Source organism: Anser cygnoides, chromosome 1, assembly GCF_040182565.1.
Source record: "Anser cygnoides isolate HZ-2024a breed goose chromosome 1, Taihu_goose_T2T_genome, whole genome shotgun sequence".
Taxonomy (NCBI): Eukaryota; Metazoa; Chordata; class Aves; order Anseriformes; family Anatidae; genus Anser; species Anser cygnoides.
Window position 1 is genome coordinate 183,850,736 of NC_089873.1, and position 72,089 is coordinate 183,922,824.

A 72,089-nucleotide genomic window follows, 5' to 3' on the forward strand; every position below is an offset into this window, starting at 1 on the left:
GGACCTCTGTAATGATTCCTGGAATGTTCAGTTATTCACGGATATTAGAATTATGGATGTGTTGGTTTAGTGACAGGATTGCTGTCAGGAAAAAGCAGGGAGGAAAAAAAATTTGGCAGAAATTAAGCCATTAAACCCACAGTGATTTTTCAGAGAGTATTCCTCAAAGGGGAAAAATGGGAACACAAAAGATCAAAGAGGGTTAAAGCTGTTTCAAGATGGATGAGGGGAAGGAGAAGAGGCATTTTCTGGTCTATCTAGATAGCATTTTAAGACAAATAGTACTGATCTGTCTGAGATGTCTAGGCTTCCATTCCTCAACATCAAGAAGATGAAGCCTCAGGTCCAATAGACTGGAATAGAGACTTCTGAAACATTTCAGTACACACAAAGAGATAGATATACACATATGCACATACATTTTATATCGAAAATATATAGATACATTTGAAATGGTTGTGCCTGAGAACACGTATTTTTTGAAGTATGTGCTAGCGTATCCTCTTCTCTCTTCTCTTCTCTTCTCTTCTCTTCTCTTCTCTTCTCTTCTCTTCTCTTCTCTTCTCTTCTCTTCTCTTCTCTTCTCTTCTCTCTCTCTCTTCTCTTCTCTTCTCTTCTCTTCTCTTCTCTTCTCTTCTCTTCTCTTCTCTTCTCTTCTCTTCTCTTCTCTTCTCTTCTCTTCTCTTCTCTTCTCTTCTCTTCTCTTCTCTTCTCTTCTCTTCTCTTCTCTTCTCTTCTCTTCTCTTCTCTTCTCTTCTCTCCTCTCCTCTCCTCTCCTCTCCTCTCCTCTCCTCTCCTCTCCTCTCCTCTCCTCTCCTCTCCTCTCCTCTCCTCTCCTCTCCTCTCCTCTCCTCTCCTCTCCTCTCCTCTCCTCTCCTCTCCTCTCCTCTCCTCTCCTCTCCTCTCCTCTCCTCTCCTCTCCTCTCCTCTCCTCTCCTCTCCTCTCCTCTCCTCTCCTCTCCTCTCCTCTCCTCTCCCTCTCCTCTCCTCTCCTCTCTCCTCTTCCCTACTCTTCCCTACTCTTCTCTTCTTCTCTGTTCTTCTCCTTTTTTTTTCTTTTCTTTCTTTTTCTTTCTTTTTCTTTTCTTTTCTTTCTTTCTTTCATTCTTTCTTTCTTTCTTTTTTTTTTTTCCTTCCTAGTGTCTTACTCATAATCTGGAGGATATTTTGCAGTAACTCACTGCTGTGGATGAATGTATCACACACATTAAACAAGTGTTGCTACTGTTCACTTGAAGCCAGCTCACAATCTGTATACTCATTCAACTTTTTTCTCCAAACAACATACATCACTCTGAGCAGCTTCTATAAACAGACCAAGTTCAGCTTGCTATAGCAACACACCTCCAATAAGTGAATGTTCTGTCTGATTAAACAGAAGAAAAATAATCTTTTTCAGTTTTCCTGAGAGAAAATTGTGAGATCCCAGCATACTTGTGTCAACAAATATCTGTTTGTGCTAAACTCACAGTAAGGTCATCATCCTTCCATCCCTAGGTTGTGATGGATGCACAAAAAGGGGGTGTTGGGAGAGGAATTAAGAGAGAATGATAACAACTATTTTTAAATGGGTTCTGTCCTGGTACATTAAAAATGTAATGAAGAAAACTTCTTACCTGCTGATTTGAGATACCTACAGTTTGCATCTCAGCCTTTAGGTAGATGGGCTAATGTAGAGATAAACTTACAAAATGCCTCAGATGAATGCTAGTCTGATTCCCTCATTTAACTAGAAAAAGGCACTAAATGATCAGCCTGAAGATACTGAAGATCGGCATTTATGGTATAGATGTCTAAAATTAGGTGCTGTGAATTAAAAAAAAAAAAAAAAAAAAAAGATTGCATATTTCAGTTACAAATTCAAACATAACTTTGAGAGTTTTATAAATCTGTAATATTTATGTTAGTGCACATATTTTCTGGACTTGCATCTCTATTTTAGAGTTCTGCATATTCTTTTGAGGTGCAACAGAACCCTCTGAGTTTGCTAGGATTTAAATGTAGGGATTTACCAGCTCTTAAGTACTTTTGAAGTCAAGAAGATTGAGATGGGGAAATCGTTTTCTGAGGCAAGCAAACCTATTCTGTTGGACAACAAGGCTGCACACCTGGACCTACTTCCTCATATGTGCCAGCACGTGTGTTTCATGTGACCAAAATGGCAGTTTTTCCTGCTACAGAATGAGACTTTGCACGTGTGATGAGACAATCCCATCACGTATGATGAGATGATCCCCTTACCTGGACTGAGGGGGTTGGATGGATGGATGGATGGATGGATGGATGGATGGATGGATGGATGGATGTCACATTTTGGTCACATCAGAGACTACTTCTGATCACAGAATGAGAAAGGACTATGATTTGTTTTGGTGGGTCAGAATACACACACTTCATCCCCAGCTTATCCTCTGTTAAAGTATGCTAAGAATATACCATTTGTCATTTAAATGAACTTATTTTAATGTGCAATAAAGCATGATTCATGTTTCCTTATACAATTTTATTAGCCTTTTAAGTTTTCATATTTATCTGTTGTTTTCTTTTTTTCTGTTTGTATCCACCATTAGTCATGAGAATGAAGGAGTGTGATTCTTGTCCAATAGGAAGAAAAATAAGAAAAAAAATGAATAAAATATCTTCAATTTGTTTCAATGCCAGGAATATTTTTGTTTTAAAGAAAACCAAACAAAACAATAATTTGACGGGTATGGAGAGCAATATTTCAAACTACATAACTTATAATGAATTACAATTATTTTTATATTCTGGTACATCTGCTAAAATTGCATGTATCAATAGGAGTTTTACTGGGATTAAATATAACACAATTGCGTACATACAGCTGACCCTTAAACATGGAGATCAATGGATTTAAAGTTATGCACATAACTGAACCACTGAAGCACGAAATAGCTAAATTTGGCCATACCTGTAATTTGTTTGTTGAAACATTGTAAAATGAGACATAATCGTAAGTGGAAACATTTTTGTCTTTTGAATGACAACTTTGACTTAACAATGAAACACTCTTCTTTCTAAATTTTGGTTCAATTCTTGCTCCAAGCAAGATTTAAAAGTTGCTTCACTTCAGCTTGTGTAGCAGAGGAGGAAAGGATAAATTCCACAGCTGAAGGTGGACAAAGGTAGCATTTCTTTGGCAGCAGAAAGTAATTTTTGTTTGGCAAAAAGGGATGCTTGCATTTGCACAGACATTTGGATTATTGGAAGCAGCCCTAGCAAAACTGAATGAATGGACAGCATGCAGGTGAAGTTTGAATGCATATCAAATGGCTCTGAAATGTGTAAAATGATTGTCCTCTGATAGGATGCAGTCCCATATTGCATGCATTTAGCTTTCTGTACGTGATGAGTCATATGGACCCAAATGAGAATACCCATGTGTGTAAAATTAAGATGTGAGTATTCACAATGATATCACCACAGCTTTTTTTCTTTTCTTTTTTTTTTTTTTTCTAGGCTATATCAGTAAGATTTAAAAGTGCTGGCAAGCCTGGAGGGAAAATATTTAATTCTTAAGCAAATAAGATTTTAGTACCATCAGTTCCTGACAGAAATCCTTAATTAGTATATCTTTTATTTATAATGATATAGTGTATCATTGGCTTATAGAGACAGATAGTATATCTCAAATGTGCATGAGTAGCAACAGAAAGTTTTAAATATTTAATATGTATAAATTACTGCATTATTTTTATTCCAAACTGATGTCATTTTAAAACCTTATTCAGGCCCATTTGAGAATTCCAGTTTGGGGCATTTTGAAATATCTGAGGAAAACATTTCTAAGCAGAAATTCCTGAAGAAATGCATTATATATCTCAGGGCCAATACACATCTAGAGATTGTGGAATATGCTAATAAATCCAATAAATAAATAGACAAAAAGGATATCTGGAATATCCATTCAGTTCAAGTGATGCTAGGAGTACTCAGCACCTCTGAAAATTAGCTTGCTTATCAGCTTATCAGGTGCCTAAATTAGGATGGATTGGTGCTTTGAAAAGCATGAGCTTAACAAGTCGGTTTTGCAAATGTACAGCACTGTTTGCTGTAACATTTCCATCACACGCAGTCTTGCACACACCACAGCCAGGGAGGAAATGGGATGTCTGGAACAACTGCAGGTGATGCCTCTGGCCTTGACCTCGACACACACGGCAGATTGGGGCTTGCAGGGCTGGAGTACTGTCTTTTCCAGAGCCTTCTTAATCTCAGCAGTGTACAACAGCCTGCCACGCATCTTCTTTTCAAGATTGGAAGCCAAACTGTTGTTATTTACATGGAACCATTTCTGTGTATGGGAAGCTTTCCTTCTAAAAAGGTTTCAAACACAGGAACCATTCCTGCTCTGCTCTCCCAGTGCTTTTGCATGGATTACAGTGGAACAGTTGGGATCCTCTTTCTCTTTGTTAAAACAAGTACTAAAGAGGGTTTTACTACATCCATCAGCGAATGTTGCAATCCAGGCACATGCTATTGCAACTTGCAGTCATTCTGAAAGCAGAATTTCCCTGTGATTTCAGTGGGGACTTCTCCTTCAAAACACATGGTGTGGTGTGGTCTTTGGCATTTATACCCTGCCCCACTTCAGGCAGGAGGAAAAAAAATCAGGAAAATTAAAATAAAACAAATTTAGATTAGTGTAATCTCAGAGTTATGAATGTATATGCTCAGACTTCAGGAAATTATTTTTTTTTCAGCCTTACATCAACTCAGCTGTTTTGCATATGTTGGCCTTGGTTAATTCTGTTCTGTTTTGGAGCATAAATGTTAGTATGTTTTTAATATTTGTTTCATATCTCTGAGATTTACAATTGATATGTATACTTTAATACTTTTGATACCATATAACGTTTGTCTTCTAAATCTCTGGGACATTGGCCATCAACCCATTCTTGTGTTGGTGAAGCTAAGTTTATGTACATGTATATATATGTATGCGTATGCATGGGTCTTACTTTTTATGTACATGTATGTGTGTATGCACATGCATGGGCCTTACTTTGGAGGACTAAACCAGGGGAGGTTCAGGTTGGAAATGAAGAGACATTTATTGTCAGAAAGAGCAGTCAGGCACTGGGACGGGTTGCCCAGGGAGGTGGTGGCGTCACCGTCCCTGGGGGTGTTCAAGGAAAGGTTGGACGTGGTGCTTAGGGACATGGTTTAGGGGGTGACACTGGTGGTAGGTGGATGGATGGACCAAGTGATCTTGGAGGTCTTTTCCAACGTCAATGATTCTATGATTTTATGACTAGAGCTCCTTGGGGGCTATCTGTAGATACAGGACACATTTAACATGTTCTTACACACGAGGGGGGATGACTGCTAAGAAGAGGCTTTGGATCAGCCTCCACAACTTCTCAGGACAGCTTTTTCCAGCGTTTGACCACCCTCACGCTACATGAAATGCTTTTTACTATGCTTAAACACAATTTCTCCTATTTCAGTCTGCGCCTGTCGCCACAAGTCCTGTCAGCAGGCACTCCTGAGAGGAGCCGGACACCATCTCCTTCGCTCCCCCACAACGTGAGGCGTTTATTTAGCTGGATGAGATCCTGGCAGAGACAGCGGGCCGTGGGGCAGTTACAGCCACCCCACAATGCGACGGACCGGGGATAAGGAGCAGCCTTAAGAGGGCGAAGGGCCTGCTGCCTACGCCCGGGATCGCCGTGAGAAACACAGCACCCCCGCTCCCCTCCCACACGCCCACCTCCCGCTCCTCCCGCGCGCAGCGGCCCGTACCATTCCCCTCACACGGCCGGGGGTGAGCGAGGAGGGGGAAAAGGGGAGAGGCGGTACAGCCGCCGCTATGTGAGCGCCGTGCTATCACCCGCTCCCCCCTTCTAGCGCCCGCGCGGTGGCGCAGTCCCGCCGCCGGGCTCTGTGGCGGCGCTTCCCGCCTCTCCTCGCCGCGCCGCTCCGCCCCGGCCGCCATGTTGCGGCGGCGGCGGCTGTGGGAGCTGCCGCCCGGGGGTGGCGGAGCATGCACGGCACGAAGCAGCGTCCCGCGGCCGCGCACCCTGCCCAGTGGGTGCTCGTTGCGCCAGGTAACCCCGCGGGGCTCCGAGGTGGGGCGGGCTCCGCCATAAGCGCCCCGCTCGCTGGTCACGGCGGCGGAGCCGGACAGGAGGCGGCCGCCTTCCCTGTGAGGGCTGCGGTGCGCGGCCGGCCCTGGTTTTGTGACACAGCCCCGACACAAGGCCCTGCAGGGGATCGCCCTCCTCTCCGGGGACCCCGTCTCCCTCACCGTCTTTTATTTTTTATAAATTTGGTTCACCCCTGGTGTGCAGGCGGCGCTGTGAGCCCTGCAGAGAGGAGCTGTGGAAGAGAGGTCCTGTCAGCAAGGTCCTCCATTGAGACTCAGCGTCGTCTCCTGGCTGCTGGCCTGCATCACCTCTTTCCCCGTTGTTTACTTATTTATTGAGGAAATGGCTTAATCCCTAAGCTTCTGCTTCAAAACAAACTCCTTGGAAAGCATAAATCCTAATCCACACTGAGATCTCCTCCGCTCTTCTTCCTGTAGGCTGAACGAGCAGACCTCCACATGGCAGCTAGCGCACACGAGGCCATAAGCGCTGTGTAGGCTTAGCTTCTCTTGCTTCGCACAAAGCAAGTGTGAAGATGCCTTTCCCACCCTTTCAATTTATTTCTGGCTAGTATCAGCTCTTAAAGTCTTAAATTCACAGGTCACAAAAGGGTTTTGTGTTAAGGAGGATGAGGCAAACAGGTTGTGTTCAAACTCCAAGACGCTCAGAGGAAGGAGGCATTTCACAAGTACCTTTTTATAGCCTGATATCCTAAGGCAGTGAGACTTCCACAGCTGTTCGTGGGTCAGCCTCATGCTGTGCCTGTTTCTTGTCCTACCCAAAATTACAAGCTTGTTTGTTAATTTCAGCCAAACCTGATAAAAAGGGGGAGCTTTTTGGAGTATTTTTATAATTTTCATGAAAATGTCTGTGACAATGTGATAAGTGCTGTAAATGATACCACCAACGGAAAGGTAGAGAATCAGCTTAGTTCACCAAGGCTTGAAAATGAGGCAGGAGTTCAGTGTTGAGGCATTAAGAAACCAGGCTTCTCTAGTTACAAGAGCAACAGGAGCAATTGTTATGGTTTCGCTGATTCCTCTCTTCCTCTGGTTTTAGCTTTTCATTTCCAGCCTTCGGTATCTGACATGCTTGATGCCTAAGAAAGGAATTTATAAGCGAGGCATTCCTTTCTCTGCAGACTAGGATTTAAAGCTGAATCTTGTATCAGATGACTGGCTATGCCAACAGATGTCCATACTGTGCAAATATTTACAAATATGCTTAACTTATGCATGAGTAGTCAGTTCTGTGCAGTAAGTTAAATTCTTCAGTAAGTGTTTGCAGGATTGGAGCCAGAGCTTGTAACTTTCATGAAGCCAGACAGTTTGTATTACCAATTATGCCAGCACAGCTCTGACAAAATTTATATAGTACTCCAGACCTGTAAGAAAGTTTATTAAGCCTTAGTAGAACCTCAGAGCACATAGTGATTTTTAGAAAAAGTGTGTGGCTGATAATTTCAGAACTCCACAGCTGATGAAACTTGCATAGCATATAAATAGGACCACTGAAATTAAATAGATTTAATGATTTTAGTTTTTTTTTTTTAACAATTTTTAAGTTAGTGTTTGTTGTGCTTGTTAAAGTTTTACATTTCTGAACTGCTCTGTCTGATGGAGCTCAGAAAGTCTTCACTGGCCATTTAGCAGAAATTGTAATCAGAAGACCCGATTGCTCTTAGGAAAGAAGATGGACAAAGTTTTCTGTATAACCAGAGATGCCTTTTTCTTTGACAGTGTTAATTTTTATTTATATGGCAATCTGTACCTTCACAAGACGTGTATGGTATTACGCTACATACATGCATAAAAGCGACCTACGTAAATAACTGTGGGATCTGGTTCTGGGTGGGAGTTTAGTACCATCTGTTAATGTCTGCTAACACCTTGTAGATGTAGATTGTAAGTTTGTCTTCGTGTATCCTGTGCGTAGTGGCAGGAAAGGGAAAGACATGTTTTAATACTACGCAAAGAGCTCCAAAACTTTTCTTATACTAAAGGCACTTTCTAAGGCCCTACTTTCAAGTAATTCAATTAGTTTGAGCTACTCACCAGAGCAGTCTCCCTAGAACAGCTTGTAAGGTTAATAATGCGTACCATCCTACACAACTAAATAGCATTTCCGCTTGGATATGTCATTCATCTTGCACTGATAGTGACATCTTAAAAGTTCCTGTATGGCTGGAGATGACGACTAGCTCTGCAGAGAGGCTAGATATCAGTTTAAAAAAGAATGAAGTCTGTCAGAAGGGTAGAATTAAAGCTGAGAGAACTGAAACTTGCTTTCTTAACTGTCAGCATTTCTCAATCAGTTTGACCCAGAGCAAGGCAGGGATGTGGCTGGAGTTCTGGACAAGGATACATATGTTGCTCTCATCTCTTAATCATTGTGCCATTCTGAAACTATCAGAAGAGTCTGAGCCTCTCGCAGAAGTCTCGGAGCACGGTTTCGTTACTTATATGACACATAGAAACACTTAGTTAAGTGTAAAAAGCTCATGCCAGAGGAAGGTGAGATTCTTTCTTATTTGGACTTCAGCAGCTGGCAACATTGTGATATTTGCAACACAGCAGCTAAAAAACAGATGGATTTCATTTTCTGATTTGCCATAGAAAGTGAGTGGAGTTGTGTGCTTTGGGATTGAAGGCTCTAAAATTATTACTAATTTCCCTGCTTCGCTATACATTTATAGAATATATTACATTGTGTGGCTCTGTTGTTTGCAGTGTGTTTGAAATTGAGAAGATAGATTTCAATTTTGGTTCTGATTTCCTTGTTTTCATATTGATTTCAGTGTTCTCGAACCAGCTCAGAAACAAGAAATCTCCTCTGTCAGCTAGAACTGCCCTATGTTGTTTTTTCAAGAAACGATTATAGCTAGAGGAGTAATACAGCTGGAGTGGTTGTTTTACCAATGATGCGTGCTACAGCAGTCTCTTGAGTTGTCCTAGAGGGCCAGACTCCCTTGCTTTTTGTTACAAATCATTAACTGTATCATTATATTTCCAGTACTGTAAAACTGTGACCATCGGTGTCCATTTCATGCCTACAAGTGGTAGGACAGCTACAAAACACGCAGCTCGTCAGGTATTTTGCCTAGATTATAGAGGTGGGTAAAGGTGGGAAGGAGGAGGGTACAGCATTGCCTCAGTTGAGAGACAAGATGTCCTGATGTCCAGTCAGCCAGGCACCCTGTGCTTCACCTCTGTCAGTCTTTGTCTGCCTTCGTTCCTTTCTATGGCAAAGAAAGGGCTTTGTTCACTCCACTTATCAGTAGCACCTTGATGACAGAGCTTTGTCCTCACCAGCCCATTGCCATACTAAGATGCTCAAGCCTGTTCGGCATGGGACAGTCACACAAGGGAAATCTCGAGTAGGAAGAGGGGGAAGAGCCTTGGACAGTCCTATCCGGGCTTGCGGGTATGCAACTTCAAGGTGAAGTACAAATCTTACCTTTAGACAAGGTAGCCTGCCGTTGTCCTGGTGAGAGCTCTGGTCGTGGTGTTTCTGCTGATACTTTCTTTTTTTTTTTTTTTCCTGTGGCACAGGATGATTTGCTATGTCAAAACATCTTTTTCTTTTGTTTTTATAAGCACAGTTGTTCCCATGTGAGGGATTGAAGCACCAAGGGCAGGATGAAGGGAGAAGCCTTGGCTTGGGACTCAGGGACAGAGGCGTTAAGAAGCATTGGTCTGGTGAAGAACGTTGGACAAGGAGAGGATGGGAACCATGCTGATCACTCGTAAAGGCTGGGAGCCACTGCTGGACATCGTGCAGCCTTAACACAGGCGTTTAGAGGAAGGATGTGAATCGTTGAGAGAGAAAGCAATGAACAAACAGGAGAAGAGTAGGCAGAGGGATTGGTCAGATGGAGTGAGGTGATGAGGACATAAAATTGGGTGAGGACAGAAGACTTGGGCATGCAGGTAGGGGTAGAGCTCTGCATGCTGGGCTCAAAATAGAGCCAACCCTTCAGGCAGTTTCTCCAGTTGCAGATTAACTATTCTGTGGATACACAGGCACCAGGTTTGGCCTAGAGCAGACTCTGCTCAGCACTAACACGGTTTATTGGTTCAAGTGCTGTGCCATGTTAACACATCTCTGCTGTTTCCAGAACCAGCTTTGCAGTGCAGCTGCTTTCAGACAGTGTCTGAACTAATAAGTCCTGATGGAACCGAGCTGGCTCTGCGCAGACCCACATGGGTGTTTCTGTGCTGTGTTCCACGTTCCAGGGGATTTTATTAGCTTGGCTGGAAATCTGGATCTGAACTTGCTTTGTTCGGGGTAGTTGACGTCGACCGTTAAGAAGACCTCCGGAATCTGGAGCTCTGGAGGAATCGTGGTACAGAGGCACCACGGTGTTTGTAAGTCCCGAAGGACCCACGTGGACTTCACTGGTGGGTGTCTGAGTTTGCAGATTGTGCTCTTCTGCATTTCTCATAGCAGTTGGATAATCTGTGATGTTTTATTGTGTGTGTATCCACACCCTCCGCTTACTCTTGAGAATGCAGAGCTTCCTATACAGGCTTCCTGTTGTATTGGTCTGTCTACTGAGTGAGTCCAAGGGAAATGAAGTGGCTCCTGAGGATTAGAGCCCATCTGTCTCATAGCTAGAAGGTTGTTAATGCTGGGCTTTTGTAGAAGAGATTCTGTGTTTACTGAGTATTTATGTTTATGTTGTGTTTTTTTTTCATATCACCTGAATCAATGAGGTGCTTTTGTAATACACATATAGGATATTTCTGTTTGTTTCACAGAGCCCACGGAGCTACCGTTGTCAATGTTTTCTTTGAAAATCGTAAGGACTAGAAATGATTTTTTAGAAAAAGAAATAATATCGAGACCCCACCTAACGGTAGGTTTACAAGAGTAGGGATCTGGAAAACTTTCAGATACCGTGGTGAAATCACGTCGTGTGACAGATCTCACCTGGGCTCCGTATAACAAAATATCTTATATAATGGCCTCAAACTGGTCGTACCGACAGCAACCAACCTCTCCCACTAGCTGCCTAGCAGGACGGGTATGAAGGGCAGTCTCTTTTCAGTACAGTTTCTCTGGGATAGGTGTTATGTCGGAGCTGATACTATTTATATCCTTCGCTGGTTTTAGCAAAAAGGTCAGGAATTGAAGACAGTTTTCTAAGTTTGGCGTTCCACTCAGCACCCAAGGTTAAGAGCACTGTATTTCATTTGTTCTGTATTAGTAAAAGAAGTAGGGGTTAGCTGCGAGCTGAAGATTAATTTCCAGCTCTATTTTTCTGAGCTAGACAAGTTTAGAAGACTACATTTTTTCGGTCTGTTGTTTTCTTAAACAGCAAATTGATTAGCTTTTTTATTATTTTATGGGAACTGCCATTTTAATGGCACTGGAAGGATAGCAAGAAGGGAGGGAAATTTAACAATCCTATTATTTTTAGGAATTACTTATTTAAAAATAAAAGGAGCAGTTTCACATGAGACTTGGCAAGCTCTTCGAACAAATCTCATATGCCAAAAGTCAGATGGAGGCAGAAATAAATGGACTGTGATGCCAAACCATAGGGCATCAGCATGCATTAAATTAATCCTCCTTTCTTTCAAATGAGACTAAGGAACTTTTGTCTCCATGCAACAACAGAGGAAGCATTTGACTTGAAAATTTGGGGTCATATTGAGAGAGGATGTCATATCAAAAGAAGCTGTTGAATATATAGTGCATAAACGTAGTTTGCTTTAACATCTGAAGTAGGCAGTGTTTTTTTTTTATTGTTTTCCATTCTCTTACCTTGTGCTTAAAAACACTTTGATACGTGCTTTTATTTAGTGTTAAAGAAATAAATTCAGAGTATCTGCTGCAAAACAGACCGCTATGCTGGGCTGTTAGAAAGCTTATTTCAGCAGTTGTAGCGAATGCCAAAATTGAGCAGGACATTTGAACGTTAATACTTCCAGAACGATTCAGATAAAGAACTTGGAAATAATGTTCATAATTAAAAATGTGTGTTTTTAAGCAGCTGACTTGAAACATCAGAAAGATAATGTAAGTATACATGCCCGTATTTATCTACCTTCTTAATAAAGTGAGCGTGGATACACTTACTGTAGAAGTCAGCACTCTGCGGGCATATTTTACTTAACCTCTCCCTAAACTGGCATTTGCATCTCCTGAACAAAGCCTTTTGCCTGCAGGTGATTTGCACTGTTTTTTTGCATGTCATCTCTTAAAAGGCATACTGAGCTCAGCTGTGTATAAAGCAGATATAACTGGCAAGCTAAGGAGCCAGAAGGAAGCATAGCAAATAAAGTAACTGAAAAGAGATGTTTTAATGTGTAACACCATCTCCTACTTCTGCTTTCTGCCATCTGGCTTGAAAGAGACCAACTTATGCCAACTTAGGCCTCTCTGCACATGGGAATAGGGCTGATTCAGCCAGTAATACAGCTGCACCACTGTTGACCCTATAAATATTGAGAAGGGAAGTCTGAAGTTTTTATCCTTTCAAGTGATAACCTGTTCTCGAACTTCTCAAGATTGACTTTTCCTTCATTCAGCTCAGCCTCCTCTGGATGATCTGCCTAACATCGAGATGTCAGTAACAGCTGAATTAGTATTCTCCATTGTTGCCAGTGAGTCTATAAGCATGTGTTTTTGGCTTAAGAAGTGATCTGTGCCAGCATTAGGTGACGTTAAAGGATGCTCTCAGGCAGAAGTCTTAATATTAAGCGCAGTTGCTTGGCTGTGTACTGGGGCAGAAGACTACTCAAGCCATCTGGTAGTATTTCTGTGTCAAGTTTTGTTCAAGATAGAAAACTTAGTGCCATTTTTGCTTCTCAGTAAGTTTTGTTTTGTTTTTACCACAGTATTTGCAGGTGAAGTAGGAACCAAAAAGGGTCTAAGGGTATAAATTGCACCACATTAAACATTATTTGCTCAAGGCATCGAATAGTATATATTATAATTACCAAACTGATTGCCATCCTAGCTTTTACGACAGGCATCGCAGAAATCCCCTTGCTGAAGCCAGTACTATGTACAGTCGAGAGGATAAGGGAGTGAGGTGACATCAAACTATTGTAACTGAGTAAACATTAAGGTAAGATTTCCAAAAATGAAGTGGGTTCAAGTGTGAAGCCATGCCTCCTGTGTAGGCATGTGGAAGGGAGGCTTTTTGCAGCGGTAATAGAGCTGTGTGCCGTTTAGTGCTCTCCAGGGAGCATTGTCAGCCAAGGAAGCAAAGATACCTTGTGCTCATCTGTTGCTTTCCCACCTCTGTAAATCGGATAAGATCTAGTTTTCTAATTAGCCCAAGCTGACCAAAGAGCCCATTGTCTCATATAGAGTAAGTGATTTTCTGTGGCGTCTGCTGCTGCTGCCACAGGTTCTGTCCCTCTGTTCTGGTGATCATGTAACCACATGGTGGGTGGCAATATTTACTGATTTGGATGAAAATGAAGACTTTTTTGTGGCTTGTTTCTGCTCATCTAGGTCAGCGGACTGAGCTGGCTTGCCACAAGGCACAGAATTGCTGGTTTTAATGGAGAGAAAGCAGCAGAGGTGGGGAGCTCAGGACTGCATTTTTTAATGACCTGTGATCTTTGGTCACTGGAAGCCATTCATGGGACTGCATCCTCAGTCTATGCATACCTGAATTGATTCATTATGCTAATACATAATTATCTTGTAACTTACATTTTTTTAAAAGCTTGTTCGATAAAAAGCCCTGGATTTATTAATTACTTTTCATTGGCCTTTTGTTTAGGGTGCACTGCAGGACAGAGGACACTTGGTTTATATAGCATTGAAGCGGGCACTGAATTAAAGCAGTTTACTTCAGGGTTAACTGGTTCTAAAAATAATGTAAAAATAAACAGCTATCAGATCTAACGTATCTGCACCCCTAGACTACATAGTTTAAAGGTTTCCATAAAATGTCCATTAAATGATCTCCATCATCATCATGTCTCCATCTGACACACCTTTTTTTGCATGACTAGAAGTTCAGAAGGGAATGGAAAAGACTTGTGTAGGTGACGTGTGGTTTAATATCTGTTTTTAAATGAAATCTTAACTTTATATTTCCAGACTTTTAAATGATCCTGTTTTTTTGCGGGGTGGCGGTGGTGGGGAAATTTGTGCTCTCAGAGGGTTTTTTCCTCTTACGCAATTGACAGATATTTACAGCCTTTTGCTTGCTTGGCTGGCAGTTTTTTGCATGGGAATTCCATATAACTTGATATTAGTCTGTTATGTACAGTATTCTATAAGCAATTTTGGAAAAAAAGGTGAATAGACCTTGCATCATTTCTAACAGTTTCATAGATCTTAGTGGAAGTTTTATGTTCTTTTCCAGTTTATTCATGTTGCAGTACCAGCTAGACTTTTTTGTTTTTTTGATGGCCAGATTTGTTAATGCCACATATCTATCCATTGTGGAATACATTATTGCTAGAAATCCGTTGACAGCCGCTTCATTTTCACTTTGTTCTGTTTATACATTTTACAGAATTTGCCTGGTTGTACGTGTGGCCTCCACAAAATACGATAGGCTTTTCTCTTTTTGTGTAATTGAAGGCTTTGTAGTCTCTTCATCTCACCTCCAGGGTTCTGGCGTTCCCTCTGTAGACCCCAGTACAACTGCTGGATGTATCGCCCACATTTTTAGGTGGGCTTTGTGTGACATGTTTGATCGTGAACGAGCAGTAGCCTATACATAACTTAAGCAAAGTATACCTACTTAACGGCGCGGTGCTGGTGTTTCATTGTCCTGCGCTGTGCTTAACTCAGAACTCCCTCCACTGGCGCAGCAGCGGCGCTGCCTCACCCGGGTTGCTGGAGGTGTCGGAAAGGTTGAGGCAGACGGTAGTGTGCTCCCAGGGATGGGGCAGGCTGTAGGGGGGTTCAGCTGCCTCCTGGAAGCATCTGGCACTTTAGGGAGTGGCTAGCTAATTCAGATGCCTCCCTGGGACAAGATTAATCGGGCCCTCCATACCTGTGTGTCTGTTTTTTGTATCCTTTCAGTGAACATTGTCCTAGGGGAACAGTGTGCTGTACTGACACATCTGTCACTACGCTGACCTGTGCTCCCTGTGTGTTACCTGCCGCGTACAGCTGCAGTTGGCAGAGAACGTAACAGTCAGAAAGGTCTCATCTCTCTCACTTGTTATTCCAGTAGAGGAACAGGTTTCTCAGAGCTGAGCTACAGAAGCTGTTGGAGTAAGTGTAGTGGCAATCACCTGATGTTTTCCATTAGGATTTAACAAAAAAGCTTTTCCTGTAATGCCCTTTTTGTCTGCTTATTTTCTGTAAGATTATTGCTTATCTGGTTGTGAATCTTAAAATTCAAAACTCCAAAACGCCTAGTTTAACTCTTAGTTTTGCTAGAAAATCACTACAGAACTGCTTTTAAAGAAGTCTTTATTTACTTAGCTAGAAGAGATCCTTGCCCAAATACGAGGGCTGATAAATGTAATGACATTAAAGAAATCTAGTTACCTTTCCTGGCTGAAGGCCAGAACACACACAAGAAAGCGTTTGGACACCTAACTTCAAGAATCCCTTGCTCAGCGTTTTACTAGCCACCAAGTGTTTAAATTCAGATAAATAGGGCCTTCTTCGTCCGTAAGGCCACGTTACTATTGCATCCAGTTTTCCAAGCAGGCATTCTCCCAATTGCCTCTTTTTATCTGCCAACTTGACATCTAATAGAGCCAATCTGTAACAAAAATATACTTCAGCTGCCCCTGGAAATGGAGTGGGGTATTGAATACATTTTGAAGAAATCCCAAGGTTTAAAACAAAAAAAAAATCAAACCACTTTTGCCTTTGCCCACACCTTCCCTTCTTTTTGTGTTTGCACACGTGCGTCCCTTATGGTAAGCTGCCTTCTGCAGCAGCTGTGGGGGGAACAGGGTCTTTGCTCTGATCCCGTGGGCATGAGATGCTGGGACTGGAACTTGGCCTCTTCTTTAGGGGTTAACTGGCATGGGCAGCTGCCTGCCATGCAGTTTCTGGGGAGGGATGCAGAGCTAAAAGGGGTAGGGCTGTGCTTCCCTTCCTGTGGGGACCCACGGTAGATAAAGGGGAATCCGTCAGGGCAGAGGGTGATGGCATGGGGTGGCCCTCAGTGGTAGAAGGTGGTTATCCAGGGTTGGGAGGCAGCGGGGTCGCTGCAGGCATCTCCCAGACTTCGTGGAGATGGATGAATCCAGCGTGGCACTAGAAGGTTGGGAAAAGAACATATCTACCGGATAAAGCTGCGAACTTCATTAAATCCAGCTCCATTAGGAAGGGTTGTCTACTTAATTGTTCACGTTATACACGATGCAACTTCGGGCTCAGCTGGACGCCTTCCCAGTGTTCATAAATCTATGCATGAAGAAAGCAGAGCAAGTGAGCGCTAAAAGCTCCTTGGCTTTTTTTGTTTTGTTTTGTTTTGCTTTGCTTTTTGTTTCAAATTTTGAAACTCACATTTAGTGTGTATATTTTAACATGTTCATGTGAAACACATCAAAGTAAACACATGCAGTGTGTTTCTTTCACTGTCATTAATCACTGTAGTGTTTTAAAAAGTAACAAAAAATACACCAATGTTAAACTGCGGTCAAAAATTGAAATATACACAGCTTTAGAAATTTGAAGTTCTCCTTTGCCAGGACAAATGTAGCTTGACAACCGTGTGTGTTTATGTATCAGCATATGCAGTAAGTCTGGTTAGCAAATATGGACTTTTTTTTCCATTAAAAATCCCTAACGTATATTGAAACTTTTTCAAGCACTTTTTCAAGCCACCTGAAGACTCAACTGAAAATTCAGGAGAAGAAAATAGTGGCAAATTCTTCAAACAGCTCTAGGAACCGTTGTCTTCCAATACTTCACCACAAAATACACTTACTTGCTTTTTAAGCCCTGCTTACGTCTTCCTGTGGACAGTTTCTCTTTGGAGGTGTAGATGAGAAAGATGAGGGTTACCTGGGCCTTTTTTGCAACTGAGGTCCCTGTGAACAGCCTGTGAGAAGTCTGCCTGTCCTTTCCTGAGGTGCTGGGGACAGGCTTTCAGCCAGAGTGGACACCGATTTCTGAATGTGTTTGAGGTTCCTACCTCCGTGTTTTTTATGGAAAAGGACTGTGCTGTCTCTGTCTCAGCAAACCTCCTGGATACTACCAAAACACTCCGCTTCCTGCAGCAGCACCATAACCCAAGCATCATCCTGGTCCCTGTCAGTCCGTTCTCTGGGGGCTGGATGCTGGTTGTGTATGTGAAATGCTTTAGCAATTTTCCTTGCTCTGATGAATGCCTTTGTGAGAGGAATTGGGACAGAACTGGCAGTCTGCGGGCTAAGAAGGATGATGCTGTCGTGTTGCTCTTCACTCAGATGTGGGAAGTTGGTTTCATACATATAACTTAGACTTTCCCAGTGAAGAGAACTTGGATAGAATACATTTAACTGGGGATCCTTATAGATGTTTTTTTCAGGCTTGAATCAGCATCATTGTGGGAGCTGTTTCCTTTCTATTTTTTTTTTTAAATTTCACAGAAAAATTGTACTTTTGTGGCTCTGCTTTTTGTCTGACTTTTTTGCTTAAAAACAGAGAAAAGAGAACAACTGTCAGGAACCTAAGCCAGAGGCGCTGTATTCTCTCAGCTTCTTTTTCCTGTGGGGAGAACGAAACGCACTCATTGTTTTTCAAGATTATATGTAACAGTTAAACAAGGGTGCATATTTATCACATAAGTAACAACCACTCAGACAATTCCTGCCCCATATTGCTGCATAATTAGTTCCCGAAAGAAGACCACTGTTTGTTCCTACAAATATTTTACCTTGTGCACTTTTAACTTTTTAATGTCCACACCATGCTTGGTCTAATTTACCAAAGCATTCTCATTGGCATTGAGACTAATCGGGGTAACACATCAGTTCATCTCACTTAACTGAGGTGTCAAACTTGGGAGCTCTGTTGCCTGAGGCTCTCTGGGGGGAAGTGGTTTTCAAAACCTAAATCATCCCCAGGTGCATATCTTTCCCATGGCAAATAGAGAGTGCCAGGAAGTCTGGAATCATAATTTAGGTGCCTTGATCGGGTAGGGTGAATTTGGGCTGAGGCATATAGCTTTTTAGGCAGAAAATATGTGAGCTTTCAAAAAGTGTCAATCCAATTAATTCTGAACGTCTTGGAGAAGCGTGGCAGAACGTGAAATGCTTCTCAATTTACAAGTTTATAACTTTTTCCTTTCTCCCCACAGAGGCTGCTACTGACCCCCCTAAGACACCTGACAGCGAACCTATGTTTACAAGACTACGCAGTCCAAGCACAGGCAAGTTTTGGAATAGTGACATGAGCCTGTTAATGTTCTGGTTGATTCCCTCCACTACCAAATGATTCGTGTTTTGCAAGCTGAAATAGTGATGATAATGTAAGTCTTATGTGCCAAAGATACTGCTGGTGATGCCAGATAGTTAATGCTCTGCAAACATTTAGGATTTCTTTTATAATTTTAATTGGCTGAAATGTTTATTCATCAGGAATATTGGCAGCACAAAAAAGAGGTGTAATTTAAGTTGTGTTTTTAAGTGCATTAGTTTTGGGGAACTTGCAGTGTTGGGTGTTGAGCTTGGGCTTTTTTTTTAATCCAAATTTAGGCTTCATACCGTTCATCTTATGCTGTAAAATAAATAGGCAGGGTCAGAAGAAGTGATTCAATTATACTTACCAAGCTTTTTGAGTCTTTACATTTTTAAATCTAATTTTCTTGTTTCCTTGGTCCAAGTGGTGGTGTCTCTTTTCCCATTAATAGATGACGAGGCACTTTGAATTCAAAATACGTTGGAAAGACCAGCAGATGCAGGTGATATAATGACACCACCATCCCACACACAGTTAATTTCTTCTAGTCAGATTGCCATTTTTGTCAAGGATTTGTTATTTCTATATGAGTAACGTAATAATTGTGGTATAAGATACTGCAGCAGAAATCTGCAGCAAGCCTTGGTTACGGTTAGCATGTTTTGTTTAAAAAACATGGCTGGTGCTTGTTTTTTTTCTTTTCACCAGCTTGTTTTCTAAATTATATACTTTTGTTTTTGAAATTCACCATTCACTTTTAGATATATATTTGTAACTAAAGTCTTCAGGTACATTTTAATACCACAGTACTCTAATTTCTACTTGAAAAAGTAATTTAAAAACAATAGATACAGAATGTGAAATCATTTATTCTCGTCAGGGTACTTGTTTTTTGTTTGCTCAGATTTACAGTGAGAATATACAGCCAGAGAAATTTTCCACCTGCTGTATTATATTGGCTTTGTAATTTATTACGTTTTAAAAAGAGTAGATATTAATTTGCTTTTCTCTGTGGAAGAAGAGAACTATTTAGCTTGTAGAATCAGAGATCTTGGGAAAGGTTTCTGGGGAAAACCTGAAGTTCAATGATTTGACCAAAAGCCTGGGTGTGTTCCTTTAGAATTTACAGAAGCTTATTTATAGACATGCATAAACTTTCAGTTATGTAGCCTATTATAAGTATAGGGTTTGAAAATGGAAGGACTGAGAACACCCTAATAATGTCTTTTCCTTATGTCTGGGTCTAATGAATGAATTGTTGATGCCAGATATTGTATAAATACCCACTGAAGGACTCAGCACGCTGTGGATAGTCATGCTAACCACTTTATTAAATAAAAGTATGCATGGTCCTTTTTGTAGTCAGGTTAAAAAGGACAAAATTTTGATCCCATACAAAGACTATAAACTAGCGTTTCAGCCTGTAATTCAGAAGTCCTACAAGAAGCATTTTTCAAAGTTTTAAATTAAAAGAAGGGGAGTACCCGTGCCACAAGACTTAATCAACTAATTGAAGTGGCAAAGTTAGAAGGAGAGCTACTTAGCTTCTCTCTCCATCTCCTGGAGATTCTCTCTAATGACATAGTTGGGAACCCGTGGTGACTGTCCTTTTAATGTAAAGAAATAAAATAAGGAGCTGAAGTTATGCAGAAGGAATGGTCTCTTTCCCGACATTTCCTAGCTCTCCACCGCATTTGGCAAGCATGCTCACTGGTAGGAGTCTTTAAGCTGTTCAACGAACACTTCCATGGATAGTCTGATGTCTGGCACTGATCAAACTATGGTGTAGACCCTTGTTAAGAAGCACATGGTAATGATTGAAACCTCTGCTCCCCCTTATATTTACTGTTCACTCCTCTCCTCCCCTCTCCAAAAGAATGATTATCAGAGAATTGAAACTGTATCCTTAGGTGAGGTTAAACATTTGGTCAGCTTCTTGGATAAAGGGGGGAAAAAAAGCATCATCAGTCATTTTTGGGAAAAGATGCATCTGCCCATTTTAGCTGACCTTCCTCTGCACCTAGGAATCTCATCAGGCTGGAAACAGTAGTGCTGACATCAGCTTGCAAGGGCTTGCATTGACACTTTTTTGAGCCAGCATGCGATCTGCAAGTCAGTGCAGCTTTGCAATTTATGTGTTTTGAGCAGGACTGCCATGTTGTAGTTGATGTTGTCTCTCGAAGATGCACTGATAACCAAGACAGGGCTAGTCCAGCCAACAGACTCAACTAACTGAATGTCAGTGGCCCCTTCTGTAGTTCTGTTGACTTCTTGTTTGAGACACAGAAAATGCCAATTCTGTTTGTAACACATTTGTCACCTTCTCATTAGAACCTAGAAACAGCAGAGCTGTGCTATGAGGTGGCTCAAAATAAAGCTTTTCTTTCACTTTTCAAACTGTCAAGATTATAGTGGGCACGTTGAGGCAGCTCCTTTTAACTTCCTTGTTAACCTTGTTTGTCTAACCATACTGAGTTATCTGTTGTCCATTTTGATGTACACACGCACACAAAAGATTTCAAGTTGTCACTTGAAGGTTTGAGAGTTTTGTTCCCCTAACCCAGCATCTAATGTCTTGGGAACAAGCACGAGAGAGGGAAAGGAAATTTTCTGGTTTTCCACCTTCCCCCTTCAGTACAGACAAAAGCTAATTTCTTCTGTGATTTTGATTTGGGATTGGATCAAAGGCTTTGTGTTGTAAGATGAACTATTCACACATCTTATTTATTGATTCAAATTCAGTTTGGTTTATAGAGCTGGTAAACGAACATCTGTATATAATAGTTTTCTTTGTCTGAGCTTTCTTTGTAGTGAGTTTATGTAGAATGTGTGTATGTTTGTGTGTGTATGTATATAAGGCACATTCTTCAGATGTATTGGGTATTCTTTTGATTTTTTTGAAAGCTTACAAACACAAACCAGATTTCTCTTTCGACAGGGGAAGCAACCCTTTACTTATTCAATAGTGGTGCACAGCAGCTGTTTGAAGTTAAAGCTTTTCATGAAGAATATCGTTCCTGGTTTATAGGTGAGACTGTTCAACAAGGTGAGTAATATAACATATCCTTCCCCCAACTGTAACTAATGTTCATAAACAGACACCTTCCCTCTCTCTTCTAGTAAATTTACAGGTGTTTCTCCTAGTTGTTTGAGGCATGCTGCATCACATCCCTACCTTCTGACACACTCGTTTGCCATCTGGATTTAACCAGGGCTAGGGGCTTTGTGGTCTCTCTTTAAAAGGCTGCCTTTGGCAGCCTCAATTAGACAGATGTTCGTTTGTCTTTGAGGAAGGGTATAGCTGGGCGGGGGAGTCATTCAATTGTATTTAAACTGAAGTGCTAAATACTTAGCTTGCCTTGTCAATCAGACCAGAAAGTCCTCAGTGTAAGTAAAATATGTCTTATCCTACGGCAGGGAAAAAGGGCTGGAAGGCCTGAGCTAGCTAAGCAGAGCAGCGTGTTAGAGCTCCAAGTGTTGGAATGCATGGTCTTGTTTTCTTTTAATTACCTCTGTAGTCCTCTGTGTGAGTGTTGTGATCTCAGGGATACGGCTGCTGTCCGAAGGTGCCGTTTCAGTGTTTTGTCTGAAGTGAGATCATCTATAATATCATAGTCCATGATATTTCTAAAAATGAGAAAGAAACTTATGTAACCACTCGTGACAGCTTTAATGATCCTGTATCAATAAGGGTGTCACTGGGGTAGTGTTTCTCTCCCAGGACGTCCACAGACCATGCAATAAGTATCAGTTCAGGTGATGAAGGCATACCCTTTTTGTCTATTTTCAACTACAAAAAAAAGAGCATTTATAATAATAAATAAATAAACAGCCTCACCAGACATATGCCTTCTTTAATGGTAATATCCCAAATGCGTGTTATTTTTTAAACATCCTTTGCAGGTGCGTATAGCAATGCAAACAGTATGTCTGTGAGCTTTTCCTTGCTCCATCTGGGGGGGAGCCAAAAGACTGGGTCTGCTCCCTGCTCCCAATTACATCCATGTTGTATTCTCCCCTTTCTTTTTCTAACCTCTGCTTTGGCCCTTTGCAAACACTTGCCTTAAGCAATTGCTTCAGTTTCATTTAAAATATAAAGGGGGGAATTTTTTTTTTCCGAATGTTTGGGCTGCTCCATCTCTGAGATGGTCAGATGAAAAACGACACAAAAAAGTTGTGTTGTTTGCAGTTAAAGCAAATCATCTCATTATTATCTGCAGAGAAGGACAGAGGTCTTGACACACCTACAGTGAGTCAAAACTCCTTAGGACAAATAAAAATACTCTTCCTGGAGGTACAGTTGAAAACATTTAAATTGAAACTTTAAGAAAGTGGCTAGTGTTTTTTTCCTCCAATTTTATTATCAAAACTTTCAGCTTTATGAGTAAGTAGTCCAGATACTTTCCACAGCTAACGGCTGTGGTGTTGAGATTAAGAGCTGTCTTTGCCTGGTTCTTGTCAGGGAAATGTATTCCCTTGTGATCTGGGTAGTTTTCTTCCAGGGTCTTAGCATGTGACAGTACCAGCTTACAAACTCTCATAGCTGGAGAAATGTTTTGACCCTGAATGCCCTAGACTTGTCTTGATTTTGCTTGCATGGGTTGATCTGTATCATTTTGATATAAATGCGAGTTGCCTTATGTTTGTTTGTCTTACACAGCTCACACAATACTAGAACCACGTTTTGAGGCTGTCACCTCTAGGTTTATCTTCTGATTACAGAATTGCAAAAGGAGGATGACAGAGTACAGTGTAAGAGCCCATTCTGCTCCAGCCAGCAGTTCATTTAGGATTCTTGAGGCTTGTCAGAAGCCGTACAAATAGTCCCATAATAGCCATGTCGTTGGTACTCTCTCTGGAAAGAAGAGTTGAAATTAGCTTTGAGATAAACATAAACTGGATCCCCAGGCTGATTTGGCTATACAGATGTATTGTAGGGACTTCACACTATAATGCATCATGTTAACAGTGCAGATGCTAGATTGGGTATGAGCTTTGACCAAACCACCTTCCCACCCTATCTTTTGTTAGCCTTAGGGCCATTGCAATAAGATTTGCTTTTTTAAAAAATATCTTAATCACGTGAATTAAAAAAGAATTACATTTATTTGCCTTTGGTTTGCTAACTACTTTCAAGTTGACATCAATTATTATCTCTAATTAGTGAATTTCTTTATTTCCAATTATCTACGATTATACAGAAAGACTGAGCTATTGTCCTGCAATGAGCTTCATATGAGCAGAGGTGTCTGCTTCAAGGAGAGACCAAGTTCTTCCTTTGTAATTTTGAATAAAACACACAGAAACATTTTCTGATCTGTTACAGTGTATTTTGTTCTACTAGGAGACTATGTGCAGATTCTCCCCTTACAAATGAAACACAGCTCTAACTTAACTATCTGTTGAAGTTATTTCTTGCACGGCCATCCTCTGCTGCCAGCATGGTGTTTTCTTGCACGGTGTTTGGGGTGGAGTATACTGGGTCTATCTGGTATCCCAGAACAAGATTCTGTTACACCCAAATCTGCCAATAGAGGGCAGCTTAAATTTTGCTGTTTTTATTACAGTCCAGAAAAAGGGAAAACTGAGAGTGCTTGAAGCCAGAAGACCTGCAACAGAGCTTGTGCTTTTGTTTGGCAGAGCTGAGAATTGAGCTCTCTATATTTTTAACATAAAATCACAAATACTATTTTCTTGCCCATTTTACTGAAATACTGGATTACTTAACATAAAAAAATCCTCTCTTCTTGCCCACGGTCCTGACAAACATCCTAAAAAATGGCCAAGCAATATACTCATGCCTCTTGGTACTAAACTTACTTTTGTATATCTCTCACTTAGATGGGCGCCTGCTGTTCGTGACGCCGATGGACCCCTTATTCCTGATACTTTATTACCTCATAAAAGCAGACAAGGAGGTACGCCTGCTTAATTTTTTCACTGGAATTGTCAGGAGAAAGCATTAGCTCTGTCTTCATTTTCTGCAGAAGTTATGTTAATTTTACCAACAGGGACTTCCATATTATGGGAAATTTAATTTGCTTTTAAAACAGAGATGGCCACCCTAGACATACTCCTGTTTTCACCATTTTTTTTGGCCGGTAAAGTATATTCCAGGAATCAGCTTGCAATCTGAACAAAACCTAATCCCCTCTTTGTAAAAGAAGCAGAGAATCTTTTGTCCTTTTGTGAGAACCGATCCTCGAACCATTGAATTTAAAATGATAGATGTCATCAGAATAAAACAAACTAGAGCCCTTCCTAAGGAGTAGGTGAATCACTCTGAGAAACAGGAGAAGAAAGAAAGATGATTTTGGATGCTATGGGAGATGAAAAAGAAACATTTCTGTGGGAGTTTGAACTTGAAAAGAAACATTGCCTTTTTACAAACAGTATTTGTAGAGCTGGTGTATCATGCAATAGCAAAGGGATAACCAAGTATCCAAAAGATGATTAATAAATGGGTTAATCAATTTATCTAGGGTGTTGCAAAACCTTACTTAAATATCCAACGTGTATCAAAACTCCTAGGCAATATTATTGATTTATAGTTTGTAATGTGCCTGTGAAAAGAGAGCATAAAATAAAAATGTTAATCCTCGTTTTTTATTTCATGGGGTCAATAATTTCACTTTATGCATCCTAAGAGGTTTTCTTCTAAGAGCATTTCCTATCAAGTGGCTTGCTATTTTCTGCTTTAGGTTGCAGGTGGAGAATGCAGGAAAACTGTTCTTGTATGTTGAAGAAATAAAGTCCTACTAGACATTTGTAACAGTAACCTATTGTTATGCAATTACTTCTAAATAATTTATGGTGTAGGGTGTGCCAGTGTGTTCAGATGTTCTGTGGTCTGTTCCTGCTCTAGGGTGTCCCATCAGAAGAAGTCATTGCACAGGAATAGTTGAGCTGTTTCTCTCAGTATTGCACTCTGTTTGAATTCAGCACTCCTTTGAAAGCTTTATAAACCAAACTTAAATTAGGCAAACAGTAAACCTCCTGTGTCAATGTGACAGAGTGCTGAGGTAGCCTGAATAAAGGATGACTGTTGCTGCTGTTTGGAAGCATACAGTACTGCCATTTGCTTCTTAGGTACGTTGTTCTGGAAGGGTTTTCTAAACCAGGCATGGTGCCTGGTAAGTTTGTAGAGCTGTTATGGGTTCCTAAATAAGGACGAATGCGTTCCTGCAGTGCCCTGCCTAAATTACTGTATTCTTCAGTAAACCAAAGTCTTGAGGATTTTGTGGCAGATGTCTCAAGCAAGGCCAACTTGAATACAGCACGGTCACTTCTGGCTTGAACTAATGAGTAATTAAGGAGGAGGTAATTAAGATACCTCCTGAGTATTGTAGAATCATTCTTTGCACCATCCTCCAGTTTTGATAGTGTGATGCAGGGTTGCTTAAGTGTCCCTAAGCAGAGCCATCTCCTATCCAATCTTAGTTTAGGCTCTGTGTTGCTGCACAAGGTGAACATGGCTGTCTGGCTTCTGGACACAAAGTGGTTTGTGCAGGTAAGTTATCCATGGGAGACAGTTCATTGAAGCTTTATTTCTGCCCCTCATAACCTTTTTGCCATTGTAATTGTACCTTTTCATTTTCAAGAGAAACAAATTGAAATTCATTGTTTTGTGGTGTTTTTTTTTTTTAAATCTTATTTAACAGCGGATGGTTATTTTTATGAAGCCTCTGACTGTTTAGTAAGAGGATTAATTAATAATGAAAACAGTTTACCCAAGTGCTTTTTTTATACTGACCGCTGTAATGACTTCAGCCTTGGCTCCTGAGACCTTGCGCTCTCCAAGGATGGAGAGCTCACTGAGTCTTTGTACTGATGCGCTAAAGGAGCTTTCCAAAGAGAAGGCTGCCAGTTGTGCCAAACTGTGCTGAATGATTATGCATTGTTTGGCAACGACAAGATTTGTTTGATGGTTCTGTCATGTGTGGGGCTATTTAAGTTGTGCCAAAATCGCTTTATATGCATACTGTGGCCAAACTGGAATTGACTTTGCAGAGGTGAAAGGTTAATACTGTGTTCCAGAAGCTGCCCTGCTCCTTTGAGATTTATCTTTTATGGAAGGAAAAGCAAAATTTGAATGGAAGTTATGACACTGGGTTTAATCCAACAGGTTTTGGTCTCAAACACTATTGGCACACACTGACTACTGTGTCTTATGTCATCTTCCAAAAAATCTCGCTGTACTTCACATTAGCTTCTCCCCATGTTGTTTTAAATTTGGGCTTTTTAGTGCAGTAATTGAAGAGTTCAGCGTTTTGCAGATATTTACTGTTTTGAAGTAAATATTTATAGTTTGCTTTGTAATCAGTTTCTAAATGTATCATGTGGTACCGTTCAAAATATGATCTTCTTTAAATACTTTATTTTAAAACTGTGGCAATTGCATGCATATATATTTCTATACATGCGTATATATATATATGTCTTAACATTGTAATAATGCTTTTATTGTTCCTTTGATGTATTTTCAGCAGCAAGGAAAGTTCCAGCCACTGGATCAAGTTGTGCTAGACTCAGAGTACCCTTATTGCCCGTTGCTGCTGAAGTGTGCAGATGTTAAACAGTCCATACATCATGTAACGGAAGAAAAAGGTGAAAAGATTTGGGCGGGGGAGGGAGGGAAGGTTGGATTTATTAGTGCTACTTCATTACAAAATAGATTTAAGTACTGTTTTTCACTTTACTTAAGGTGCTGGATGAAGCTGTATTTTAAAAGCAGAAGTTTAGGCTTAAAAGTCTTCGTTACAGTATTGTGAATAGTAGAATGTGGATCTCAGATTATCTGCTTTAACTCTAAAATAGTTGTGCAGTCTTCCAGCTTGGTGGCATAAAAATGATAAACTGATCAGAGATGGCTATGTGCTATGAACTTTCTTTGCCTTTTGATAAAAGTTTTATTTCTTCCTGAATTCTTTCTTTAGTGTAGCATAGTCTTCTGTGGAAGAAGTGAAACCATTGTCCATGTGGCTTTTTTTTTTTCCCTTTGTAGCAAAGCATTCAAACAATAAGCAGAACAAAGCTCAAGAAGAGAGAATATACTGCTGAGATAGGAGAGCACAAGTTTTCTAGCTTTGCATAATTTATTGTGGGATTAAGTTTAAAGACTTAATTTTATTTTTATTTTTTACATGCATACCTTGATTGGGATGCATAGCTATGTGAGAGAAAAGCTGAACAGAAGAAAATAGCAAAGTACCAATTCTATACATAGTGCCCTCAAGCTTTGTCCAGAATTCCCTTTGGTACAGGGGGCTCTTATTTTGAGGACAATATATACTTTCTAGGGAAGAGAAAGGGGCATTACGTAATAATTTTTGCAGCTTGGCAGACCTGCAAAAGATGCAAATCTCCAGTTTTTACGTTCAGTCCTATAAAGGGCATTATGCTTCTGTTTGCTGACTTTCTGATAGTGGAGATCTACCTGTACAGGAATTTGAGAACACTGAATCTACCACGAAGTGAAAAAACGTTAACTGTCTGACCCTTTACGTGTATAGAGCACCTCCAAGTAGTAGAGGTACACAGATTAAAATTAGAAATATTAGAAATATTAGGAATTAGGAATTAGAAATGTTAGGAATATGCTCTCATGAAGCACTCTGCCATTGTTGATACATATGTATAAGAAGAAATATCTAGCTGTTCCTCTACAGATAGGCTGAGGAAGGGTGATAGAAGACGAAAATGCTGCTGAGTAAAATGCCAGACCTCTTTTAGGCTGCATAGAGCATCAAGATAGGAGACTGTGAGCTTTTCCTGAAGGATTTAGATGTACAAGCTCAAATATTTCCTGTATGATATGGTACATATGCATTAACACAGAACAGTTACTTCCCCAAAAGAATCAATTTGAACTTCAGGGCAGGACGCGTTTCCATTGAAAATGATCACTTTAACAAGACAGCAGGAAATCTGGGCAGTGAGACAATTGTTACATTTTGCTGGGACTGGGGTAGTTGGAGTTATGTGCTGTCCTGGATTTCCAAAAGAACCTTCGGAAAGCATTGAGTTACATTCAGTGTCAGTGGGAGCAGGCAACCCTTTTCTCAGGGTGAATTCTGACTTTCAAGAAGGCTTCTTTAAGACAGATGCATCTGAACTACAAAACCGCTTTTGCCTTCCCATGGAGTGATAAATGCTTCCAGTAAAAACTAATATTAAACTTCTAGGCAATTACTGTCCCCTACAACTTGTCCAATACTGGCTAAGGAGCTAGGGGGTGAGAGGGGATACTAAACTTCTGCCCTTCTGTCTCAGAAGGTGAAAAATCCCACCAGATTCTCTTGACTGTCAAACTAAGAACTCTGCATAGGAATATACGGCAAAGCCAGCGTTATTTTTCTGAAGAGGCACTTTCTCCAAACAGCAATGCTGCCTCTGGGCGGTATTAGTGTTTCCTTTTTAACAGCAAAATAATAACTAAGTATATAGATTTGCCATAGACAAGATCTTATATCTTAGTCTAACCTCTGTATCCATTCTGAAATCGTATTTGCGGTTGTTGTCCACCAGAGCATTGTTTGATAGACTGTATTGGTAGATAGTAGTGAAAATTCTTTACTGCTTGGTTTTGGTTTTTGTATTGATGCTTTTCATAATGTATTATGTACACCAATCAGTTTGGGACATTTTGCCAGGAAATGATATTAACTGCTCAAGAAGTTACTTTCATTTCCTGTTTTTTTTTGTTTGTTTGTTTGTTTTGAAACGTAATGGACAAGGATTGCTGTCAATATTAATGCTGTGTGTGCTTGCACGCTCTGGCTGTATGTGATAATCTTGGACGTGTACCTGCTGCTGCTTTTCTTGTTCGTGTTTGGGTTGGGTTGAAAGTAACAACATTAGGCCTTGCTCTTAGGATTTCTTTCACTTTTTTAGAACGCCAAACCTACAGTTATGCAACAGACACATCAGTGCTTGCCTGCCTGTCATGCACAGGTCACTGTTCTGTTCATTCCCTTTCTATGTGTTTCATATTCACATCTCTTTTATTGCCTGTAAAAAATACCAATATTATGACTAATGTACTCTTTTCTAGCTCTAAGACTTGTCTACTACATAGCCTTTCTCATTTAAGGAGCAGGGCTTTAGGGCAAGAAGTATCTGTTGTGTTCGGTCTTCTGCGACTCTGATCCATTTGGCAGAACCTAACAACATAATTATTTCACTCTTAATTTAATCTTAAGACTTTTAACATCTGTATAACAAATTCTTACCCTAGAGCACTCACAGTTTACACTTACTGAATTAGCAGAAACTCCACTTTCCCTGGCCTCAGTGTTGAAGGGCACTGAAAATTCATTTTGCTGGATTAAATTCCCATTTACCTGCTTTAGTAGTTGGGGAAAGGGTGTGTTACAGCTTGCTGAATCTGGGTGAGGCAGGTTGTTTGCTAATGAATTCAAAGATTGGATAAAGAGTACAATAGAGAAGGATTAGGAAAGGGTTATGAACTCCCAATTCTAGAGCGTTACTCTTTGTTTCATTTTGCAAGGCAAAAACTGCACTGTGATCTTGTCTGATGTGATTAACATGAAGAGCCAAGAAAACTTACCTGATTAGAATAACTAAGTAATATTGCCAAGCTTGTATTCCCAGAAGGTAGGAAAAAAGGGGCCATATGAGTTTCTGAGTTATGGAAAACACTGAGAAAATGGATGTTAAAATGTGCTTTAGGCAGTTTGCTCAACAATACATCAGGGAAACTTCCAAGTCTACATAGCGATTACCCGATCGCTGAACATATTATTTAATTGTAGAACCACTTATATTCCATCTGTATTTCTCAAACCCAATCTTTCCAGATGTCTCAGACCAGTTTTATAGGCACCAGACACATTAGGGAACAAAAGGCTTTCCAATATATACTCATATTATCAAACATAGTCGCTAACTCTCACCAATATCAAATGTGCATCACATGTTAAATCCACGTTCCAATATTGAATCCTTTTGTCAGCAGTTTGTGACTTTCATAACTCACTTTAATTCTTCAGAGGTCTCAAATATTGTCAGTTTCTAGAGTTTAATAGTCAAAACTGTCAAGCACACAAAATGTTTTCAAACAAAGTGATCTCTGAAGGGTTCAGCGTAATTATTTTTCACATGTTTTAATGAAAATGGCTTCACAGTTCTACGTTTCCTTTCTCTAACTAAGTCACTCTGAATCATGCTGTTGTGGGGGAGTCTGCCTGGGAATCTGGACTAGAATTACTTTTCAGCATGGGCTGGGGGATGGTGGCAGGAGGATGTCCCTTCCTCGAACTTTCTCCGATAAGAGAGGAATCCGGTAATCGTACTCACTGTGCTTGGCCCAAACCATGTTAGCTCTTCGAGAAGCAGGTTCAAGCATACAGACAGTCTCCCCCAATTTCTGCTGCTTCTCTTTCAGAGCCATTTAGAAACTTCAAAGTCCTGAAGGCTGCAGCCAGTAATGTCACAGCTGCAACTTTACCTGCAACTCATCAACTGCACGAAGCAAAGTGTATATTAGTATTTTTTTCCTTTTTGCTATGAAGAATCTTTTGCATTTTACTCTTCTACAGCTGTTGTGTTGAGATAGACTTAAACTTTATCTTGTAAACAGCTTTCCCTGACCTCTCCGTACCCCCTACCATGCATACACAAAGAGCACATAATAGTTAGATATTTGTATGCAATTTGGAAGAGCCAAGATAAACCCCAAAGAAGGAAATGCTGAAACAATCATAAATAATGTTGTTGTTTGCAAGGGGAGAAGGAAACTCTATGAACCTAGTGTTGGAATATGATACTGGGTCAGTAAATGACATGAAACAGATGTATGTATTTATGGGAACGGTATACAGGAGATTAAAAGCTATTGAAATACCTGTTAAAGAAATAGATTCAAACACAGTGGGCTCTGAAATCTCCTGTGTAATCTTACTAGGCATTTTGTTCCATTTCTAAAATGGAGCACTGTGAATTAAAGCTCAATAATTTTTATCCTGAAATTTCCATGAGCTTTTGCAATTTTCTCTCTCCTTTGCCTCAGCATCCTGACTCACATATGTTCGTGGTACCCTAGTTATCACAGGGGAAACACTTTTTGAAATTCTTATGTCATCGAGTTAATTTATGTTGCTCAATAAATCATAAATGAATCATGTACTTCCTCCCACTAGGAGTGTGTTTCATTATTTTAGCTCTTTATTTTCCTTTGACACTGTATTAAAGTACGCAAAAGGAGGATAGAAGTAAACTTCTACCATAGTCACCCTGTGAAATGAGAGCGGAGAAATGATAGGAAAAGAGATTATTGAAAGGTCAAATCGTTTGTCTTCCCTACCCAACTCTCCTGACCCCCTACTAGGTGCTGGAATTAATAAACCAAAGATTTAAGATACTATGTTGTGGGTGCTTGTCTGTTTTTTTGCAGTCAGGCAAACAATGTTTTATGTTGCAAAGTGTGTAGTTACAATGACCAGTCTGGTGACACAGGGTAGTGAAGGTTTGGCAAATTACAAGGGCTTGAGAAGAGCCTTACTGAATTCAGGCAGCCCAAGATTACCCATATATAAATAAAATATGAGCTTTGCTGGATTAGGGCCTAATTAAAGATTGTTAGGTTGTTCAAACTTATGCATATCAGCTCAGTCTGTTTATTTTTCCATGTTTCCAATATTTTTGAAACTTTTTGCCCTGATATCAAACATGTGCAAGCTGCAAATTAACTTCCGTGCTCTGTCTACAACTCTGAAGATTTTAAGTGTATTGAAAATGCAATCTAAACCAGTCATGACTTTCTTCCCCTTTCTTGGTTTTTATCTCAGAGATTGGCAGTCAGAAATTTCACAAGTACAGCCAAGAGAAGACATTGAAGTGGTTAAAGAAAAAGGTATCATGTTTCTATTTTGCTTTTTAAATTGCTTTATGTTTAAATCGAAAATGCAGATTAGTTTGTCCATATCTGTGTTTGAGCCATGTGGCATCCCTCAGTTAAAGTACATGTCCTGTGCAAGAAGGATAGACAGCACACCACAGTTGCTGCATGCAGGAGTGGGATGAGGTATTAGAGAAATGGCAAGTTTGTTACATTTCTCATTTTGATGGGGCTGGCGTGAAAGAGATTTGAAGTGGGGAGGCAGGAGAAGAAGCTGAAGTTGAGTTTATTGCTGTGCTCTGTGGGCTTTGCACGAAGTGAGGGGCTTATTTCTTGCCTTATCTGCTTTGCCAGTGGGCCAGAGGAAGGCTTTAAGAGTTTCTCCTTGCAACTTTTAAATTCTGCCATGCCCTAAAGCTGGACAGATAGTCCAGCTTGGTTTTGTGCTGTAAATGTGATCCCTCATGAAGTCTTGGCAGAGTCTTTCATAACGGTCCTGATATGGTTGCTGCTATCCTAATCCCATCACATTCTTCAAGAAGTCAGTACAGTATGCTGAAAAGAAATAACTCTTATGACTAAGTTCAGTGTTGTCTGTGTTTTGGTATAAAGAAGGTATATCTAATTTTACACATAGATGTGCCTCTACTATGATGCTACTTTGTAGAAAAAGATTGTATGCATCATATGTGGCTGGGAAACCTTAAATTAGTCAACATGAGCAGAAAATCTGGTCTGCTTTCTGCAGTGATGAAGCTAGGGGTTATCTCCTTTCCAATGAACGCCTGAGTGGTTGAGCAGGCGCCTGCTTGTGTTGAAAATTTCTTTGCCAGTGATCTCTGTGTTAGGTACAGTATCTCAGTGCCCTGTAATGTTCTTAATCTTTGATTTCCATCGGGGCTGCCTTTGCAGTCCAACTGGGTTGGGGCATTCTGTTCTTCCAGCAGGTGTATTTCTCACCTGTATAAGGGTGGCTGTTACATCTGAAAAGCTCATCGCATCTTAGGGTGCCACAAAACTGGTGCTGTGTTGCCAAGGCAACACGTTCAAAAACGGGCTAGCTTTGTTGCGTTTTTGAGCTCATATGCTAGTCATTACAAATGTATATTAAATTTCACCACAGTCCATAACTTGAGTGTTTTATATGCTTGAAACAAAATTACAAGAGCTTTGTCACTGCATTAATGTGTGCATAACAACACTGATATAGACATTTCTTTCTGTGGTTTCCTATAGGTCAATCAAACAGTGAAAGCACTTAAAAGCAACAATATATCTGTAGGTGAAAGGGTACAGGCAGCTACGTTTATCAGCGGTAAACAGATCACAGATGCTGAAGAAGGTAAGAAAACTAACCATTGTAAGCGCTGTAATGAATTCAGTTTTTGTGAAACAGCATACCTGCAGATAAAACACATGATTAGCATTTAAGATGGACTGAAACTGGTCTCTGCAGTGAATGTATTCCTTGCACAGAAAAATCCATGCGTGTTGTGGCTGTGTCTCTTGACATTTCTTGAGTTCTTTGGTATCTTCATCAGGGGGGCATTGACATTAGATCTCAACTGGGGTTCTTTTAGCTTCTCCTTAGTTTACAGAGAAGATGTTTTCTCAGTGAAATATATGCTGAAGTGCTTTACTGAACTGAGACCATACGTAATATGTATGAGTATCCACACAATACAAGTCTCTGTATTAGAAAAGACTATTTTTTTATTAGTATGCAAATGCTGTTGATAGAAGTCTCCTAAAAGAAAACGGATGGTAGGAAGACACAGTCATAGACTAAACATTACTTTGTGACAAATGGACAGAATACGTTTGCACACTTATTCAGGGCAAAAACTTCAACAGTGTATGTATATTAAATCTCTCTGAAAGTGACAGTGCTGGTACCAAAAAGTCTGGAGTGATCCTGCTTCCTTCTAGTCACCCTTTTGCTGGGGAGGGCAGCATCCTGAATGTCACTGGGATATGAAGTTGTGTAGAGAAACCTGAAAATGGACGTTAATGGAAATTAAGAAAGGTTCGGAACAAAACGAACAAAGGCAAATTGCTTCTGATTACTAAGACATTCAGAAGTCTGCATGCCATTGAAAAATAAGGAAAACAAAGCAACTTGCTGACGAAGTGGAAAATGAGTTACCAAGTAATGATATCAAAGGAAACAACATAAATGAGATTTAAGAGGCAGCTCGACAGTTTTATAGAACAGGGATTGTAATATATGGTTTTTAAAGAGAGACAAAGCTGCAAAATTTGTAAGTTACTTTAACTTTACAGTAGCTTTTTACCCTTTTTCCCTACCCCTACTTCTTTAAAGAAATGGAAAATTGTCCTGTGCTGACACTGACAGTCTTGACTATGCCTAAATACTTTGTCTCTGAAATGAGTAATCAAATAGCTAATCTGTAGTGTTTTTTCCACCTTCCTGCTTACTTACAAAAACATGCATATACTTTTCTTTTTAGATGTATAGATTTAAAAGAGCAGCATTCAAGTAGGGAATACCATGGTTTAAAAATAGGTAAGTTTTGGAGGCAGTCCCACTGTATACAGCAAGGTGAATGACAGGAAGTCAAATGGACCTTACTCAACACTTATTTTTAATAAGCCTAATTTTCTTGTCTGATCCTTTCACTGCCATGACAGTGCAATTTATTTCGGTAGAGAATTTCTTCTTGCATAAGGGTATTATGAAATTTCAGTACCTCATGAATAGAGGGGTATTGTAGTTAGCTTTTACAGATGTTGTAGGGCAAAAACCTGGGATGATATAATGAGTGCAAGTGGGAAAGGAGGGAAGATTCAACATAGGAAACCTGAATATTTCGCTAGGAAGACAAAGAAGGGAGGTGTACAAGTATTCCTGGTGTTTGACAGGAGGTTAATAACAAAGCAAGGCTAAGGTGAGACCAGAGTACCTGGAAGGCAAACAGTGGTATTTTAAAATTGGTAAAGGAAGTCAGTGAAGATTCCTTCAGGGCAGAAATATAAAGAAAATTGATTTCATATTTGGGTTACAATAGCAGTTGATCAGGCCTCGCCATTCAGTGTCATAATGCAAAGAGTGAAATGACGGAAATATTTTTCTTAAGAGATAAATTGGTCATATTAAGTGCAGAGGTGAAGTTGTCTTGGATTGAAATTATTTATTCTTCTCTTCTTCTCTCCTGACCCTAAAATGGGCTTAGGGAGTGACTAAGACTTGATGAATTGAGGCAGTGGAGGGAAGAGAAGTGCAGACAGGAGATACTGTGAGTTTGATGCTAGTCCGATTGAAATGCATATGCTGGTGTCAGTTTGTTAATGCTTTCTGCTTCAGTGCCAATTTGCATTGGGCTTTTTAGATATTCAAAAAAAGGAGGAAACTCTCTGATGCAGAAAAAATAGCTCTTCACTACCCTGAGGCCAGTTTACCATGTACCTCTTAACTCTCTAAGGGTGCAGTCATACAAAAAGATAGAGCTGGCCTATTGTAGATGGAATTTGGAGGTGAGATTTTAGCTTGATGTGTGTCTGGCAAATACTTCCTGTGCACGGATAAAGTTACTCCCTAGCAGCCCCAACAACAGCAAGTTTGAAAGTTCCAGCCCATGATCAGTAAGTGTGAGTGTAGAACGTGACCGGAAAAGATCTGGTTTAGGACTTCATGTTATAAAAGGGTCACTTTTTTTTTCCCGTCTCTCAGAAAAAAACATTTATAGCAGGAGTGCCCTGTACTGAAAACAGCTTCTAGTAGTTCATATTTCCACAGATAATTATCCTGTCTTGCCAGTGATGTTTAGATAGGCCTTGGCATTTTCCGTAATGTACTGAAATTAAGTACAAGACTTTGAAATAGACTCATTGTCTCATCTAATTGTTTTCAGTTGAAGCCAGAAAATGTACTTTAGTACTGAAGCGCTTGCCAAATAATTGTAAGATCCAGATGCTTTAAAATTAATGATTGCGTGTTCTGTTGAGTCAGCTTTTTACTTTTGCAGGTTTTTAAAATTTAATTTATTCGGAAAAATACATGATATCTAGTATTCTCAGAAAGTGAACAGCTTTTGTAAAGTACATACAGCAGATATTAATAACATGTGCTGACAAAGTGAGTGTAGTAAGTCTTTACTTTTTAAATAAACCTACAAGTGTCATGTAACATAAACTACTCAACACAGAGAACCATCACAGTGTATCCATTAGAAGTCTCTTACTATTAGTTCAACCTTATGATTTATGGTAGTGCATACAACATGGCTAAGACAGCATGACTATATAATGTGAATGTTCTTTTTCTTATTCTTTTCATTCCCTGTCCTGTTCCTGAAGACTATGTACGGTATGCCCACGGGTTAATATCAGAATATATTCCTGAAGATCTGAGTAAGGAGCTGTCAAAATACTTAGGGTAAGTATTGTTCCAGCTAGCTGCTAGTTTTATGTGGCATGCATTAATATCCTTTTGGTCACTTCTATTGAATGCTGATGTTTGGTCATCAAAGTTACAGTGAATAATACAATTTTCCCTATCCACTCAGTGGTGTGGGGTTTGAGTTCACGTATGTAACCCGTGCTAGTTTATACTTAAATCTGTAAGGTGAGCGTGTCCTCATGCTGGTGTTCTCATCCACCAGCAGCATTTGTTTGGGGTATCACTGGGACCATGTACTTTCCCCTCCATTCAGTTCTGTTCATTGTGTTCTGTTGTTGTGGCCTGTAGAAGAAATGCGCAGTTTACACCTCAGAAGTCCCATACCTTAACAGTTTGATTGCAGAGGTGTTATGTGCTCTGTAAAAGCATCTTACTAATAAAGCCAAAGTTTTCAAAAGTAAGGTGGGTTTCTCCTGTTACAGCTGCCCAATCTAAGATTTTTTTTTTTTTTTTAAAGAGCCCATCTTTCTTTGTGGTGCCTGGCTCTTTTTCAGTTGTCTAAGTCAGAAATACAGGCAGGGTTCATGAGCCACTTTTTTGCAAACATATGCCATGTGTGAGTATCTGATACACAAAGCAACCTTTGTGGGAAAGGAATTAAAATTTGGGCCATTCAGCTGTCTAAATTTATAACATAAAGTTTTTTGTTCTGCAGTCTCCCAGAACTTACAAGCCCTGCACCAGAGCCACCATTGAAGGTAGGAGAACATAAAGGAGAAAGATATTAAAAGATATAGTATGTTGTAAGCTAGTTTCTCTGAATTATTATTAAAACTGAACTAGGCCAAGCACTGGGTGCAATACAATGAGTAAATTGGCCTTGTAAAAACACAGTCTGAAATAACACGAGAACATTACCAGGTACTTTTATATTTTATATTAAGCAATATTTTGGTTGGTTTTGCTGTTTAAAAAAGGGGAGGGAAAGAGACTTATTTTATGTTTTTGGTCAGCAGTCTTCTCTTTTGTGTTTTGCTCATTTAGTTTTATTGAGGTTGATGGGACACTATGACCTCATAGCTTTTCTTTCATATGTAATTTATGAGGACCCTGAAAGGGACCTCCTGGGTCATGGATTCCCAGACAACCATGTTGGATAATTTCTCCTACAATGACCATTCTCCACTGTAAGTCTCATTAGGATTTTTTGTTTCCATTACTTCTCTTGGAAGACTGTTGTATAACCTCATTCCTCTGATGCTCAGAAACCTTCCTGTAAATTCCACCTTGAATTTATTCGTGGCCAATTTATTCCCTTGGGGTTTTGTGCTAACATTATCATTGTTTGTTTTAATTGAAATGGCTCTTTTCCCTCCCTAACATAAGTTCTCTCAGCGTGTAAAGGGAAAATATATATCCTTCTGTTTTCATTTTGTGAAGCCAAACGTGGTTGTGGAAGATGGTTCCTCCATTCCGTTATCATTGTGGGAACATTTCTTTGCACCTGTTCCAAGATGAATTCAATTGTTTGAAAACAGGTGGCCAGAATCAGATATAATTTTTCATGGTAACATCTTTACCAATACAATACGGTGGCATTAATCCCTTCTGGTCTTAACTAGAAGTACTTTATCTCATTATTTCTTAGAATCCCATTTGCCTCTCTTACTGTGTGATGTAGCAGATAGTCATGCTGTGAACAGTTAAGACACACAGGTCTTTTTTTTCTACACTGCAATTCTTAGCGGATCAGCATTCAGATTATACTAGAAGTTCATGCAGGTAGTTGCTGTATACACGACCTTATACTTCTTTACATTTCATCTGTTTATAATGTTTTCAGTCTTGAAGGTTCTTTTGCTTTTTCTTCACAGTGTTACAAGCTCTTTAGGTATTCATAATGCTAGTCAGTGGTCTACATTCAGTGAATGTTAGCATGCTGTTATCTTTAATTAACAATTAACGAACATTTTGAATAGGTATTGTTCATGGCACTCCACTTGTAATATTCATCCATCCCTGTGACATCCCTTTCTGCGTTACTTGCCTTTGTTTCCCTTTCACACAGTTTCTTACGTACCCTAAAATTCTTATGCAATCTTCATCTTCTTTCATTTCCATTGCTTAAGTGGCACCATGTCAAATCCTCTGGCAATCCCTTACATTTTCTGTCACCAGAAACTGTATTATCTTTGTGGAAAAAAAGAAGTGAGTAGGTATTGCCTACATTTAGTTCTCATTTACTCCGTGTCTTTAATTATTCTTCCTTCTTTCACACACCCACAGCTTCCATTCTGCTGAAGCCTACTATAACTTTTTCTTCCTCCTTACAAATAGATGGGTGTTCTGCTATTCTGCGGCAATGTGGTCCCTATCTAGTAAAACAGTTGCCAGGTTTTGCTCCTGGACTTGTGATTTCTGAGGCAGTCTCCCAACAGTGTCAGCATATTGAGTTTTTGCTTCTATTTTGAACAGAGTGATTTCTTTACTCTTCATCTGAATTTAACCCTGAATTTAACCTCTTCATCTTCACTGAAAACGATTTACTGAGGCGAAGGATTTATTCCATTTTAGGGCTAGACCTAGATTAGCTTTAATATCTATTCATTTGTAGCAGCATTGCTTTTTAGATTCCATTTTTGCTTCTGTGGCTAAACAACCTTCTACTATTTGTTTTAATTTCCTTTCCAAGGTCTAACTCAGCTTGACTTTTTGGCAGCTCTCACTTTATCCCTGTATTACCTGACGCCTAAAACAAATATCTTTCTTTATGCCTTTTTTTTCCCTGTTCATTTTAGATTTTTGCTTACTACTACTATCTTTTTACTTGAGGGGGATGGAAAATGTGTGCATCTGTGTGAGTGTATGTGTGGGGGAGTATTCATCTAGTTTAGTTTGAGAAGCTCTTTGCTTCAAAATTCTTCACTTTGTTAAGGTAAGAGATCCAAAATTACATATTTCATCTTTTTCTTTTGCATTCCAAGAGTCTTCCCCATGCATCAAGTCCTTTGCTATGGCTTTTGAAAATAACGCAAACAGTTTGCAAATTTTGCCCCTGTGGGATCAAGAGCCCCACTTTTGATTTTCCTTTTCATTTAATTTCAACTGAGGCACCCTGTGTCTACTGAAACTAGGTTACTTACTACAATGACCTTTCCTGCAAAGTCCCTGCTACTTACCGAAACACAGTCTAAAATAACCTCATTTCTGGCCGGTTCAGTGACTGTTTTGTTAAGCCGTATGTCAGCTAGCACATGCAGGAATAATTGGGCCCTACTGTTATTAATAGCATTTGTTCTCCAATGTATATCCGTGGATATAAGTTATTTCCATGTGGTTGGACAGTTGTTCTGGCTGCACAGTTACTTGGCCCTTTGATTCTGTTAAGAATTATCTTTATGTATTGTAAGAAATATTAAACACACATCAGGAGCCAACTGATATTCATTAGCTGTATAAGCATGTTACAACAACTATATTAAACTACATGTGATGTACATTACATATTCTGTATGAATAGCTTTTATACTATTGGGATAGTTCTGAGAATCTATTTTTAAAAATAGTTTTATTTCAGCAGTTGGGTTACAGAGGAAACGAGGCTTAGAACCGTTCAGTTGCTGGGCAGTGAAATCTTACTGAGTATCCCATTAATTTTCAGAGCACTGACCAAGGTGTGCATGATGTGTCTGAGTTTAAGTCTTTGCAACTTCGGTGCTTAAACCTCTCCTTTATCTTACAACCTCAGAGGAGCAAGGCAGACTTGTACACTAAAATCTGTAGTCTCCTTTAGACCATACTTACTCACTTTGTAATTTCTTATTCGCTTTGCATTGAGATTTCTCTTTATGAGGGCAAGGTATATCAACAGACATAGTATATCATTTTTGCAAATAAGGGTCTAACATATTTCCTCATATAGCAAAGTAATTACATGTTTAGAAATGGTGTTAAATTCTGAAGGGAGGAGAGATTTAGAAACTTCGATGTTTGGCAGAAAAGCTATGACAGATTCTCTCTTGTAATATCAGGTAGACTGGGTACAGTCTGGACATTGTGGTTTAATGATTAAATCAAAAATACATGTTATCTGTATTAATTGTAAGCCGTTGATCTGTGTTGTAGTCATTATACTGTCCAGTTTGTCAGCATAGGCAAGTCTGGCCATTGGCAGACGATAACAGCTTACAAAGGATATGTAGGCTCTGCTACAACTGAACAGCAAATGCTTTGCCGAAATGCAAACATTTTATTGTAAGTTTTAAAAACTTGTTTATCAGATTCCAAAAAGAGGAGAATAGTCATTATTCATTACATTGTCATTTGAAAATATAATCACAGCTCAGTAAACAGCCTCCCAGAGAGACTGATCCAGATCCCATTGAAATCAGAAGAGAAGGCTGCTGTTGGATCTGGTTCTAAGAGCTGAGAAATCTAAGCTGCAGACCTGGCTTCTGTGCCAGAAGGGAGGGGGGAGGGAGGGAGATCACAAGCACCATAAACAAAATGAATAAAACAGGATCTTAAAATGGTACGGTACCATCCAAGTTGCTTGCAAAATCACTCTCTTTGGCACAAGACCTGGGAAGGCCACAGCTTAGATTTCACAGGATATTAAGGACAGGGTAGTAATATCAGATATATAATAATAATAAAAATACAGTGTTGTAAAATACAATATACTTTTTTTCCCTTTTGGAAGCATACCAAAAGTTTTCACCTTTAAACTAAACACATGCTCACAGTTTATGGAAAGAAATATTCATTCTTACAGCCTGATCATGTGAAGTGCTGAGGACTCTTGACTCCCATTATTTCTGAAGTTAGAAAGCACCCAGCACAAGCACAGTCAAGCTTCTCAATGTACTGTCGGATTCAAGTGATGAAGGAGCCAGCAGAACTATGTCAGTGCTTCATTGTGGCCAAGCTGTAGAAACTAATCACTTCTAGAGGTTGTGCATGAACAGATAACAGCCTAGGTGACGATCCACTCGTGCTGGCAGATGTAACACTGGAGTTGCTGGTCCTTCACAGTTCCATGAGTCTGTGGGGACCAGTGTCTGGGTTCCCTGGCTGCTAGACAATTAACTTCCAACAGCTGCTCCATAAAGGTTCTCTAAATATTTAGACTCTGACACCACAGACACAATCATGGAAATTAAAAACTGGATTAAAGTGATTTCTGTAAAGTCATTCTTCAGAAAGGCTAGGAAGAAGAAAATGCTTCCTATGGCATTGAATGATCTCTTCTGAATACTTTAGGGATGGTATATAATCGTGTAAAGAAGACAATTACAAAAAGAAACCTTCCACTGTTACTGTAGATTCCTCTGTTCATCGCCAGTCCTGTTTTGGTGCTATGGTTACTTTATAAAGCCAGAACTTTAAACTTCCATGTGTGTACACATAAAAGTGGTTGACAGAGAAACTTCATCACTCTAACATTTCAGAAAAGGAAATTATCAGATGTCCCTGTGGAAGAAGAAGAAGACTATACTAAGTTTAACAGCAGCAATCTGAAAAACAAAAAGGTAAGCCAGCCTTGCACTCATGCATGTTTTGTTAAAGCATAGATTAAAACTCAACATTAGCACAGAGTCACTTTTACTCTCCTCCGAAACACACAAGAAGTGGGGAGGGGAAGCCAAATGGCAGATTTCTGCAGTTGTATCATCTTGAACTTTCAGGTTTAATTTGATTTTGATGGTCTTCATGTCCCGTTCTGAACTCTTCTGAACTGTTACTGTTTGACTGTATTTTATTGGTGAACACGCCAGTGAACCTTGCAGACTTTGACACGTTAAGATTCTCAGATTATGTTTGCAAAAGCTCTTTGAGATCTTCAGATGAGAAATCCTACATCTGAGTGATAGCAACTTGATAACTTTTGGTTATCTGAAAAAGAAACAATGATGGCAACATGCACTTAAATTCCGAGGGCTGCTGAGACAGGCTGTATTTTTACGTAGACATATTGCTTGTGCGCTTATTTATGTCAATTTAATACAGTTAAATCAACACTGAGCTTGCTGACTGCCAGCTCCAACACAAGTTTGGAGGCCAATTCAAATCTGAGTCCAGTGGTGCTTGCCACTGTACCATTCCTAGGAGAGAAACAGAGATGTGAAAAATAGATTGTTTGTATGTGCCAAGCTTATGAGGCTTGCACTGGGTTGTTTCTCTGAGCATTGAAAGAAAATGAATCTTTCTGCAGTCCATTGGGAACTAAAAAGGCCCTCTGTTCTGGTCTTTGACCTTCAGACTAATGCTGACTACTCCTTATCCTTTTGCAAAGAGAAGCAGCTGGTGACAGATAGATTCCTTCTTTCCCTAGCACCCCCCAGAATTGTTCATATCTGGGACACACACTTGTTTTGAACTTAGAGGATTGCCCCCTAAGTGGAGGTAATAAATAGTGTAAAATCTGCATGTTGTCCCCTCTCTCTATTATGTACACACAGGTTTTGAACTGAGCATAAAGATAGAAACAGACTGAGGAGAGATAATTCCTTTTAATGCTAAATATGATTTACTTCTAAAATAACGAAGCACATTGATGAGAGAATCTGGGAAAGAAAAGATAGCTCTTGGACTCCGTACAGTTTACTACTCTTTTTTTTTTCTTAATACTTTGGCAGTGTTTTTGTTTGTACAGTAACACAGACAGTCATACTGCAGTTGCATATCTCCATCCTGTCCGTAACCTTCTAGCTGATCCCAAGTAGTGTAATTGTGAAGTCCTGTAGACTGAGAAATATCATAAAGAAAGGTCAATGCAAAGTTTTCTTAATAGGTAAAACAGCTAGAGATTTAAAACATAACATTTTAAAATGTAAGAAAGAAAAGAGGTCAGCTCTATAAAATGTGGCTCATAAAATGTGTTTTAGGTGTAAAAGTCTGGGAAGTTGTCCCAGTGGCCTCAAAGTGCTTTGCAAATGTTGGTTACCTTCTTCATTCTTAGCTCTTCCATCTCTTTTCCCTTTATTTCACTGCACATAGAGACTTTGATAATAAATCAGTGTGAATTATTCATCATCTGTAATGCAAGGCTGTAATTCAGCCTGCTGACAGCATAATCATGAGATTGAGTCGGAGGGTACAGTATGCATCTGTTATATTGCATGCATTATTCCTCTTAATGTACACTCAGGGATTATCCCAAAGTAAACGTTTGAGTTGGGATATCTCATTCTGGAGAAGGCAAAGATGTTTCACCTCCTTGTCTTTGTAATTGATTCTCTGCCTTTGTCTGAGGTTAAGCAATTTATGACAAGTATTTCTCTGATTGAATAATCTCAAATTTGTTTTGTAAGGTTTTTTCCCCTACAATTTAAAGCCTGCATAAAATTATCTTTACTGCTGTATACTAAAAAACCAATTCAACTTCTTGTTTGACTTCTGTATTTAGAAATTTGTACCTTATACTTCCCTCCTACAAAAATGCTTTTTAACTTGTTCTACTTCTCGTTTCATTTACAGGCAAACAGCAAGATGACTGCAGCTCAGAAGGCTCTGGCCAAAGTTGATAAGAGTGGAATGAAATCCATTTCTTCTTTCTTTAGCTCCAAACCTAAGGCATCAAAATAAAGACTTGTTTTTGGAAAAGTTTTATACGGTGTTTATTTTTACATTAAGCTAAAAACGTCTCTTGGAGTTTTTTTGTTACGTATATATGCAGGGCATGTTAATGTACATGGTGTAGTGCAATGAAGAGATCTGCAAGCTAGTGTGGGACAGAACTGTTGTCTCAGTGGGACAAGGTAGTACCATGGAGAAATTCCAGCCTGGAATTAACATGTAGCATACAGCACAGCTGTACTGCCTTGTCTTCTAGAGCAAGCTCAGTAAAGAACACCGCAGAGTTTTCTCCATTGCACTCCATTGTGGGCTGGAAACATGTCCTCTCTCCTGTGGTAAGTTTTAAAGGAGAGGTTTTTTTGTTCTTTAGGAGTATTATTTTTTGAGACTCTCTGGAGATTTTTACTCAATACAACACCAGAATAGGATGGCATCATCAGATTTTTATGTTGACCCAAATCTTAAGTGCTGAGATAAGCACTGCAATTTATTGAGGCAAAGATATTGTGTCTATATTCAGATTTGGTTGTTTTGAAGATGCTAGAAACAAATTGCAATAAATGTCAACATCCATGTGATGCAATAAAGTACTTTATGTAACAAATTTGTGCTTGTGGTGTTTGCTGTATGTTTCAAGAATTGGGTTAGGCTTCAGGATATTTCTTGTGGGCTTTTGGTATTTTTCTGTGTATAAATATTAATCCTTGAAGAATTACAACATCATTTCAGGCTTAAATGATAAATCTCTTAACACATAGCAATATAGAATTATTTTATGTTCAGTTCCAAGGTCAGTAGGTCCTTACCAAAATAATTAGTGAAAGATTTATTTAAAGACAAAAGTGAGGGTTTAAAAAAGCCTGTGTGGAACTGGATGTGTAATTCAAAAGCTTAACTCTGAGTGCCTTAGGTAAGCATTATGAAGACACGCACAAAGTTTGTCTGTTACTTAAAACATACAACTCACTCTTGGGTGTGTTCTTTCCTTATTAGAGAGTATTCCCATGTATTCAGAGGTGTATAGGTATCTGCTATATTGCAATTTCCCTGATCACAGAATTGGGTTACTGGGATCATTTGTATAGACCTAGCCAGTCCTGCACAATACTAACATCTGATTTCCTCCAGGAGTTCTTGCACTGAGCCATTACTCTGTTTGAGCTACAGTGTTTTAGAAAGGGAATCTTAAAATACATCATTCTTTGCTACTTAACTCAGTGGAGAACCTCCTTGCATCCCTTGATACTGGGGACTTTGAGAGAAACTGTGAGTTGATCCATTTTTGGTAACTATGCCATTGTTCCACTGCAGGCTGATATGCTTGCTGTTTAAAACCCTTGGATCGCAGTGGTGTCTGTCAAGTTAAAGAGCTCTGTGGCATTCGTTTCCAAACAGAAATGAATGAAAAAACATGCCATACCTTGTATGCTGTTTTGCAATTGCAGTTTTGGGAGGGGTCTGTATGCCTTTCAAAAGTGTTTTTTCAAAGTTATGTTTGTAAATGGAGAAGTCAGTACAGTTAGAATTCCAGATAAAGGAAAATATTTGGAAATCTATGGAATTATCTCTGATTACAGAGGTACTTAATTCTAAATGTGGGTGCCTTCCCAATGAAACTGGACTGAGGTAGGAGCAAGTGTAGAGTTAATGCTTCCAGTTAAAAAAAAAAAAAAAAGTCTGAAGTGGTTTATCTAGACCCCAAATGGCATTCCTTAGGAAAAATGCTTTTCAGACATTCTGAGGAATCAATAGTATGTCTTCCCTATCTCTGGAAGTCAGTCCGTTGTACTAGTGTTTGAATATGTGATTCAGATGCAGACACTTTGTTGATTTTTCAGTTAGAATCATTCTCCCAAGTCATTTGGTGCTTTAATAAAATTTCACTCATGAATGTAAACTTTCTAAACAATATAATGGGTAGAGAAAGGTAGGGAACACAAGTGGGAAATGCTGTGTGGGGCCATAGAGAAACTCCTGCTACGCCACACTGCCTTGCTGTTCAGCTGTCTTGAGCAGACAGCAGTCCTGTCGATAGAGTTTCCTGTTCTGATATTAACTCTGAGACAAGTTTAAAAAATAATAGAAGGTGCCATGATAGTTTTGATGTGCACTGCCTTTAGGATTGCCATCTTGCTTTTTTTCTTACCTTACTTGTCTGGGCTATAAGTGAAGACCGGTGCTGTAGTAGCAGTTACTGGCTTATCCAATGGGTTCTTCCTATGAGTTGGGAAGAACTGGCATCTGGTGAGCCTAGACTGAGGAACTGCAGTCCTGTTGAAAAACAGCAAAGTGCAGGATAATGTAATGTAATGAAATGAAAAAAGAGCAAACAGGCACTTACCGTCATGTTAATGTAGAAGTTTTGTGCAATAAGCAACATCTTAGGGAGTGCTTTGGTAAATGAGATTAAAGGAATTGTGTATCTATTAACTGAACGACAATTCCAAGCACTGGAAGGTGTTGGGAAGACAAGCAAGCAAGCATGGGATGGATGTTTCAGTGGAAAACCAAGAATGGGAGAGAGTTACGGTAGAAACAGGAGCTGTGAGGTGGGAAAGATGCATGTTTGTATCTCTTATTCTGAATATTTTAATGTGCTAGTTTCAGGTTTGGGGTTTTTAATAGTTCAAAGGTTTTGTGAAATAAAATTTGGAAATTTGTCTTTTCATTGACTGAACAGTTTGAGAATGCTTCTTCTAAGAAAAAAAAAAAATCTGGTCAGAATTTAGGGCAGAAGGACAATCCTGATACAGATGGGAGGTTTTGTCATGGCTTCTGATTTGGGGTACAGATTTCTTCTTTCTTTCTGCAGCCATGACTTTCACATCCATCGCTACACGTAAGGACTAGTCAGAGTTCTTCCTCTGTGCATGGATGCGTTGTGCTTTAGCATGTCACATCTCAACCTCAGCTGTCAGCTACGCCGTAACTTACAACAACGGTAATTTTATTAGCACCTGTCTTTGGTTGAGCAGAAATTTGTGCATGACAAAAGAGCACAAGCCATTTCCAAGAGCCATTACAGCTTTCACGTGACAACAAAAACTCTTTTCCCTTTAGGAAAGAATGAAATACATTTAGTAACTTTGAAACTTCCTTAACATGTAGCTGTAAGATGTTATGAAGAACATGTGGTGCCAAATACATAAAACAATATTTCCTACCACAACGAGGATTTAAATATAGTTACTATGACTAGCCAGCAGTAGCGCTAGGTCATTATGAAGTGCTGCTTTGCTATTTCTTGCTTGGTTAGCTTAGTATGAGACAATATGCCAGCGCCGTTACAGAAATATGGTCTTACTTTATTTCTTTTTCAGGATTAACATGCTGTCTTTACATGCTCATGTAAATAACTGATGAGTTGTGATGCTTTTATAGTTGTTGTTTTCGGATTAAGCAGCTCTTAGAGTCCAACTCTTTTAAGACTTCACGTTGCAAACGGATTGACATCATTGAGCATGGAAGACTTCATACGGAAATACCAGCACTGACTTGGGGATATGTCGGGGTTGGGCTTGCACGTCGTTTTCAGTATTACATAGTAAAGTTAGTTCTATTTGTAGAAGTGGCAATTGGTGATTTGATTTTTTTCAGTAGAAAAGGTGGCACAGTTGGCAGAATTTGCCTTCAGCTCAGAAATTTAGAAGCGTTCAGTGATGCTTGCTTTCACATGTTCAATTGCATCTGACTTTATGGTTTTTAGAGGGAAACTAAAAGCATGGGTGCTTATTTGAATAGATTAATGCTTATGCCTAGGGTTTTCTTTTCTTTTTAGATGCCTGCACAAAGACGTCCAAAGAAGAAGTGAAAGGAGCATAAGGAGACTCGCTAATATTATTTTAACTTGCCATAATCTCAAAGCAGCTTTTAAAGGCTTTTTTTATGCACTTTCTGAAAATAAATGCTTGAAGTTAGACATGCCCTGTTCCAAGAAAAAGCAAATCTCAGCAGATTAACATTGTTAAATATGCGGTGTGTTAAACATACAGTGCTTCAAATTTTATAGCTTATACACTATTGGTCTATCGGGCCCTTCCAGGAAAGCACTTACGAGCATGCCTAATGTTAAGCACATGAGCAGTGTTCTTAAAGTCAGCAGTGTTGTTCGTGCGGGTAAGTGCTTTGCTGGATCAGCGCCTAAAGTCCTGTTAGGTGCTGAGCATCCTGATCCATATCCAGCAAAGCACTTACGTCCATGCTTATCTTGAAGTGGAAGAGCCGGTCTAACTAATATTTGTGCATTAGTGTTTGCCATAAAAATCTCTCTTGGCACAGAAACTCACATGCTTAAAATTAAGCACCTGCCTAAGTATTTTGCAAGGTCAGACCAACAGCATCCTTGAGCAAATCTTAAATAATTACTTGATTTTGTATTAATTTTCTTTTTTGTAGTAGTTGCTCTGTTTTTTAACAGAACGTATGATTTTATTGGCTATAATTTCAAGCTTTAGAAGCTGCATAGCAAAATGTTTTATACAATTTTCTCCTTTCTTTTTCAAAATCTAGCGAAATGCTTTTTTGGACCAAAAGTACATTTGTTCAGACTTAGAATTATCTAAAATGAAAAAAAAAAAAAAAAAGTTAACTTCTTCTTAGGACATACCCATTTTTTTGTAAGAACTATTTCACTGAGCTTGATTTGAATGGGCTTGTCCAACCCTGACCTATTATCCAGAAGATATCACCTAGCTCTGGCTTGTGAGCAGTCTGACTCTTGAAGTAAAGTCAACTTCAATAAAATTGTCAAAGTTCACATAAAACATGGAGGAAATGGATGCTAATGAGATCCTTAACTGATCTGTCAGATTCACAGACTGACGTTTTTAACTTAAATAACGGTTTATGAAACTACCAAACTTTAGTATGTAACTTTTTGTTACAAAATTTTTAAAGTGATAATTTACATGATTTTGAACATAATAAATGTGTATTTCTGTAAATTTTAACTCAGAAGACAATTCACAGATACCTCAAATAGACGAAATGTTCTGTAAAATTTAAATATACTTGAAGCATTCTAGGTAAGAAATAAAAAAATGCTTTTCTTCCATACATTCTGCCTAACTTCAAGTCAAACAAGAACTTCCAGAAGAGTTTATTAGGACATTTCTGAAAACTAAATTCCAAGAGGAAGAGGCAAGGGCATATTCAACTTTCTTTTCGATTTAAATCAACTCTGTTTTGGAATATGAAAGATCTGACCTGTTAACCATTTAGAAATCGTGTACGATAGGAAATGTAACCAAAATGCTTATTTTAGAAATTTGCACTGAATTCTTTGTTTCCTTTTCACTTGTCTAGTTAAGCAAAGTGCACTGTGCCTTTTCAAGGTAAAAATGTTTATTTTAACATAATTTTCTATGCAGTACTGCAGGAATAATTATATGGGTTCCAGATGAGATTTCTATTTTTCTAGCTTCTTATATTCAAAAAATACTTGATGTATAAATAAGACTGTATATTTCAATAAACTGTTGTTAAATTTTTATTTCAGATTTTATTTTTACTTCATGTGCAAGAAAGAAATAAATATCTTTGGAATAATTTGTTGATCGTTACTTCATTAATCTCACAGAGAAATACAAAGAGAAACACAGTGCCATCAGACTACTAATTCCACTAGCCTCTGCAAGCTAGTCAGTAATTCTTAGACTGAGTTGAAGGAAAAAATGAATCCTGAGATAGACACAAATTTAAAGGTTTATTAAGAGAGATTCAGTGATGCTAATTGTTGAGGAGCTTACTGTACAGATGCTCTAGTGAAAACCCATTGGTGTGTGCATACAGTTGGTGGCCCGCATACTTTGGCCATTCTGATTTTAATGACTGTGGTGTAAAGTCTCTGAGGGATTGGGGGATAAGGAGAAAAGAGGTGAAGAGAATGATGTGATATTCTTGTCATTTTTAACATACTTCCCATTCTTTACCATCACATAAGTAGTATACAGGTGCTCTGTCACAGATCTACAGAACGGATAGCCTTTACTTTTTTTGGGGGGGCGGGGGGTTGGAGGGTGGGGTGGGTTGGTTGGTTGGTTGGTTTGGTGGTGTTTTTATTTTGTAGAAGGCAGTTAAGCAGACACAAAGAAATAGCCGTCCCTTTGCCAAAACATTATTCTGGTACCACCATGATGCTGTGCTCCGACACGAGGCTGCAGGGCTGTTAGGACTCATTGCCATTTCATTTGTGAAATCCAGAGAACAAGGGGAAAGCAAAGGTAGAGGGGTTTTTGGTTGTTGTTTTTGTTTTGGGTTTGGGGTTTTTTGGCAGTCAAGTAGGTTTATTGATACTAATAAGAGCAAAGTAAGAAGAGTAATAGGGTTTATTCCATTTCATAAGCCCGTCCCTCACCAGTACTTTTCTGTAGAAACAATTTCTGTAGAAACAACCAGTGCTAAGGACAAAGCACTAAGGCAGCTTCTATTTAAATGTAAAATAGCATTTACGGTGCTAAGTCCAATAAAGCCAACTCACAAAGTAACACTAAGACTGAAGAACTGTCATAGCTCAAGTGTCTAAGCCTAGTTGTCTAGCTGCCTCTGTGTGCACAACTGTTCTGTCTCAGTGTCTGTCACATTGCAAATGGCCCTGTTTTTTCCTAAAAAACATGGTTTTTTGATTTAGTAGGAGTAAAAAATAAATAGCTGATAGTCTTTTTGATCTTCTAGTCAGTCCTATGTCAGAGAAACTGAGCAGAATGGTTACTGGGTTTGGTGGCTAGTGATAACTGAAGCTTCTTTGAAGTAAGCCATTAATGACTCTTTCCACCTCATTTTTACAACCTGAAAGATAGTACTCTGCACAGCCTCTGGACAGCATCCTGAAAAGATGATTTTTTTGTATTCCAGGAAGAATCATCCACTGAAACTGCCTTTTTCTCATGTATGACAACATGAGTCTATATGGCCATGTGGGCTCACACACAAAATTTGTAGGTAGCTGTCTTCAGTGTCACTGTAGTGTCTTCAAGAATTGGAGGGAATCCCGTGTTTGAGGAATTGAATTTAGCCTCCAGGCTGGACAGGATAGGTCAGGCTATGAAGATCCCTTTGGCTTTACATTAAGTGTTTCTCTCTCATCATTTTGTAAATCTGTAATTGTAATTTTTAACCTGCTCTGTTGGGAGGGGAAACATCCCCTCTCCACCCTGCATATTTTCTTCTGCAGTGTTACCATATGGTTTTATCTTACAGCCCACCTAAACTGTTGTTGAAATTGTACCCTATTACCTCCTTCCTGCCCCACAATCCACTCTTCTGTGATTGTAAGGGCAAAGTTTGTTTGTGACCATTTTGAAATCCACTCTCCGATACCCGAAACATTCCCATCTGTCCACAAGGAAGCACTGAGAAAGTGGACTAAACTATCTGCTCAGCTTGCAAGCAGCCAAGGTAGGCAAGTTGATCCAGACCCCCTTTTCCAGATGTACTCTCGTGACTGATATTAAGGAGTTTTAGCCCCTTAATTTCCAGTTATTTTTTTCTCAGCTGTTAACTGCCCCCCACCCCTCTGGCTGCGACGCTGTGACTTATTGTGTGAGGCACGCTCAGCCTTTCAGTGTGAATTAAAACAGCACCCAACAGCCAAAGGGTCGTAACTGTTTAAGCTGTTAAGGCTCAACTGAAAGAGTATATCCAAGCATACCCTTCAGCTCTCTGTCCCTCGGCCTTCAATCTATAAACTGTGAATTACGTCTCCCTGCCTCATCATGGCGAGCTGTGACAGTTACTAGCTCACAGGATTACATTTAAATAAAAATATATTTAAAGCTGAATCCAGTGAACTCAACCTGAACTTTTTTCAACTCCCATATGCCTACCACAAGGAAGAATCCCTCTTCAGAGAATGGAACTACGTGGAGATACTGATTTTGGGAAAAGCAGTGTGAGATTACCACTTGGTTCATAACACCATGCAAGACGGACAAGAGCAGCTGTGCCCTGACCTGGGCTCCCAAATCTTGATGGACAGAAGTTTTTCTCTGGATCCAGGTCATGAAGCGTTGGTTTAGGCTGGGCTCTAAGGAATAGAAGCTCTTTGAGTAGGATTTAATACTGCCATTTTTTCCCATAAGCAAAAGCCCCTACAGTCTTTGTGCTGCTTGGGTATGGCTTTGCCTTTAGTAAGCACAAATTAAACTTCTGGCCTTCCTGGAGCATGGCTGGAGCATAAACCCAGCAAAACCATGTTTGTAGGGTTGTAGCAGGACGATTACTCCCAAGATAACTCACAGGTTAACTGGGCAATCTGCAGGGTCTGTGACAAGACAAGGAGAGATTTCCCATGCGCATTCCTCCCAGGCAGGACGGGACTAACCTTTGCAAGTGCTCCACATCCATAACAGATAAAACATGTGCTCTGCTCCAGCTCTAAGTAGACAGAGCAGTGGCAGACCTGGAGTGTGACCGAAATGAGGAAATAAGTCTGAATGTGGTGGGGAAATGTGTAATGGATGTGCTGCCCCAGAGCTGTCCTGAGTGTACTGTGCCCTTTTTCTCCAGCTCGTTGGTTGGAGACGGTAGCACTGGCAGAGAGGAGGCATTCCAGGAGGATTGTCTGCTGTGGTTTTTGTTTTCAGGCCAAGTTGCCCCTGTGTTCATCCATGTGGCTCAAAGAGACTGAGATTTCCCTTTCAGGGCTACTGCTCAGTGACCAGCAGTGTAAGCCAAAGGCAGTCCTACGGGGATCAGAGTATTTCTGCAGGAAACAAAGTGGGGAGAAAGGGCTCACGATGGCAAATAAAGGAACAGAGGTAGGAAGGGCAGAGGGGAGAGAGAGAGTGCTTGGACAGCACAGAAAAGCAAAGACGGCCATGGTTCAACACCTTTCCAGCCTCTCATTCTGTCTGGGAGTTGAGCAGTAAATACTCTTCTTTATTTGTGCCAATGGTGTGTGAAAACCACTAGGTAGCAGGCAACTGCTAAAAAGCAGTAGCTCATTAGGATGGAACATGCTACTCCATGGCAAGAAGAAAATGTTACCAGACCTTTTTAAGGAAAACCACCGCAGAAATAAGTTTGCCAGTAGCACTTACAAGGATCAGAGAGATTCTGTGTCCTTAGTTTTCCAGGGCCCTTTTCAACAGTTCTTTATAGAGGACTGTTTATTTTGACAGTGTATGAAGAAGTCCTACTTCGCTTTGAAGACCCCTGAGAGATATCTGTCCCAGAGGACGTGCAGAGCACCTGCAAGCAGTGACATTCTCACATGTCCTCATGTTCATGTCCATGTGTACACTCTCTGTATTTCTGACTCTGCCAAAGTTTAACCATACAAATCCTATTGAACAGAACAGGAGTTGTGTAGCTAAATTCTGTCCTGGGGTTTGGAAATACAGAGGTTAAATGAACAGCGTGTGTTAACATATTTACGTTTATAGATTGGCAGAGCCAACAATACCATAGTATACAACCACAGTACCTGGTCTCCATGACAGAAGGGGAAAGGCCTGGGGAGGTGCAGATAGATCAACACCTATTTACACACCTGGTGTCAACAGGAACCAGCAGTTTTGACCATGGGACCCACTGTGAGGGCTGAGGACTGCTAAGGAGAGATCTTTTCCAACAGTCTGACCAACTTGGTGAGGAGAGACGAACTAGCACGAACAGGGGAGGGAGAGGACAAAGATGACACGGTGAGGTAGCAGTGTACAAGAGTTAAAAACAAAGATGGCAGGGTTTTGGGTAAAAGAAAGACTTCAGAAGTAATAAAGGAAGGCAAACGGACACTTACCTGAGGAAGTGTACACAAATACATGCAATCTGGGAAACAAGCGGGAGGAACTAGAGCTCTGCATACAGTCACACCATGCCATTGGTATAATTGGAAAAAAAAAAAAAAACACTGAAGAACCTGAGCTACTTGATGGGCTTCTATGAAAAAAAAAATGGATAGATGTGTGGTTAAGGGAAGAGCGTTGGACATTATTTGCATTGATTTTAGCAAGGTTTTTGATACAGTTTCCCATAGTATTCTTGTACCCAGGTTGGGACATCATGGTCTGGATGGGTGGTCAGCCAAATGAGTAGAAGCTTGGTTGGATGGCCAGGCTTGAAAGGTCATGGTTACTGATCAAGCCCTACCTGGACGCCTGTGATACGAGGTATTGCAAGTCTATCCTGGGACCTTCCTTGTTTAACAGCTTTATCAGTGACCTAGAGGAGGTGGAAGAATGTGCTCTCATCAAATGTGTAGATGACACCAAGAGGGAAGCCAGTCAATATACTTAAGGAGAGGGCTGCCATTCAGAGGGACTGAGACAGATGGAAGGGGCCAACAGGAACCTTGTGAAATTCAGCAATGACAATGCCAAGTCCTGCACCTGGGGAGGAATAAGCCCCCCAGTACATCTAGGAAAGTGGTCATCCCACTGTGATCAATATGTGGTCATCCCACTGTAATCAACATGTGCTGGATCACATCTGGATACTGCATCTGGCTTTGGGCTCGTGGTACAAGAGCAATATTGAGAAACTGGAGGGAGTTCAGAGGAGGCCACTGAGATGGTTGGGGGCTGAAACACTTGCCCTCTGAGGAGAGGCTAAGAGAGCTAGTCTTTTTCAGACTGGAGAAGAGACATCTTCATGCAGACCCAGCAGCAACCTCCTAGAGCCTATAGGAAGGTCATCAAGAAGATGGAGCCAAGTACAGAATAAGAGAAAACACACAAGAAACAAAAGAGGTTCTGACTGCAAAGAAGAAAAGCTTTTCTTCCCATTAAAACAGTCCAGCAGTGTAAGAGTAAAGAAGTTGTGCTGTCTCTGTTACTGTAGGTTTCAAGACATAACTGAAGAGAGCCCTGAACAACCTGGTCTGATCTCATATCTGACCCTGCTTTGAGCAGGAGGTTGGATAGAGACCTTCTGAGGTCCCTTGCAGTGTGAATTATCTGACTGACCTATGCAGGACCTAGATGAACTCCCATATAGTGTAGACCACCATTCTTAGGAGAATAAGTAATACCCAACCTTGATTTGTACATCCAGACCTTGACAAGCTGTGCTTATTCTTAAGTATCTTCCCAGTAAGAAGTATGTACATTATTTTTATCCTAAGTTGTGCTTTGCCTTCTGGCCAATGGATTTCTTCCTCCTTTTTTTGTGAGATGGAGAACCTAACTTCCCTCTGTTCCCTGAGTTGTCACAATTCAGCTTTTCTCAGGGAAGCTGAATAGATTGGAGTCTTTTACCATAAAACTTATTTTTTCTGTTCTCTCAGCTCAGGTATCAGTTCCTCAAAATTCAGATCTGTCTTGGCGTTCTTCAATTCTACATCCATAGATTACATTCTCCCTTTTGACCACGATGTTGCACACAGTGTGGGTGGTCCATCAATAGTACTCTGGGCCCTTTCCATGTATTTTTGTCAGATTCATTGCTTCCTGGGATGGCTTGAGCTGCTATGGACATAGATGGCTTGTGGCCAACTGTCGTGACAGTAAGTATCAATAACTTCTTGTTTTTCACCCTTAGTACTCAATGAGGCATTGCATCAGCTGTAAATATTCCTGGGAAGGATTCTGTGTGTTTTGCCAAGTTGTTTTAAAATATGTATTTCCAGAGAAAAAGAGAAGGTTATCTTCCTCCACTCAACCTGGCTTGACAGAAGCCCAGCTGCTGCTGGTGCTGATGCTAATGCTCCCTCTGCACTTGGAGGCTTCTTTGGGCTTGTTTTCACCTACCTGATCTGTGGGTCACTGATATTCATTTCTCATTGAAGAAGCTGTTGGTGTTTAGCCACTCGTGTTACAGCAGCACTTGTTCATTCCGTAGTCTTTAATGTCCTCAAGCACTGCTTTCAGGTTCGATGTGGTGTATCTCCTGTCACAGGTCTGGGAATGAAATATATGTGATGGAAGTAAGGATCAGGAGAGGGGGTGGAGCGTCATGAACAGGAGACACCTTCCCTGGGAGACCAGGAAAAGAATTAAAAAACAGAACCTGGCACCAGGATAGGTAGGTCAGTAGGAAAAGGGATCAGGGATGTGGAGAAGACAAGTCCAGGAAGGTTCACGACCTGCAGTCAGGGATATACACTCTGGTTCCCAGCCCAAGAGTTATGGGTGGCAGTCTGCAGTTTTCCAGCAAGTCTCCTTGGGCTGCAGGGATAGGGTAAAGTCTCCTCGCTGGACTCAACAGATGTGTCTGGATGCCAACAGGCACTTCTGCTCTGCGTCTCTAGGACCATCAGGACCCAGACACCCACATCCAGCTGGACCCAAACCAACACCTGTGGGTTTTATTCCCCTCTCACACTGGTAAACCTGACCTGGCCTGACCAAGGGAGGAGCTTAAAAGACCTGGCTGGCACCTGAGTCATCTGGATTCAGTTCTTGACTCATTCCAAAGCCCCTTTGAGATCTGGGGTGAGGCATGTACCTTTTTTTTTTCCTTATGGAGGGGAGGGAAGATAGAAACTTCTGCTTTTCCCCCCATCTGTGGTTTTGTGCTGCCTTGTACTTTTAAAGTGAGCTCCTCGAGGTGAGGCCCATTTCTTCAGCCATGTTCATGCAGCTTTTGGCTTGCAGGAGTCCTTATCTCCAGCTGGCCCCCTGTAATCTCAACCATAAGCATTGTGCCTTACTGAGGACTACAGGATTTGCCCATCCAAAATATCCATTAAACAAATAAATCCTCCCCGAACAGTGCTAACTGCTTTTTGATCTTGCCTCAAAATCCATTTAATTGGATGTTTCATTTTTGATCTACACCGCTGCACAGCCCGTGCTGAAAAACATGTGTGTTTACTGGTGCATATTTGACTGAAACAATTTTAAAAGAATTTATTCTCCAAAAAACTCTATTCCTTGGGCCCCAGATTCCTGTTGATTTCAACTGGGCACGAGTACAGCCCCTGGTCTGCATTCACTGGCTGCCGGCTTCGGACTGCTGTTGGTCGATCACCCCCGGGGGAGCAGTATGAAGCTAATGACCAAGGGCAGGAGAGAGTTACACAAAAGACTGCTGAATACAGCCTATAACAAACCAAAAATAACCGGGGAAAGGCGAGGAGGAGGAGGGAGGGCTGTGCCACACGAGGCTCTAGACCGCTGCTGTGCACTGCATTACAACGATGCGGGCCATAGGGGCCGAGCGGAAGCCCCCATCCTCATCTCATGGGGCTTGGTCATCACCAGGTGAAGGACAGCAGCTCCCTGCCCCGAGGATGCTGCCTGAACTCAGGCTGGTGTTGGATGAACTGGGATGTGGCGTGGCTCTTCCATCCGTACAGCACTTAAAAGGCTCTACAGCACTTAAGCAAATTACTATCAAAGTGGTGCGAGCAGCAGACGTACGGTAGCATCCTGGTTTAACCTGGGGTGGAGGTGAAGATAGGGTTGAAAGCATTTATTTGTATTTTAATGGGCTACTACTCCACGACTCCTTTTCAAGGATGAGTTAAGCAGCCCCATTGTCGTGGCATTATTGCATTTTGAAGTTAAACAGCCCTGTGATCTATGAACTCGAATCACGCAGTTAATTACCCCGCGCCCCCCCTCGGTCCCCTCCCCAACCCCCTTTGCTCTTGAAATACATTATATTTCTTTGACAGTCCTCCGAGAACAATGTCTGCTTTTGTGACAGCGACATTGCCAGTGGTGTAAAAATCTATGCGTCTGTCAGGTTTCCCCATGTGAAACATAATTGCTTAATTTCCATTTGAAAGTACATCCCTGACATTAGAACAACGTAGACACACCAAGGATAACAATGATTTCCTGACACCTACAATGGGGCATAATGCGGTAATAAATATGTGTGCAAAATGAATGCTCTGCACACAGAGGGAGCAGGTCTGAATTTACAGCTGCAGATGAAGTGTTCCTCAGGAAAAAAAAATAATAATAATAAAAAGAAAGAAACCAACAGATTAGCATCAGTGTGAGTCTATGTCAACCAGATGGCTTGCTATGGAAAAAGAGCTTCCCTGCTTTATTCCAGTAACCCTGGCTAGCAGGCTGAATGTCTGAGATGAGAAGAGAAAAATGATCTCATTCAGGGTTTTTCTTGTATTTTTTTTTTCCTCTTGCATGCAGGCAGCTTGAGCTGGAGCAGAGAAAAAGCTCTGAAAAGAGCACAGAAGTTGTCCCTTAACTGTGGCACGTGAGATGAGGTGGACCAGGATAGCTCACAGACGTGGGTTCAAACATGCCGAAAGCAGAGTGTGAAAGCACTGGGATCACGAGCAGAAAGGAGGAGAGCTCCATGGGGACATCACCTTGAGATGATGATGTGCTTTTCCTCTGACTCCTCCCTCTGTTATGAAGCCCCTGAAATGTTTGGAGCAGAGGTCTTCTCCCCAGGCTCTAGTTGCACCCTTAGATGCTAACGGGACACCAGGCATGGCTAGGCATGTTGGTCCTGGCCTGTCAATGGACTTGGCCATGCAGCACATAGGCAGTTCATGTGGAGGCAGCAGCTCCAATGGGCTCTGGCCTGGCCCTGGTCCCCCTGCCTCATCTTAGGCCTGTAACTGAACCCTGTGTTAGGAGCTCGGCTCTCTCCAGCCACTGGAGACAGAAGCGTGTCTCCATCTGAGTGCTGGCAAAGGATTCATTGGTGCCTCTTTCCCCTGATGTGGGAAGAATATCATAGTGTAATAAGACTCTCAACTTGACCTGAAGTTAAATGGGATACGTCCAGGCCCAGATGCCTACCTTCAGGGTGATGACGCTCTCCTTTCCTGGAGCAGGTCAGGACGGCCTCATTATCTGGGTCACAAATCACTTCTCGCTGAATGCACCACAGGTTTGACAGCTACGGAAGGGACCTGTAATTAGCAGTTTGAAGAATGCTATACTTATATTTACAGAGTTTTGAGACCCAATACTAAATTTATAGCTGTGGCTCACAGCTAAGCTATCATTTCAAGACAACTCTACAGCGGTTTCTAGGTCAGGCCTTGTCTTTGGACACGGTGCTTCACACAGCAGGAAATTTGGCTTGGTGTTTCTGTGTTCCAGTGAGAACTGAGTGCATCTTAGTGACACGGTGATGAGAGCCATCCTACAGAGAGGTCGTAAAAGTAATGAGGGTGACTCGACCTGTCTTATCTGCAACAGCTGATGAGATGTGAGTGTGCACCAAGAAATAGGAGAAGAGAGTCTTCCTTCTCATAGGAGAAGGTATGACACGGTTTGTCAAAACCTCCTTCAAGGCGAGGGCGTGATTCACAGGGCAAGAGCTGAATAGTTATTTTTTTGTTGTTTTTCTTTGTTTAAATTCTGTGCCCAGTGGAAATTTCTCACAGTAAGAAAGGAGGAGGATGTTAACTTTGATTGGGCCTGTGGTAGAATTAATGTGCATGGAATATCCAGTCCTTGATTCTTTGCTTGTCTTTGGCAGTGAATGAATGTCTGTCAGTGCAAATGTCTACAAAATTACTATTTTAATGACCTGTTTGCTTCAATTAAGGCCTGGCTATTATCTTTCCAAGAAGCAGAGGGTTGGGGAGGGGGAGATGGAGGGAGAGAAAAGAGCTGATCACTAAGACGTGTGAGCAGAACATTTAAGGGGCCAGCTGAAACCGAGAGTAGATTTGGAAAGGCTGTGTGATGAATCTGTGACATTGCAATATTTCAATCATCACATTTCAGATTCTGGTTCATGCATCATTTGCTATGAAAGTTTTGAGATTTTAATCAGTGTTTCAAGAGTAAATTGATACAGCCTAATCATTTAGAATCTCTGGCACAAGCCCAAAGTGTATTATGTTAAGTGTATGTTATGTATTATAAAAGCTGCTTGCTGAAAATTAATTGAGTATTCCCGTGCTAGATAATGTTTCTCCATTCCCCAGAGCCCGTCCCTTTGCGTGCGAGTGTTTTCCCAAGTGCAATGCAGATGCCAGAGAAAAGGTGAATATATAACATATGTAAAAGACTGGCTCAGCACAGTATCAGGCCTGCTAACCTCCCTGGCTAGATTGTGTGGCTGTTTATTTGTCTGCACGATGAGTAGGAGGAAAACTGCTGGGTACAAAAGAAAAAAAAAAAAGTATTTTCCATAGACGCAAAGCATAAGAGAGCCTGTGCCGTGACTCTAATTCATGTAAAAAATTGGAAACGTGTTTGCATTTCTCTTGATGACTTATGTGGACTTGGCAGAGCAAGCCACCCAAGTAAATGACACAGTTAGCAGCCAGTGAGTCTAGGTAACAAACGTGCCATCATACTGTGTATTCAAAGACTTGGTGAATTCCCATGTCATGCTTGTCATTCTTTTTGTACCTGTGGCAATGCTCATTAAATGAATGTGTATGGAGATGAGGGGCTGGGCACACCTTTAATTTGCCAAAGGCTGAGAGTGGGTGGCCACCAGCATTATTTATGCTTGGAGCCGACATTTCTGATACTAACCTTTTCCATCTGGAGAGGTTGATTTCTCAGGGGAAATTGGGCCCCTTTTGCAAAGAGAGGTTGTTTTTGGAGTCTACACAAACTACCTTGTGCACAAGCAATAGGTTCAAATGCTTTTGACCTGAGTTAAAACACCCCTGCTGCCTGACTCAGGGCTTCGAGCAGAGGCTTTCCAACTGAATATCCCCACCATCAAGATATATTCTCCAGAATTCTGGCTAAAGCTGTTTTGACTATTTTGTGTTTTTCAGTCATTCTCTATGTCAAACACAAGAGGATGGGTGCTCACTACCCATCTCAAGTCACCCTCACACTTCCTTCCTCTTGCTCACACAGTGATGATTTTCAGAAAGTGGAACACGAGCATCCATGTGCATCATGATGCATGAGCATCAACATGTGTCCATCCACTCTTGAGATGCCAAAGCAAGTCCTTTATTTTTAAATGGGTAAACCAAAAGCAGTGAAGCCCATTTGTATACATCCCAAGTGAGAGTCCACTGTTGCACAAGATCTTCAGGTACAAAGTGGGGAGAAAAACATTTTTCTAGGCTTTGCCTAGAACACCTTATGTCCCTGTGCTACTGTCTTTCTTTATCCCTTTGACGTTTTTAACGTTCCATAGCAATGGAAGGAAAGCATATGTTTCGGAGTCACTTACAGTGCTTCAGTCTGCTAGAATTGTTTCATTCTGCCGAATATGAGGAAATCTTTTCTTTCTGTTTCAGTCAACACATAGTCTCTCCCCACAAGGAAAATCAATAATTCTCAGTGGCCTTAATCAAAGCATGGACATTACCAGACCTTTTAGGGTCAGATGTGATCCGTAAGAGGGAGGAGGGAGGTAGCTGGCAGGAGGTCATCTTGCTCTTCTGAGGAAAGAGCATCCCACAGTACTCAAGCAACTCCTTTCTAGTTTGAAAGTTTGCAGTCCCTTCCCTCCCTACAGGGTCTGGTTTGACTGAGACCATCACAGAAGGGTCACAAGTACATTTGCTGGGTGCATACACACTCTACCTCCTTTACTGAGCTGGCAAGTCCCACGTCTGGCTTCCCTTAGGGCCAGGTCATTCTGCAGTCATACATTTGCAGTACCTCTCTCTAGTAATCTCTGGTTTCTTTTTCCAAGAACAGCTAGCTGGCCTCATCTTGCCAATCACCCAGTGGCCACGAAACAGCCAAGGGGTGCCCTGTTAGTGGTCCCCCTGCTCCCAGAGGAGTCCTCCTGCAGTCTAAGGCTTTGCCCTATCACCTAACAAATTAATGTGCTGTCTGTGGTCACTGAAGGTACTTGGGTGTTCTAGGTTTCATGTTCGTGATCACAAGTGATCTTACATTGCAAGTAAATATATCTTGGCTGCCCACTGTTATTATAAATAGTAGGAATAATCCAAAGGTTTAATCACTAATTCTTTCTTTATTTTTGGTACCTTCTGGTAGGACATTGAGCAGAAAATAGAAACGGGATATCCAGGATGGTAAATTTAAGATTTACAACCAATATCCCTCTTCAACTCTTAGGTTGAAAGTTCTTCCCTTTAGGAAGAAAGGAATGATATAGTAACCATGAAATCATCATCTTCTCCCATTGTGCCATTTGGACACAGATAATATTCCTCCAAGGATGGGAGGCCAAACTTTTTTCACACAGGTCATGGAAGAGCTTGAAGAGCTTCCTTGGAATATCCTTCAAAGGCAGTGTAGTTTTAACACCAGGTGCCAGAAGATACAAATGTTTCTGCTTCATTTAACACATATATAAAATGGCATAAAACCAAGCAAAGAGCTGAGGTTCAGGGCTGCTAGAGCTGAACATCTCCTTCCTAAAGCTTGCTACCTGTTGCTGGCTGCTTGTTCACGACAGTGCTATGGTCATCCAAATACACTTGGTCTCACTTGCTGTGCCTCTCTAGAGGGAGCCTAAGAGTAGCCATGAAGAATCCAAACAAATAAACAAACAGTTTGCACTGGGCCAGCTGTTGCATCTCAGGGAGTCTTCTCTCAAACTCCTTCCTCCTCTGTCCCATTGATCTAGCATGTAACATGGGAATTGCTATCATCCACTATAATGGTATTGAGAGGTCTCACATTTCTACAACCCCATCAGGGCTCATAATCCTCCCCTCACCAACTGCTCTACTCCTCTCTCAGCTCATCTCTGCATCTCCCAGAAGCATGAAGGGGCAAAGTGGCATAGGACCATCCCTCTCTCCCCTGTTCTTTGTGTCCTTCACCTGGGCCAGCTAAAAGCCCTGCTGCTAAATGCCCAGCTGAGTGCAGGCCAGGGATATTATCAGGGGTGATACGTTTACATGACCTGTTGCAGGCTGGGGCTCTGCTGGGCTCCAGACTCAGTGGAAGTTGTGTGACTGTGGTTCACAGTCAGATAAAACAGGCCATAACAACAGCTCAGCACTGTCTTCACATGGTTTCCAGTCAGGAAGGGTAGACATGAACTCATGAAGACAGGACAGAGAGAGTTAATGCTTGCCAGCTCTGCAGAAGCCATAAACACTTTTGTGGTCTTTTACCTCCCAGAGCTAGGGCCTGGATGTGCTTGTGGGACCTTTTCTCTGGATTAGCTCACAGAAAGGAAGGGATTGTGGGGGTTGAGAGCCCCAGCTATATCTCTTGTTCATATCCTGACCACTGCCAAGTTGTTTTGTCTTTCTGTGTCTACAAGCCCTTGAGCTAAATCCCATGGTGCTCATGTAGCTTTGGTGAGGCATCTGGTGCTCTTACAATGGAAGGGCCGAATTGTGACAAGGAGTAATCAAGATACCACAAGCTACGTATGGGGATTGACCTTAGGAATGTCTGCATCAGAAAAGTAAGAAATCACAGAAAAAATATTCAGGCAGGTCTCAGCGAACATCACGGAGGGACAGACACTATCATCATGAGAATCAACCTGGTGTCAGGGCTAGAAATCATAGCTTTACTCATTTCTGTAAATTTATGGTTTCCATCTTTTTTCATTCCCCATTTACAGACCCCTAGATTTTTTTCTGAGGGCAGGACACATTGCTGGTTAGTGAATTTAAGCCCACTAACAAAAAGTATTCCTGGTCTGCACAGGTCACAGAGAACCCGGGCTGAAAAATACGTGCTATAGCTGTAAGTAATAACTCTTAGATTCTTGCTGTTCCAGACCTTAGAGGACAACACAATCTCATTTTCTTAGCCAAAGCATTACACGGGCCGCCTACTACCGGATCTCTGGCTCCCTATGCTTAACGTTGTGCTGCGCTTCACTTGTGAATGAAATCAAGCATAAGGAGCCAAAGTCCTTGGTCAGTGTTACCTCTGAATCTTCTGTATAGTGCAGAGGACTTGAATTATGGATCCAGATCCAGCTTGGAGATACCTGCCCTCATCTTGTATGGTTTTTATTAAAATAGTCTCTTGGTGAATGTCATATTAGGAAACCAAAGTTTGGGGGCTCTTTCCTCATTTAAAGGGCTGTTGCTGTGTCATAATATTATATCTCATCCTCTTTATATTAGCAGCCAAAGAAAGGGCTCTAGACTGTATTTGCTTTTTTTTAAAAAAAATAAGCAATAAAGCTTCATCTTTTTTTTCATTTTGGAATGCAATAGCAAAAGCACTGAACACTTCTGTTTACCTTTTTATTACACATTATTGGCATTCATAAAGTCTGGGCTGAAAACTCATTATTTTTTTCATTAAACTGCTCAATATCAACTTTTCTGCACTGTATTGTTCCTTATTTTCAATGTATTGTGACAAAACGCTAAGCCTAGGATGTCCACTGCCACTGTTAAAGAGCTGTTCTCTCATGGGGTTGGAAAGCCACTCTTCACTGTTCCCTTTCATATGCTCTCCATTAAGCCAACTGGCTTCAGTTGCTAACAGATAACAAGTGAGAACAAGAAGAGGTGTTAAAAAAAGTGCCAGGAAAATCTCCAAGCAGTCCTCGGTGTGAACAGACCTAGCCTGTTAGCCACTCCAAGAGAAAACTCTGGCCAAAATGGCAAGCCTCTTTCTTAGATGCCTGTGCTCTCCCAAGAGATTTGCTCATTCTTCTGCGCTCATCTGATGCTTTGAGCGCAGCTCAGTCTGACAGAGCTGCTACTTCACTTCTGATTCATCTGCCATATCCTAAGTTCTATAGACCATGCAGCAAAAGAAGCAATGACAAACCCCAAAACCTTAGAGCAAAAATGTGCTGTAAACTCTCTTATGGGAGGTGGAGGAAGACAAGCATGGTGGAACATAACCAGGTCCAGAGAATGTGTGTGAAGTGACTTGAAGAAATGTATCAGACCAAAGGAACAGAGGGCAAAGTCCTGAGCATGATGCCCCTCCTGGTTTGGAACTGTGTCTTAGCAGACCAAAGGTGAGGATGATGGGCTGAGGAGTGATGTTATAGAAGCACAGGGTGTCTGCATTCTTACATCCCTTTTTCTTCTTTGGATCGGTACTGACTCATCTGCTTCCATTTCCCTGTGAAGCCAACAGTGACTTTACAATGTCCCTAGGAGAGTCCAAACTCTGGAAGAGAAGTGTAGAAAAAACATAAAACTCTCAAAAAAACAGCAGTGAAGGTCACTCATGATTTTGAAGAAAATGGCTCTTGGAGAGCTAGGTGATTCGGCATCAGCAGGACTGGTGGCCAATGCAGCTTGGGAGCTGATGGCTTGTTCTAACACAAAGTAAATGAACCTCACAGTAACTCGTCATCAACCCATAAAAGTGTGAACTCTGCTGTGACCAGACCAGATTAGTGCTGTATTCAATGGCAACAGTGCTCAGAGTGAGTAAGGCCAAATCAGGTTATAAAACCCCTTTAACTCACATTAAAGTGTCCCACATAGTGCAGTGGTGGAAATCTGGCTTTCAGCATGGTTTTGCTCTGGTGGGAACCTAGCAGAGATGCCCTTTAGCAACAGTTGGGTTTAACACTAACATAAATCCCTGCTGCCAAATGCTGTTGCTGCTGTGCAGGTCCATCAGGCTTAGGGTAGGTTTTCACTGGCACTGGTGATCGTGAGTCTTTGCCCTAGGAACAGCTAGGGACCAGGTGCAAACCCAGGCCAGCAAACAAAGCCACAGCCTCTGCCAGCACCAAGCAGAGGTAAATTGTTAGGGATGTAGTAGCAACACCAAAAGGGTAGATTTTAAAGGGACTTTGTTGCCTCGCTCCCAGGGCAATCAGAGGATTGGAGCACATAAGTGCTCTAGAAAAAAATTTGGCCCTCTGGGTGCTCCTTCTCATAGCAACCAGATGAGGGATGGCCTGGCTTTTGCTAGGCTCATCTGCACCATTCTCAGCCCACCTCTGCTTGTGTGAAATAAAGTGTCGGGACCATTTTAAAGCCAGCCTTTGACATACTCACCACTGTTCATGGTGAGCAGCCATTTGCCAACTGGGTGCTTCATAACAGCGAGCATCTCCCTGGTCAGGCTTCCTGCAGCCTCTGCCCCTGGAAGGAGCTAGAGAAGGGAGAGGGCAGGGGTGACAGCACACATGAGCCATGGTGGGTTGAGGAGCTGAGAAACCAAGGCCTCAAAAGAGGAGTGGGAGGGAAGGAAGGCTCTGAAGGGCCAGGCTTTCTTACATTTTTATTTTCTTTTAACAAGCGTAAGTTTTCTTGGGCTCTCCCCTATGCACAAGGGCGCACGTGTCGTTGCCAAGCAGCATCTGTGTGTGCGGCTATCACAGAGCTATGGAGCAGTGGGTCCAAGAAGGGATTAGACAGATTCAGAGAGGGTAAGTCCATGGTGGCTGTTAAACTTGGTGGTCTGGACGCAACGCTGGTCCCAGAGATCCTTTAAGTTGCTGGTTTCTGGAAGCCAGGAGAGTATGCCAAGTGGAGCCTCAGCCTCTGCATTTCCCATTCTCAAGGATCTTCCCTAAGGAATTTTCTACTGGCCCCCACCAGGATACTGAGCTAGCTGGACCTTTGATCTGCCTTCATGTTATTTCCTGATGTAACTTGGGCACAGAAGTGAGAGATGAGCTTAGCTGTCCTCCTCCATCCCTGTGCTGTTCCTAGCATGTCCCGCACACAGAGGTTCTGCAGTGCTAACTTGTGCTGGCTGAAGGCTAAAGTCTACGTGCATCAAGGAGGAATTCATAAATCTCTTACAGTTTTCACACTCCTGAGGTTCAAAACGCAGTCTTTGCCAGTAGCAATGGTCTTTTCGTCTTGCTGTATGGGAAGTGGGATGCTGCTAACTCACTTTCTGCCATGGGTGTGCCTGCCCTTTCAGTTATTCACTCTTCCTGTATGGTGAGGACCCATACTTGCGTGGAGCCAAAGAGCAGGCATCTTGAGTTTGCATCTGGACTGAAGTTCATGGGACACTTTATGGGACGTTGCTGACATTTGCTTTCACTGTTTACTGCAGGGTGCTCGCAAACACCCCATCAATGGGCACCTTGAATACAAGCAGCTAAGCATGTTTTGCAGTGAAACCCCCTTCTCTTGCTGGCAGAAGCATGTTGGTCACTGATTTCGGCTGGCTCCCACTGGCAGAAGGAAGGGTGGTGGTGGGGAGAGTGCACAGCCTGGGGAGATGCTCCTTTCTGTGCAAACATAGGCTGCAGCAGGTAAAGGTCCTGGGGAAATTTTGTTCAAAAACAGGGCTCAAAACCAGCCATTTGGGCCATGTTTCTAAACTTAAACCATCCTTCAAACTTTCCTCTCTTACACACACAAATCTCCTATTCATGCTTCCGATCCTTTGCCTGGTCCCTTGTCCTTCTGCATGTTTGTCTGCTGGTCTACCCAGACCATTTCAAAACCACCATGTTCCCTGTCTCTGGCCTTTGTTACTTGTTGGCTCTCCTTCCTCCTTCCACTGACACTCTGAAAGTGTAACTGAGACAAAGAAAACTTTAGCTCTTATGTCACTTGATAGCCTATTTATGTAGATTTTGTGTTGTGTCCTCCAGTTCCAAGCCCTCTGCTGGAGACCTGTCTATTCTGGCCCACGGCAGTGTTTCCCTGGTTTACATGTATGGCTTCCCAAGCATGGGAAGTCGTAGATTTAATTGTATGTCTACTGCTTTAATTTTCCTCTCCATCTACTTTTGAATGACATCCTGCTATCTCATTTTCATATCATCCACTGCGCTCACTGACAGCCAGAGGGGAAGGGAAAAAAGGTATACCTGGTCACTGTGATATAAATTGAATTTCTTGAAGGATTTTATTTCGGATTTAAATCAAGAATAAATGAATTACCCAACAATTAAAAATAAATTGAACTCCCTACCTTTACACATAATTCAGAGGAATATTGTTTTATTGGCTTTATATTGGGCCAGCAGCTCCCCTGTACTTCCATTCCACTCAGCCTGGCTGCAGTGAGGTGCTCTCCCTTTGATTTCGTTCTCAGTTGCATGCAGATTCTTCCTCAGAAAGTATGCAGTCCACTTCCCATTCACTTCCTCTTCAGTTTCTCTTCTATCACCTATTGCAAAGTCTTGGTTTTGCTGAAATCTGCACAAAAGAAAAAGTGGAAGGTAGGACAAGGAGGCCTATAGCAACAACCAAGAATTATCAAAAGGAAATTAAAAGCCAAAATGACCGTGCAGCATCATTGGGGCTGGGTGCTTGTTAATGACCAGGACAGTGGTACCCAAGGCAAGATCTTACTGTTCTAAGTGTGCTTGCCTGTAACGGGTTCTGGGTGTAAACAGCTCCCTGTGTATACAGTGTTATATAAAAACACCTACTTCTGTAAACCCCAATCCTCCAAGCACTCAATATACCACAGCTTACTACTTCTGATAACGATCTACCTGGAGTGGAAAACGTATCAAGAGCTCATTTACTTTGAAAAAGGAAACATTTTTAAAAAATCTGGAGGAAGAGCAGACTCTCTAGATATTAAATAGCTGTACAAATGAATTTAAACAGAAAACCCCAAAGCCTAGTTTATAATGCCTAGTTTATAATACAGCACATGGGTAGACAGCTAGACCACTTCCCAAGCATGTCAGGTTGCAGGACTGGGGCTCAGTGATACCTTCTGTAATGGCATATTTCATTTCAGTATCCAAATTCCATGCACAAAACAAAAAAAAAAAGCCAAAAAAGAAAATAGGAGTGAAAAAAAAAAAAAAAAAAGGAGTGTGAGGGTCCATACTTATAGTTTCTGATCTGATTTGCTCAGTTTTTACCAGGAAATCGTTTCCATGAATGCCAGCTCTACAACCATTTGGGCTCTGCTCTTTTCTGGCTTATGCATCATCACCAGAAATAAAAAATCCTGCAACTGGAACTTAACAATTCCACTGCGAGGCATGAATCAGAAACGAATCCAGAGTTCTCTCCTACAGCTCCATTAGCTCTGCAGTGCTAATAAAAATAATTTGTTGCTAGCAATTTTTTTGAGAGAAAAGAGCTTTGCAAGACTTCTCAGAAAGGGATCTGCTCTAGGCATTTAAGACTTCATCTGCACGCTTATTTTGCTGTTTGTTATGGCACTTTGCAGTAGTTATTGCTGGTGTGAAATATGTGAAGGTGTTATATGTTGGGCACAGCGTGTGGCTTTTCGTGACTCTCTTTAATGAGTATTTCTGTCTGTTTTTGTGGGACCATGTGTCAGTATTGCACAGTGCAAGTCAAAAAGACTGTGTGGTGCTGAGCTCTCAAATTGCATTGCAGTAGAATTTTTCCCGCTTTACATAAAAACACATAAATATCTTGATCTCACAAACTTGGCAATGTTTTTCCTGCAGCTAAAACCAGAATTATTATGGATTGCTAATTATGAAGTGATGCCCAAAGTGACTAGGATGTAAGAGCCAGCTGAGAACATCAGCTTTACATAGGGAGCAGAGCAGAGGAGCTTCAATCAATGGTGTCACTACTACATCGTCTGCATCGTCTGAGCAGATTTTAGACTACTGAGGCAAAAGACCCATTAACACCAAGAGAATTTTTTCCTGAGCATGGAATGCAAAGCAGGACTCTTTATTTGTTCGCTAGGGGAGGAAGTAATGCCACAGTAAGAAAGCTGTTCTTGTAAGTTATTTATTGCTGAGTTTGGGGTTGGTTAGGACTTGTGCCAGGTACTAAATCACTGCAGGTCATGGAAATTTTATTTTTAAGCATTGCTCTTTTGGATGCCCCAAAAATTGCTTTAGCTGTGAATTATTCTGAAAGACCATGACCAATAAAAATGTGCGAACCATAAATCAGAGCCAACATGTTCCTGCTGGAGAACCTGAGTATAAAATAGGAAACCAGAATCAGGACTACCAAAAAATAGGTTTCTTTTTCTTCTGCAGGTAAAGATAAGTGTGAATCCTGAGCCTGTTTTCAAAGAAGTGACTTTAATTATTCCACAAAATCTATACAACTCTAACAAAAAAAAAATCTTGTTTATTTGCCCAAGCAACTTCTATGAATCCTCTCTATATTTTGCCTTCTTCTGTGTATTCTCTGCTCTAAGTTTATTGTGTGTAAACACCTAGTTCCAGCTTCTCCGTCCCACATTTAGCAGTGCTGTAAAGCAGCCAGTCTCTCAGAGCTCCGGAGACGAAGTAGAGAGGACAAGACCAGGTTGCTCAAGGAATCTCCAGATTCTCTGTAGCTCAACTCTTTCCAGGTAAAAGGCTGAACAGAAGAGAAGGGAAGCCTGCCAGCAAAAAAGTCTAAACAGAGAAGGCAGTGGATGTTCCACCCTTTCCAAGTTATTACTTCACTCAGTACACTCTGTTACTCTGAGAGGCCTTGAGCCCATGGAAACCTGTCCAGGCAGGGAAGCACGCTACTGCCGAGAGGTCTGTCTCTGTCTGCCAGCAATGGACTCTTGCGTGAGCAAAGCATTTGCTAAGATTTTAACAAGGTGAAGGTTAGGAGAATCTTTCTACTCCATTTAAGTACCTGAATTTTAGCTGGCAGATGGAAATAATAAAAAATGTGAAAATAATTCTGTTCATGTGATGTGTGTCTGTGGGTGGCATTGTTCACACCACCATTATGTCTTCCCTTGATGTCTCTCTTACACGTTCTGGATTGTTCCCCTGAAGCATCCTTGACCAGCACTGGTCAAGGATGGATCCCAGCTCTGAATGATCAGTATGAATAAAATAAATTAAAATTTAAAATTTAAAATTAAAATTAAAATTAAAATTAAAATTAAAATTTTTTTTTAAAAAAAACATGGTCTATCACATGCTTCTTATTCACAGCATCTTATTGTTGCTACCTAGAATATTTAGCAGTTCTTCTTGAACCACCGCACCATGCGTGACCTTGATTAAGCTTTTCCCCACATCCCATTCTAGGAAATAAATAAAAGCTTACTCCTCCACAGGAACCCACGCACTTGCTTGCAGAAACAAGAACATCGCCTGGGGCTGAGAACAGGGAGTGTGTTGTTTGTAACAAGAATAGGATGAAGGTGTGTAGCATTATATCTACACTTTCCTATCTTGTGACCTTTATCTTTTGACTGTCACACTGGTGAAGGTAATTTGCAGAAGAGAAGAAAAGGGTACAGCACCATTGTACTGTGGTAAAGACCACCTTGGACACCTCTGCACTTGACTGTTCTCTCCTCCTCCTCACCCAGCACCCTGAAGTCAGTTCTATGTGTATATACAATTAATGTTAGGTTTTTGTAGCTGGTTAGTAAAGACTTATATTTTCAACAAACAATCTAACATATGCCCTTGTGTAAGCAGCTCTTACAACAGAGGCACTAGTTCAAAATAAATCATTACGTCAATTATTTTGTGTCTGTACGCAAGTTACTAAATGACTTTCTAATTATCTCTGAACACAAACAATAGTAAAGATAGAGTCTGTTTCTGAGTACTTACTTCTCTAAATAGCCAGTGGCCTGACGACTTGACTACTATTGAACGTGTGTTTCAGTGTGTTACTGGATTCCAGACTGCAAAGTCCTGCCTGCTGCAAAATTAAAGCCTGAACTCACAGTCTGAATTCAGCAAATTGCATGGATACTACCTTGAAGCACAAGTATGTTGAACTGTACTGGAACTTGAGGTCTTGGTTAAAGTATCTATTGATATATAACATCCATTTCAAAGTAAGAATTCTGTCATCCCTGTCTAAATGAGCTCCTCAGTCATGAACTCTTAGGAAGCAAATCCCATATCAAGTGCAAGGTTGGGCACTCTTGGTGAGTGGGTAGCAATGGGGACAGTGACTCAATATTTTTACCCTGTTCTTTCATCTGATGGCAAGAAATTTTACAGTCCTAAAATGCTTGATCCCTGTGACCCACGGAAGTAAATGGAAAAGTTCCCATAGATGTGAGATGAACTCCAATAAAGGATCAGTCTTATGAGACATTAACTGCCTCCATTTCCATTAATGGCATGGGTATTCAGACACTGAAATCATAAGACACTCATATACAAGATAACCAAAGTTCCTTTATCATTTCAAAAATTGCCTGGGGAGTAATTTTTAGTTTTTTATTTTCTACATGGATGAGTAAAAGAGAAATAGATAAGATCTCTAAATTCTTATCTCAAA

The 72,089-nt window shown here is 40.8% G+C and overlaps 1 protein-coding gene across 3 annotated transcripts; it reads left to right on the plus strand.

Moving 5' to 3' along the window:
- Positions 1-5,911: 5,911 nt before the first annotated feature.
- Positions 5,912-49,763, plus strand: RNASEH2B (ribonuclease H2 subunit B). Of its 3 annotated transcripts, none has more exons than XM_048068339.2 (11): positions 5,913-6,071; positions 18,340-18,411; positions 21,379-21,486; positions 24,282-24,358; positions 26,927-27,047; positions 32,249-32,313; positions 33,535-33,640; positions 36,616-36,694; positions 37,374-37,416; positions 42,109-42,189; positions 44,138-44,840. In XM_048068339.2, the coding sequence occupies exons 1-11, from the start codon at positions 6,008-6,010 to the stop codon at positions 44,243-44,245; spliced, it is 924 nt and encodes a 307-aa protein (XP_047924296.1). In that variant the 5' UTR covers positions 5,913-6,007; the 3' UTR covers positions 44,246-44,840. The 3 variants fall into 3 exon arrangements, with proteins under 3 accessions (XP_047924298.1, XP_047924296.1, XP_047924297.1); XM_048068340.2 differs by having other exon boundaries at positions 26,930-27,047; XM_048068341.2 differs by lacking the exons at positions 42,109-42,189; positions 44,138-44,840 and adding an exon at positions 48,015-49,763 and having other exon boundaries at positions 5,912-6,071.
- The last annotated feature ends 22,326 nt before the right edge of the window (positions 49,764-72,089 follow it).

Coding starts and splice junctions, on each gene's coding strand:
- RNASEH2B (XM_048068339.2), top strand. CDS start 6,008: ATGCACGGCACGAAGCAGCGTCCCGCGGCCGCGCACCCTGCCCAGTGG. Junction 27,048..32,248: donor TCATGTAACGGAAGAAAAAG/GTGAAAAGATTT, acceptor TTTTTATCTCAG/AGATTGGCAGTCAGAAATTT. Junction 32,314..33,534: donor TGAAGTGGTTAAAGAAAAAG/GTATCATGTTTC, acceptor GGTTTCCTATAG/GTCAATCAAACAGTGAAAGC.